Here is a 65,549-nt window from a genome sequence, read left to right on the forward strand (position 1 = left end):
CCAGGGGAGCACCGGCAGCTCCACCTGAGGCCACCAGGCCGGGCCGGGCCTGTGACATTTCCAGCACTGAGGGACTGATCAGAGACTGAGTGAGCTCAGCTACAGCCCGTGGAGGGACTTTCTGAGTTTGTCATCTCTTTTGGAGCAGCCAGGGGTTTTATTGTTTAATATTGTTTAGGTTTTATTGTTTAATAAACAGGTTTTTTCCACTTTTCTCCAAGGCGGTATTTTCTCCCGGACCAGTTGGGGGAGGAGCCGATAGAATCTACTTTAATAAAAGAGGATTCTCTCTTTGGGGATTCTCTCCCAAATTTGCTCTGAACCAGGACAGACTGCCAGTGTGGGAGATCCCTGCTCCCACACCATGGTAGGGCCTGAAACCCTCAGAAAAAAACCACTTTTTCCAGCTAGGAGAGACCAGGTGAGCAGCATGGCTGTGGCTTGATTCCTGTGGGATTTATTCCAGCCTTCCCTTTGGTGAGGTGGTGCCCAGGAATCAATCCCAGCACTGTCGGCTCTCACTGCTGCAACACCTGGGCACAGCTTGGCTCCCAGCCAGCACTAAACCATCCATGGAACTGCAGCTTTCCATGGTGTACCACAGGAATAATCCCAAGGCTTCTCCTCCAAGGAAAACCATCCCTCCCCTCCCCAAGCCCCTTCCCTTGTACTCATTATTGGTGGTCTCTCATGGACTCTTCTCATGTGAACACATACACAAAATGAAACAATAACACCCATTTCTGTAGAAGAATATATTATTTAGCAGATCGGTTTAAAAGTTAAAAAAAAAAAATCTGTACATCTTTGAAGGTGTCTCTTGTTGGGTTTTTTTTTGCAACAACAAGGATAAAAATGTGTCTGCACTGAGGATTTTTCAGCTTTGTGCTCCCTTCTTTGCCCATGCTGAAGGATCCCATGGTGTCCAGCTGTACCAGGCCACAAAGCCACCCTGCAAACTCACTAAGGTTTCTTCTGATTTCTTCTAATGTAGAAAAAAAACAAAAAGAAAATTGCATCCACTATGTTGGGCTTCTGAATGTACTGCGAACACTATAAAATTCAGAGAATAATGAGGAGAAATGTGTCATCAGGGCCTACCAGGCAAACAAAAATGCATGCCTGGACCCTTGTCAGTGTATAAGCATCTGGTGAGCTATGCTGTAATTAGCATCCTGCTGTACATATACAGAGGGTATCTTGACTAAAACAACCCCTGGTGCCAGGGGACCATGTCCCAGAAAAGGCTCCTTGGCTAAACTCTGATTTGTCTCTACAGACTGTGGGCAGCTGGGTCACCAGGAAGACAGATCTGCTGAAGGATGGAGCTGTGCTGCAGCCTGAGCAGTGTCCACACGGAGAATCCTGCCAGGAGGCTGTGGTGGGAATTCAGAGCCTGGGGAATCCTGCCAGGAGGTTGTGGTGGGAATTCAGAGCCTGGGGAATCCTGCCAGGAGGTTGTGGTGGGAATTCAGAGCCTGTAGAGGGAATTCAGGAGTCTGGGAGCCCGCGGTGTCCGACGGCAGCAGCATCTCTGTGAGGAGGCTGCAGGTTGTGGGTCCATCTCTCCCTGCATGATCCCACTTGGATTTTGATGTAGCCACCACCTCTGCTTGGCTAATGAGCATTTCTCAAAGCAGGGCAGCCTCACGGCTCATGGTTTATTTGTTCAAAGGCTGTTTCCTCTCACTTTTCGGTACTGCCCGTGGTCAAACCTTCACTTTTCTGTTTCTGCAGCTGGAATGAAGAGCAGAGCAGGATTAATCCCCCTGACTCACACTCACAGTGCTGCTGTGAGTCCCACACTGAGCTTCCCACAAGGCATCTGCAACATTTCCTGGGAAATAATAGGCAGCAGCTTGGAATATCAGAGTTTTATGCAAACAGCTCTGGATGAATGTCCTGGGCAAGCAGAACTCAGTCTTTCTCATCAGCTATTGTACCAGGCTCTCAGATTATTAATTAAGTCCTCTTGTTTCAGAATATTTCTGGATTCAAGCAGCTCCTATTTTTTAAGGCCTCTTACAATGCCAATACACTGCAATAAAAGCTCCATCAGTTTGTATAAAAATGCTGTTTTGACAGATTCTGTAAACCAGAAGTAAAATCTCAGCTCAACTTGAAAGATGAATAAAACTCAGAAAGTCTGGCAGTTGTATTTGAGTTCTTTTGCCTCGTTTGACAAATGCTCCCGTCTAAATGGAAAAATGCCCAAAAGGCTTTGTTCTCCTTTAAAATTTAGTGCCCTCAGAGCCTGTGCTCTTTGATCAACCAGCCTCAGTACTTGAAGTGCTGAGGGGCTTTTTCACCAGAGCACTTGGGAGGAGATGGGAGCTACAGCAAAGCCTCAGTTCCACTCATGGATGATCAAGTGGAGGAACCTTCATTACCCACATATCAAACAATCAGCACAACTGCTGCTCCAGGGCACTTCCCACCTTATTTTAATGATGGAGTGGCTGAGAGTAGCCTGCCTACATGGTGAATTTTTTCATGTCAGAAACTCCCTACTCTGTAATGCCATTAGGGCAGGTTTTATAGTGGATGTTGGCAGGGAAAAGAGCCACTGGAAGAGGTGTGCAAGGAAGGAGTGCAGGGCCATTGTCACAGGCTGCAGGGAGCTGGACCAGCACTCTGGCTGCTGCCCTGGGCACTGCTCTCTGCCCTGCCAGGCTCCTGAGGCAATGCAGACCTGCTGAGAGGCAGCAAATGTGGTTACCTGGAATTCCCACCTCCCCTGAGCCCTACAAAATGAGAGATGCTCCATACATTGAAGTCCCTCATGGGTGATTAAAGGGCTTCCCTGGTTGTGTGTTTAATCCTCCTGGCTTTGCATGACTGAGTGATTCCTCATAAAACACCAAGCACATCCTTGATGACATACAGGTGACTGGAAGTTCCTTTCCAGAAAATAAACTCATGCACTGGTGCTGCAAAGCTTGAACTGCCCAACCCCAGAACATTTTACTGCAGTGTAACCCAAGCAAACTCCTTCCCAAGGGAGGGCAGATCCCTCCAGGGAGATCTGTGCTCCCTTCAGGGGTTATCCCTGGGTTCTGTGCTTTGCAAGCAGCTCCTGTCCTGTGTCCATACTTGTGTGGTTCCTGGTGAACTCTGCAAGGACTTGTGGCACACACCTCTCTCCAGGCAGGTGTAGTGAATGTGTTTCTCAGGATAATTGCCATGAGCAATCCCACTGTTTCAGAATTGAGCTGCAGCTTAATTATAATGTTTGGTTTATTCAATTATAATGTTTGCAGTATCAAGGACATAATTGGAGATTACCTCTTTCATAGCATCATCTATCTGTTTTAACCCCTCATAGTGGTCCCTGGATTCCCACAGAGGCTGGAGCATCACCTCCTCCACTTCTGGGAACAACTAGGTGGGAACAAGAGAAAGACTTGTATCAGCATTTCCTTTTGCATTCCTCAACTTGCTGCAGCATCATTTAACCGTACATGTTGGAAACGGGGTGTGGAAGGTACATCCCCATTTCCCTGGGTAACCAAACCCCTGGTGGGGCAAACACTGCAGCTCTGCTCTCCCCCTGTTTGGTTTCTGGCCCTGGGTGACTTTACCTTGGTCACTGTCTCAAACATGGGGATGAGGACAAACTTGAGGAATCCGATCTGTGCTGTGGGTTTGGTCACTTTGTCGCGGTCCATGAACGGCGCCACTGGGAGCCCCTCGGACTTTTCTCGGTCGCTCTGGAACAATCAGAGAAACAACCCAGAGATAATAAACCCAGAGATAACAAACCCAGAGATAACAAATATTAATCCTGCCTAGCAGGCTGTGAGGAGAGCAATGCAGCAAGCAGATGAGCAGCCCTCAGATGCTGATCACAGAGGTGTAGGCAGCACAGAACAGGGATGTGCTGCCCTCAGGGCCATGTCTCTGCTTTGTGTGGAGCAGCATCTGAATGAAGAGAACTCTGTTCAGTTATTTCTGCTCAGCACCAGCATCAAAGTGTTCACCTCCAGGCTTGCAGGGTGGCTGGCTCCCTTTGCAAACCCACTGGACTTGTGAGGTAAAATATTTCAGAGCATTCAGAAAGCTGGTAATGGCCCTTGCTGCTCTGAAAGAGATGGAATAGTTCTGTGATTTCCTCATTGTTCTCCAGAGAGTGATTATTTTCAGGTATTCAAAGAGAAATTATATCTCATTCTTTACTAATGATTAAAAGAGAAAATCAGTTGCATTACTTGCTTACTGAGCAGGTTCTTTTGCTGGCATCCTTCTCTGACTTTGTGTAATAGAAGCTTTGCATGGAATCACAGAATGGTTTGGATTGGAAAGATCTTAAAGATCATCCAGTTCTAACCCCCTGCCATGGGCAGGGAAACTTCCACTAAACCAGAGAGTTCAGAGGTAGAACGAGACTGGACTGTCAAACAGTGAAGCACCTGTGGGGTTTGGAAATAGCAGAAAATTGTGAAATTGTGCAGTTGCATCTCTCCCTCTCTCTTACCTGCATAAAATACTCCTCCAGCAAGCAATCTACCCAGGGCTCTGCCACCTCCATTGGGCGGACTTCGTTGGAGATGTCACAGCATTTTATCAGCACCATCTTCAGCTGAAAGAGGAAAACAATTCAATGCTGCACTCCTAAAGCCAGCCCCTTCCACAACCCCTGTCCTTGCAATGCACTGGGAGCCAAAGCTTTCAACCAGAAAGGACAATTTCAGGATTTAACCAGAGGTCTTAAATGATCTGGATCCATTTTCCCTCTCTCAGTTGCTCTGTGTAAATATTTTATCCCCTCTCTGGGATGTGTCACAGTGGGATGTGCATTTATCTGCTGCAGGAAGAGATTCAGTCACAAGTGACCATTAAGGTTTTTGTGGAACACTCAGAGGCAGCTGGGAAAAGATTTCTCTGGAAATCAAACACAGCTGCACTGGGGAATAGAGGAGACTAAAGGTTTTACTCATGGATTTTTTTGTAAAGGATGGTAAAAATTTATGGCCTAATAGAGTAAATTTTTTTTTATTTTCCTGATGAGACTCCAGGATTCCTAATGCTGGAAAAATCTATTTAATATAGAGCACTTCCAAATTGTAATTATTTTTTGGTGTGGGATGGATTTTTTTTTTATAATACATATTGAATATCAGTTTTTCAACAGACTAAAGTTAATCTACGAGCTTTCACTCCATGCACAGAAAAATAACAATCCGCAAAACCTCCTTACACAGGTCATGTGTTCTTCATTTGTGTAATCAAAATTTTCCATTTTTTCCTTGAAAGAGTCCAGTATTTCTGCATGTCTCGCCATGTCTGTAGCCAGGATTAACGTAATTATCCCCTAGCAAAGAAAACATGGTCACATATTAACTTGACATTCCTTACAAGGTCTGCTAAAGCCAAGCAGGGCCTGTCTTGCACACAAAATGCCTCAGATGCACTGAATTGCTCATGCTGGAAGGGGAAGTTTCTGACTTGGAACTGCCAAGGAAATAGGAAGAGGGTTATAAGGAGCTCGTGGTACATGAGGATCATGGTTTTATGGGATATTCCAGAGACACTGAGTTTTTCCTTTCTCATTGACTAATTGTAGAAAAGTAAACTGTACAGCAGGATGTTGAAAGCCACACTGTGGCTGCCAGGATCCACTTTCCTCTCCTTGGAAAGCACTGTGGGTTTTGCTGCTGACTCGTAGAGGCCCTGAGACAGAAATCATGATGTGGATGCCAGCTGTGCCCATTCTCTTTGGATTAAGGGCTTTGAAACATTTGGATGAGGACAAGGAGCTCTGTATCCTCCTTCTGTGCAGCTTATGAAGGGAAAACGTGGTTAATTTAAAGTTGTGGGTTTTCATACAGAACAGTCCATTTTGGGCCCGTGCCAGTTTCCCACACACTGGCAGAATCAGGAACTCCAACCAGCCTTTATTCTGCTTCTTCACTGGGGGTGTAAGGAAGGTGTGGAAATTAGGACTGAATTTTGGCTCTTAGAGCCCTGATGGGAATTGTAACATTGTTCAGTGCCTCAGAGATAACTGTGATGACTCTCAGTGCACCAGGGCCTCTTCCAACAGTACAAGTGCTCTGCTGCTGCAAATCTTTTCCCCCATTGAAGCCCCTCTTAAAATTAATACAGTGTGCCTGTAAAGCACAAACTTCTGCCCTGAGAGCTTAATCCTTCCCCAGTCAGAGCTAATTGGCTCCTCCAACAATCTAAATATCTACCCTCAAAATGTCTTAGGCCTTAATAGTCAGGATGCACTCATTATTCCTCAGCAACTCATTCCAGGGAGTGCTGCTGTGGAAATTTTCCAAGAATCCCTCTCAGATCCTGTCACTGTGATGTTTTATGAAAAATCCCTTCACCAGGATTTCTTCTCCTGACAAGATAAGAAAGCCTCAGCTTCTCCAAGTTTTGCTCCTCTGGAATGTGATTTGGAAAATTGTTTACCCATACAATATGCAATATAAATAAATAATATTATATAAACAAATAGAAAGAAATAACATTATATAAATAAATATAGATAGTATATAAAAATAATATAATATAATATAATATAATATAATATAATATAATATAATATAATACAATAATAAATAATTATATAATATAAATATATAAAATTATAAAAGAATAGAAAAATAATAGTTATATAATATATAAATAAATAATATATAAATAGTAAAAATTATATAAAATATAAATATTATTAATATTATAAAAATATTATATAAATATAATATAATATAATATAATATAATATAACATAACATAACATAACATAACATAACATAACATAACATAACATAACATAACATAATATAATATAATATAATATAATATAATATATCAACCATCTAAGAACTTGGACTCAGATTCTTACTTCTCACCTCATCCTGGGGACCCACAAAACCCCACAACAAGATCCTCCCAGGTGTGAGGGGCTTTTTCAGCCCTGCCCTCCAGGGAGGACAAGTCCCTCCCATTGCAGAGCAGGGAATTCTGTGCGTGTTTATAACCTCAGGAATGGCGTGTCCAGCATTCCTACCTGTCTTATCTGCTTGAACTGGTCCTGGTCCACGTTGGAGAAGATGTTGAACTCGGGCTGGGAGATGATCTGGAAGGCCACGGCGCAGTGGTGGTTCTCCAGTGGGGAGATGTCGTTGTAGCGCACGGCCAGCTCCGTCCGCGCGTTGATCTGGTACCTGAGGGCAGGGACACCCTGAGCAAAAGCTCCCAGACACCCCCAGATGCTCCAAACCACCTGCTTGCACTCTTTTCTGTGCTTATTCAATGAGCTGCAGATTTGGGGTTTTTTGGGTTGTTCGTATGAAGTCACATTTTCACAGAAAATAGATATTTAATATAATCTCAGGCATTGATTCCCTTCAGTGGGTGAATACCAATAAAGATTACAATATATAAAATATATTATAAAACAAAATTATAAATATATAATATATAATATATAATATATAATATATAATATATAATATATAATATATAATATATAATATATAATATATAATATATAATATATAATATATATAATATATTATATTATATTTAAAATATATATAATATAAATATAATATATAAAATAATATATAAAATGCCAAAATACCAATACCAAAAAAAAACCCCAAAAGATTTTTATTCCTTTTTAAAATTTTGCCACATTTCTGGTTTAAAATGACGTAGGACAAATCCAGAAGGAACTGGTTTTGGTTTTTTTTGATTTTGAACAAATCAAAAACTGTTTTGACATTTTTTCCCCCTCTAAAAAAACATCTAAACTGTTTTTTTTTTTTGTTTTGACGTAGAACAAAACCAGAATTGAGCTGTTTAATTCAACCCCTACTAAGGGCAGATGAAGAGATTCTCACTGATCCCGATCAGAACTGGGTTCTGCCTTTATTTATTGAGTGGTTACAAATAAATCAGATTCTCTCTCTTTCACATGCACACAGTAGTGTCTGTGGGTCAACAGCAATAATTTCCTCACATGAAAATAAACAGAGTAAAGTACACTTCATGATTTATAATGATGAAATAAAGTGTAAGCTAAATCCCCCTTTGAATTTTAGTGTAATTATTCCATTATAATTTATAGCTCTGTTACCAGCTGTAAAATATTTCATCTTATTTTCTCAGGAGTTAGGGGGGAAAGTACTTGAATAGAAATCTGAAAAAAAGAAACATTTTTCTTCCAGAACCAGCTGGCAAATCCCAAACAGACCTGAGCTCTGTTGTGGCTCATGTGAGTGACCAGCAGGGTCTTGGGAAAAAGGTCAGGCTGTGAGAAGTAAAAGGTGATCTACCAAAAATTGCCAACCTTCCAATTGTTACCTTCCAAGGGATTTTAATTGAAGATAAAGCAAGAGACCAGACTCACGTGTTGTTATAGCCTGGATGGTCCAAGTCATGGCACACTGCTGCAGTCATGAGAATCAAAATGTCAATTTGGGAAAATTTCTCCTGTAAAATACAAAACATGAATGTAGTATTATAATTTCTACTTCCCCTATTCCTGTAAATCAAAAGAAATAAAGAAACCAGACATGTTTACTTTTTAGAGAAATGCAAATCTGAGCAAAATGAAGCATTTTTCCTTAGATGAGTTTACTTCAGTCAAGAGAGAGAAATCTGCCTTCCCTTCCAGTAAAAGTGACTCAGATTTGCCTTTGTTGCATGAAATAACAGCAGCTCAGAGGAGGCAATTTCCTTGAAACTTGCTATTACTGCAGAGATGATATAAAAGCTCTGAGACATCAGTACAGTCTCTTAGAAGTCATTTGAGCACCCTGATTAGGTAAAGGGAGGGCTGGAAGATGGCTCTGTTGCCACTGCATTCTGCATTAAATAAAGTTAGGAAAAGAGCAAGAAAAATTAAATAGTGTGTTCCCACAGCTTTTGAACAGCATGGACTTACGTTAAAGCAAATTTTGCTTCACACTGCTAATGGCAAGAAAACAGAATGAGGCCAGTAACTGATATGTGTAACTATAGAGAAAAAAGGAGGTTTTTTAAGTGAAAAAAAACAGTTTTGTAAAGAAATGAAATGAATATATAAGTGCAGGTTATCCAGACAGTGAAATTAATTGATTCATATAGCTTTGGACAAAATAAAGGTCAAATGTGCGTCCTGCATATAATACGTGCCAGGCTACAGGACAAGCACAGATAAAATCACACATTTGGAGGAAACCTTTTGTGGGAACATTTTGTGCCCCAAAGAACAAACCCACAGACCATAACTCAGTAAGGGTTTGTCTGTCATTCCTAAATGTTTCACTCCATCTGAGTACAAACTGTGGACATCCAGGAGGTGAAGTTACCTCCCCAGCAACCTCAGAAAGCTGTGCAGGTGCTGCGGGTCAGGAATGGAAATGCAACACCTCTCCTTGTGTGCCTGGGTGTCAGATTAAGTAAAGGTTACCCCTAGAGATGGGGTACCTGAGATGTGTTTAAAAAACTTTTATTCTCTCTTCAGTCTCATATGAGTGAAACAATACAGTTGTTATAATTCACACCATCACCATCACCATCTGGTCCTCCATCTTCTGCTGTGATGGTGACACTGTTGGATTGGTTTAGAGTAGAGACAGACTGTCTAACATAGGTGACAGGTATTGTAAAGTTATTGTAAATAAAGTACACGTAGTTTTTAGTATAAAAAGATGTCGGGATTCAGGACATCCCTCTGGCTGTCCTGAATTGCTTGAACCCCTGCCAGGAGGCTCAGAGACCTTGGCAGAGAGCTCAAGACACCTGTAACTGTGATTACAACCCATGGAAAAAGTTACCAACCTTATATGAGGATCTGCAAGCCATTAAAGTCTAAGTCAAATAATAGTTAGTTTGTCATGGGATGAAAAATAGATTTTTTTGAGGTTTTTAGAATAGGGGTTCAGGAGGCAAGATGGAGGAATCTGGGCATGTCCTGTCCTCCTCCTTTTTCTTGGCCTCCATCATCTACTGTGATGTTGGCACTTTTGGATTGGTTTAAGGTAGAAGCTCACTGTCTAACATAGGTGATAGGTACTGGGAAGCTATTGTAAATAAAGTACATGTAGTTCTTAGTATAAAAAGACAACATCACCCCAAGGCAGTCAGTGTGCCATGAACCAACCTGATGGACAGATTTCAGCAGGTTGGAGAAAGAATGTGATAGATAAGAAAAAATAAACAACCTTGAGAACCAGAGCCAAGGAATTCTGCCTTTTTCTTTGATCTCAGGGCTGGGAAAAAGAGACTTTCTAACACCTCGGGGTCATCTCAACACCAGAGCCCTCATAAAGCCACGGAGGGGCTGTACCTGGAGGCTGCAGAGCGAGATCATGCTGTACATCATCTGGGTGACGCAGAAGCAGTGCCGGAAATTGTGGAAGGGGTTGTTCCTGTAATTGTCGTGGATGCACAGCTGCAGAGAGAGGGAATGGAGCTGTCAGAGGTGGCAGAGCCGTTTGCCAAGCATGGGAAATCCTTAAAGAAGTCCTATAGTGAAATAGGAGTCTCCTCCAGCCAGGTCTTATGAGCTCTTGGAGATCTGTATCACACCTGAGATAGCTCAGCTACCTCAGATGGCATAAAATCAGCAGGATGGCTTCTGTGGCAGTGTTGGAAACAGAAAAGTTTTAATAAAAGGCAAAATAACAAAACTCTTTACAGAGAAAAACAGAGCCAGGTGGAAGAAGCTCTTGCTCCTGGTAAAACACCTCACAAAAGCCATCAGTTTCTTTGTTCTCTTCTTTTTCTAGTAAATTGCTCAGATGGGACTTTTTGGCTCTTGCCCAATTGGCTATCCTTAAGTTTGAGGTGAAGTCCCCCAAGTCCTATGAGGTGTCTTTTCTGCTAATTGAGGAAAGAAACTTCTGGGCTCTTTTCCTTTTTGAGGAGACAAAGGATAGTTTTGTCACTCCATCAAAAAGGGACATATTCCTATACTATGGGGGCCAGGATTATTCTCTTCTAGGACAGAGTGACAGCACAGGGCCTCTGACACTTTCTGCCTTCCTGGGTGCCATTTGTGTTATAATACATACTATTATATTGGCTTTTTGAAAATATTAAAATAGATTCTATATGTGTGGTGTTAAAGTAACTTAGTTATAAAAATATAGCTTTTATTTCTGTTGTTAATTAAGCTTAGACATAGTAGTGAAATAGCTGATGTAAGTATGAAATAGTGATGAAATAGTGAAATAGAGATGTAAGTATGCTTGTGTTAAAATGCCTGCTTGGATGGGATAACACCCAATGAACACAGGATGAGGACACCTGTACAGATATTCCAATTATCAGCACTCACTGTATGAAGACAGTGTGGACCAAGGCCCAAAACTGGAGGTGATAAAAAAAGGACTTAAACCACAGCCAAGGAATGTGCATGCTCAAAAAAGGTGGATCCCAAGGAGGAGATGTGCTAAACAATTCTTGGAACATGTAAACTAGTTTGGGGGAAATGTTTACTATGCATAAAGGTTTATGAATATGCAAATAGTTGATGTAATTGAAAGGTATTTAAGGGGTATCCCCAAGATAACAGTGTGCTCTTAGCTGAGTGCCAAAATGCACCCATAATAAACTTTGGTCTGTGGTCTTTGTATCCTATTGTTCTTTATTAAATTCTTTATTTTCACAGGAGAGTGAAGGTATTTTTCACATTTGTGTGTTCCAAGAATTCACCAGCAGGTAAAGCTCACAGAAAATCCCCTCTCATGCCAGCCAGCAATGGGCAAACATCCCAGCACAGCTGCATCTCTGTCCTCTGCTCTCATTCTGAATTTGTATTTCAAACCTTGCAGTGGCTAAAGGGGGACTGTAAAGGGCTCAGAGCCCACCCCTGTCCCCCTCTCCTGCTGAATACAAACTGCAGCTCTGATACCTTGAGGGCAGAAATGTGGCTGTCATGTCATTTCCCAATGCTCAGAGGCGGCACTTTGGGATGTGTTGCTTGGCACAGGGAGGATGTGAATGCACAGCAGGCTGGAGCACACCTGGATGGGTTTTCTGTGTTGGGTTTCTATGTTTCTATGGTGGGTTTTCTTTTCTGTCAGCCTGGGAGGGATTGAGCTGTCATGGGCTCACAGGAGTCATTCTAGTGTGGTTTGACTTTCTACAGGTCCTGGCTCGGTTGCCCTCATTCCACAGGCAGGATAAAGCCTGTCTGCCCCTGTGTCCTGGCTGGTGCCAGGCTGGCAGAGGGAGGCTGGCACAGCTGGTCATTGACACGTGCCATGGTCATTATTCCAATGCTGCTCTGGTTTTCTGTCCCTCACAAAGCAGCACTGCTGGACCCCTCTGCTGAATACTCCTCCAAAGCCTGGAGAGCCCTCATGCTTCAGTTACTGAGCCTGAATTAATGACATGGACAGAATTCCTGCCTCCTTCTCCAGTTAAATTAGGAATTTACTTCAGGAGTCCTCACACCCCATCAGGATCAAATATCTCAACCCATCACCTGACTTCCAGAAGACCTCAAAGCTCTGGATGAGGTCAAGAGAAGTGTGGTGTTTCAGTGCTTATTCAATATTTGTGTGTTCCATTGCAAAAGCTGCACAGATCATTCTGCAGCAAGGATTTTAGAAACACATTTCATTTTTTTAAAGTGACTTAAGAATGGCATGAAATGGTTGTCAGCCATCCCACAGCCTACACATGGCACTGCCCAAAGCTGCATGGGTGTAATGGGCACATCCAGCTCTGGAGCCCAGAGCATCCCAAGGGACTCCTGACTCAGGAGGGATGGAGTGACTGGGTTGCATTAATCACTCCTTCCTCCTCTTTCTGGAAGACTTCTGTAGCCAGTGGATGTGGGAGAAGCATGAGGTGGCTTTTTCTCTCCCACTCGAGTTCAAAGTTATTTTTGTTGGATGTTTGGGAGGAATGATGAAGAGGATTTTATTTTATTACAAGGTTAATTACTATATGTGATATTATATATTCTATTCTATTCTATTCTATTCTATTAATTGAATTTGTTAAATATTTAATTGTATTTTATTGTATATTATTATGTGATTGTTGACAGTTTTGATATACATATATATGTATTTAATTGGTTAGTGAAGTAAAATACACTAGAATTTAATTATTAATTAATTTAACTATGAATTTTTTTAACGAAATAATTTTTATAATGTATTTTACTTGTGAACAAACACAGGTGCAGCAAATGAGATAAGAAATTTTTTTTGAGGTTTAGACAATATGAATTTTAGAATTTTTTTGGGAAGCTGTGCTTTGCTTTTTTCTGTGAAGAGAAATGTGGTGACACAAAGTGATGCCCACACTGGGCCACTTTGGAGCAGAGCCCTTGAGGCTTTCAAAAATCAGTTTTCCTTCTTCAAGAAGATGGGAGACCTCACCATGCCTTACCATTGTAGAAAATACACAACAAATTCCCTTTTTGTTGCTCAGAGTGAGGCTGTCTGAAATGTTAGTGGTGACAAATTGCCTGGAGACAGAGCTGGGGAAGCTGCCTGCAGCAGGGTGTGGGTGGGCTGTTGGTGTGTGTTGACATATCACCTTGCTTCCCATGTTTTTGGGCTGTGAAACAGGAGGAGGAGGAGATCTTCTGCTTTATCCACTCTGTGTTACCCTTGTTTGTGTTGGGATTCATCCCACCCCTTGTCTTCAGCTGCTTTATAGGGTCAACACCACCCAGCTTTTCCTTTGCCTTCTTCAGAGGGAGAATTTTTGGTGTCTCCTTTAATGCAGTCAATATTGTTTATCTAAAAAGCCTTCACCAGTGCTGGGAATTAATTTCAGGTGAGCCTCCTGCCTTGTGTGGTGACATTTTATCCTTTATTCCAGGCTCTGTTCAGCCTCGTGCCTGGTTGTGTCCCTCCTGCAGCAGGACACCCAGCAGTGACAGCCCCATGTGCCTCCTGTTGTGCTGTAACACCCAGACCCAGCCTTTTCTTTGGCCTTTCCAAATTGGAAAGGATGATTTTGTGAATTTTTTAGGAGTCTACATCCTGATTTTGTGAATTTTTTAGGAGTCTACATCCATCTGAAACAGTGCCCTCTGCTCTCTGCAAGCTGCTCAGGGAATTAGATGAGATTAATGAGGTGTAAGTATTTTATAAAACATCTGTATGATGAATTCACACCATGATGTTTTTAATTATTGTCTCAATCCATTTGTGAGACACAGAGGAAAGTTTTTACTAGTTATAATTCCTCAGGCTATCCCTGGATGCTTTTTAAACAATGGTTAAAATATTTACTGGTTTGCAGTTCTCTAGGAACATGATGGGTTTTTTCCTAAGAAAGCAAATATATTCTTCAGCTTTTCAGCAAACACTTTCTTTTGCTCTCCCTTGGACCTGAAAACTCATTGCTTTTTAAATATTCCAGTGTTTCTCCCTCAGCCATCTCACTTTTGGTATGATCTCATCTTTCTCACATTTTGCATCTCTGCAACATTCTCACATCAAAGACTGAAGCACAGAAAGTTACCTTCTCAGCAATTCCTTTTCCTTCCTGACTTGCTCTTTCCTCTGCTCCCTGTGATTTAGTCCTTTGAATGATTATTGCACTTTCTAGCTATATCTGAAGGCACTTGTCTTGCCTCCATTTACAGTAGGTATCAAGAGCATTCAGCAGAAATGTACTGCTTTCAGTAACAGAAGCCTCAGCAAATGCATGCAAAAATGCAATGAGTTAAAAAAAGACTCATTTGTGACCACAAGAATGCAAATATTTTCTGAAAATATTTAAGAAAATTTTAAGAATTTGTATAGACTGCTTTCATTGGGATTGCTCATCCCAGGCATGTTAATTCCATGACTCAATGCCTTGTTTATTGATTCTTGAATGTGAAAAACTGCAAACACCAGTAACTAGAAATACTCACCAGCCACCTCTTCAGGGTGATGGGATTGATGTTGAAGTCTTTTACCAGCCCAAGGTCGTGGTACATGTGCTCCAAGCAGCTCAGCATCTGCAGCCAGGAACAGGCAGGTTATGGTTGGCTCTGTAAACACCCCTGGAGGACACCCTGTGAAGTGAATTCCCCCTTGCCAGCATCAAATAATTGCAGAGCCCTCTTTAGATGAAAGAAAGATGTTCAAAGACTGCATGATTAAAGTGCAAGAGAGGAGGCAGAGAGGGCTGGAAGCTTTTTGAAGCAGACAGGCTGCTGTTGATTTCACAGGTTTTGTGCAGGGCTTTGAATGTCACACCAGCCCTCTTCAGAGACTGCGATTTGTGTGTATCACAGCAATTCCTGCTCACAAATAAAGCATTGCCATTTTCCCAGTTCAGCTGGGATGTGAACTATTGCCCAGTGAAACCAGCGGGAGCTTCTCCCTGGCTGCGCAGAAATGGATCAGGCTTCAGCGGAACAGAAAATGACAGCAGAAAATAAGAGATCCCTGAAGAAACATTTAATTCAGACATTTGTCAATACCTTCTTTCTTTATGACTTCTTGTGAGTTCCTAACTCCGCGATCTTACCTCACATTTCTTGTTTAAAAGATTTCCCATTATAACCCCACAAAATTGCAGCAGTTTTGTGATTATCCCCTCATGGAGACTGTAACTATGAATCCCTACAGCTGAAATGCAGGCACAGGCAGCTCTTCTGAGACAACATCTGCTCTGCAACAGCAAGGGGGATTCAGGTAATTTAGCACCACCCCTCACGTTTAATCATCTGGGCTTGAAAGAATTGAAAATAGAAGGTATTGATAATCTCAAATAATTGAATCAATATTGATACTCTCAAAATATTGATGATCTCAAAGAATTGAAAGCAAAAAATATTGATAATCTCAAAGAATTGAAAACAAAAAATATTGATAATCTTAAAGAATTGAAAACAAAATATATTGATAATCTCTAGATATTGATAATCTCAAATAATTGAAAACAAAAGATATTGATAATCTCAAAGAATTAAAAACAAAAGATATTGATAATCTCAAAGAATTGAAGCAAAAGATATTGATAGTCTCAATCTAACAGCTTCCACCAGTCAGACATGAACAGGTTTCCTGGAGTTCAGGAGTTTATGTGTAAATGCATTCCCATTTCTGAAGGCCCAATCTGCAGGGGATGGAATGTGACCATTGTTTTAGAAAATGTAGTTTTTAGACTGGAAAGTAATCCAGGGGTTTCAGCATGAGAGGTAAAATATTACAAATACAGCCTTGAAGGCATTTTGAGTTAGTTTTCTGTTATTTAGGCTCTTAGAAACTCACCAGAAAAAATGATTTAATCTAATGAAACTTTATATTTATCCAGGGAAATATAAATGTAAGTCATGGAGTAACAACAGGGCTGATTTTGAGTAATCCAAACAGGAGGAGACTTTCCTGCAAGACCTGAGGGACAATGCCATGAGCTGAATGCTGCTCCGATCACAGGGACAGCATTTTGCTGAAAATCCCCTTGTCCTGGTAGAATATATGTTTTGCAATAAAAGACTTTCCAAGACAAGAAACTTTAACCAGAAGTGCTGAATTAGAAATGCAGCTGTTGCCAAGAGAGCTTTGGGTGAGTGAGGAGGAGACTCTCAGTCCCGAAACTCCCCTGAACACAGGGGAATCTCAGTTTTCATGTGCAGCTTTCTTGGTCAGCAGCAAAAGGGTGAAAATGGGACTCTTGTAAGGCTTGAAAAGTGAGAAGGCATTTGAGAAGGAGGAGCCAGGCTTCCTGCAAGGCTGTGTTTGCTGAGATGTTTGTCTTGAGTGAGATTTGCTACTACTTGCTAAATCTGGTTTTACATTATATGATAAACTGGTTTTGTACATGATATTATATATATCTGGTTTTACATTATATTATAAGCTGAATTTATACATTATATTATATATATCTGGTTTTACATTATGTTATGAGCTGGATTTATGCAGTATATTACATATATTTTTGGTTTTACATTATATTATAAGCTGGATTTATGCAGTATATTATATATATCTGGTTTTACATTATATTATAAGCTGTCCACTCTTAACATCCTTCTCTTTCAGGCTTCTGCAGGTTTACACATAGAACCTTCCAGAATCTTCTGCAGTACAAATGATGAACCATGAATAACACTAATAGCAGTTAAAAAAAGAAGAAAATTAAGTCATTTGTATGATTGCTGCTGGGCATGCTTCCAGAGCTACCCAAGCCTTTCCCTGGTTTAAAAAATTTAGTCCTGTCCTCCATGATGTTTTTATTGAGTGAGATTTGCTAGTCCTTACTAAATCTGGTTTTACATTATATTATAAGCTGGTTTTATACATTATATTATATATGTCTGAGTTTACCTTATATTATAAGCTGGTTCTATACATTATATAATATATACATGGTTTTATATTATATTATATTATAAGCAGATTTTACACTTTATATTATATATATCTGGTTTTACTTTATATTATAAGCTGTCCACTCTTAAAATCCTTCTCCTTCACACTTCTGGAGGTTTACACATAGAACCTTCCAGAACCTTCTGCAGTACAAATGGTCAACCATGAGTAACACTAATAGCAGTTAAAAAAAGGAAGAAAATGAAGCAATAAGGAGATATTAATTGGCTTTGAATGCAGCCCTGCAACCTCTTCAGAACAAGCTGCAGAAAAAACCCTCAGCTGAAGGGGTGTGAATCAATGCCTGCACCTCTGCCCGCTGCTTTATTGATCTGAGTGGAGTTATTGATGATGTGCTTAAGCACACACTTCACTGGGGATTGATTTGTTCAGATAAAATGGCATGGGAGAGCTCATGTGGCAGTAATGACAGTGCACCAGTTGAGGGACTTTACTAGGAAGAGATTAAAGAGCAAATAAAGAGAAGCCAGGAAATGATAAGCAGCATCATCTACCTGCCATCTGCTAGGAAGAAGCACTGCATTTCTGGTGTGGTATAGAAATGGAAAAATATTGAAAGTAAGGGGCAGGAAAGGGGGGAAAACCCTGCAGTCTGTCTCAAAGGGTTCTTCTGGCCTTTTTGGCTCTCAGAATGTGCCAAACCTGCCAACCTGGCATCCTCACCTCGTTGGGCTCCCACAGCCACACGTCAAAAGTCGGTTTCCGCAGAGCCTCGATGGTCTCCTGGGACAGCATGTACTGCAAACAGAAAGGCAGGAGGGTAAACAAGGGTGTCCCTGCCATGGGAATGCTGCTGGCACGTCCTTGGGGCTCCCAGGGCTCCATTCATGAGGGATTTAGCCACATTTCCCAAGGAGAGAGCAAATGATCTCTCCCTCTGGCCACCCAACCCTCCTCACCCTTCTCACCAGCTGGCAGCTGCTCATTGGGTCAGATCCTTGTGGGGCAGAACTTGGGAGAAAAGGGAGAGTGGAGGTGTTTAGGAGAGGGTCATGGCTAAATCCAGCACAGAAAATCAAAGGCACAGGGCACAGACCCATCCCTGCACTGGCTCTGCTGCCTGCAGAGCATCAGCAGCACTCGAAGCTGCCAGTTGGGGAGGGTGGTGTGAAGTGTCTCTGCTTACAGTGCTAAATTAGCTGGTGGGGATGATATGTTTATTTTCAGATGATTTATGCTCTCATTTCGAGTGTTTTTTCAAGAGAGCCCACAGTTTCAAATTGGTTGTCAGCCTGCAAGATTCAAGTGATTTTTTATCATTACGCTCAAAGCCTAAAACGAAATCAAGATCATTCACCAGTTATGGCTGTATAGAAAATGAAAAGAAAAGGAATGTGCAGGGTTAAAAGACATGGGGATATCAGGACTCTACAGATTCATCTTTTCAGGCTCCTATTCATCAGTGGTTTTGGGACTCAAAACCTTTGTGGCTTCAATTGGCCCATTTACCATGGCTGTCTCTAGTTTGGGTTTACTCTCCTGAGCAAGTGAATGACAATTTCTGAGCCATCAAATTGATATTTAATCCAAGAAGGAACAACACAGAAGATTAATTTTTCTTCTTCAGAAGGCAAGGAGTTTTGCATTTGCCCACACAATGCACATTTAGTGTGACTTTCTGCAAGAAAACTGCAATTTAGCAGTACAGATTTGGTGTTGCAATGACATCTTCCTTCAGCCTCACTGACATTGGACAAATCCAGCACCTGACAACTGATAACAAATTTTTGCAAATCTCCAAAACCCCAAACTCCCATGAGTTTTGCTCTAGGAATAATGCAGAAATACAAAAGTTTACTCTGCAGTGGTTCAGTGCAACTCCTTATTCTTAATTCAAGATCCTAATGCAGCAGTCCATCAAAGTTTAATCTGACATATATACTTATCAAGGGAAAAAAAACTGGCTTAGAAATGATGTGTTCTGTGAAATCATGTGTTAGTGTCAGGAGCACAAGCCTCCTGGGCAAAAGTTAACCAAAAGAAATAGAAGTGCCAGAGTCTGTGCTTCAGTGGAGGTCACTTCAGCGAGGCAGAGCAGAACAAAGAGCAGAATTTATTGCTCTGCTGGGCTCTGAGGATAAATGTGCACAGACCCATGTCCATGTCATGGATCTGCATCACACAGGACTGTGAGGATTCAGCTTTGGTGTGTGTGAGGTGATGCTCATGGTTAAACCATCATTTGCAAGTGGGTGAGCTGGTGTTTTGTCAAGGTCTGAGCTGGGCACTCGGCAGGCATAACCAGGCAGCTTTAAATAATTCTTGTAGGCAAAGACTGCAGGTTCTGGCATTCAGGACCCTGTGCTCTTCATGGTTTCAGCCTCATTCATCACTGTGGATCTGTAGTTGTGCTTGCCCAGGAAACATTTTTCTTCCAGCATTACTGTTTCCTCTAGCAAATACACTAACTCATTTTCACAGGGACAATGAATCATTTTGGAGAGAATCCAATGTCGCATTTTCTCTTTGTTTCCCTAGGTGAAACATCCCCATAAATTACTTTTTAAATTAAAAAATAATCTATTAGGAGAAAACAGGCAGCAGCACTACTTTCAATCAGAACACAGCATTACAGGGTGTTTTTGATTGTTGCTATGAGCGTGGAGAATAAACAAATATAACTAGACAAAAGAGTGTTAAATGTTGATGAATGCACAATGTTCATTAACATTTCAAGCACTAACGAGCTTGCAAGTATTAAAGACTACTGAGAATTAAACTTTAAGTCACCATGGGCAACTGATGGCTTTTTCCATTGGCATTTTGGATCAGATCTTGGATTTAGAATAACAGGGAATTAATGGCTAAGGAGTCACACGTTGTAAGGCAGCACTTGTCAGGATGGCAGGAATATGGGAAGAGAAAATTGTGTGGTACCTTTGGGTAGGATGGTACATCCCTCCGTGGAGCTGGCCTCTTGTTTTCATCCAAAAAGCTGTACTTGCAGGGACAGTTAGTCCTGAAATGAAATATTCATCTCTTAACATTGAGGGAACACAAGCACAGTGCCTCAGTGGCCACCCCTCAGAGAACCATCCTGCTCCAACACCTCTTCCTTTCTAATGCAGCGTTGTCCAAAATGCTTTGGAAGTGTGATCCTCTTCAGGATTTTCTCCCCTTGTGCAACACCCCTGTTGCCCTTTCTTGGTCTATTTGCATTCAAGAGAGAAGGATCCAGATCCAAGTTCAGGCATGTATCCATGGATACCTGTCCCAGATTGCAAGGCAAGACATATTCTATTTGCCATCTGTATGGCCGTTGTCTTTGGTCAAGTGGGCATTTTGCCTTATCTCTTCCACACCCAATCCTCCCTCGGGAGGAGACACATGCTGATAAGAGACTATTGAATGTCACTGCATGACTGATAAGAACTACAGCATCCCATTGGGAGATGTGAGCCCAGAGGGAGGAGCCAAGCACTCCTAACTGGATATAATCTGGAGATTCTGGAACACCAGCACAGCTTCTCCACTGGATTCCCAGAGGAACAGCAGCTGCCTCTTTTTTCACTGGATCTTCAGAGGAAGAATACATCCTTCTCTACAGGATCCCTGCTCCAGCAGAACCACCCCTGACACTCCAGGAGGGCTGCAGCCACAATTCCAATGGGACTGCTACCAACACCCTCACCCACAGGGTGTCAGGTTGTGTTCTGACTGTCAGTGTTGATTTAGTTTACCGCATTGTTTATTTTATCCTTTTATTTTCTTCCCTATTAAAGAACTGTTATTTCCTGCTGCCGTATTTGTTGCCTGAGAGCCCCTTAATTTAAAATTTATAGCAATTCTGAGGGAGGGTTTACATTTTCCATTTCAGGGGAGGCTCCTGCCTTCCTTAGCAGACACCTGGCTTTCCAAACCAAGACAATACCCAGCCACTTCTCCTTAGACTTCCAGTGAGCAGCTTGCTGTCCATGGCAGGCATCCTTCTCCAGGGCTGCACCACATTGGCTATGGTGATTTTATTCTATAAACCTATGCTCATTCACTGCTGAGGGCACCCACTGAGCCTTGCTGCAGCCCATGAGAACTTCCACTTTGATGCTGTGACCTCCTTGGCTGCTGCCCCTTGTGTGGGACAACAGCAGAGAGGCACAGATTTGGCAGACACCTCTGCCTGGCTCCCTGATCCTGGAGAAAGGGAGCCACTGCCAGTAATTATGGGTAATTAACACTTGCCTGGTTATTAACACTGCCAGTTATCTACTCTTCTTTCCTCTGCACATGGAAAAGCCAAGCTGATGCTTTCCCATCTGAACAGAGGCCCAGGAGGGGCCTCATCACTCTGCCATTCCCTGGTGAGGCTGCAGCCAGGGGAGGGTTGGGCTCTTCTCCCAGATGGCCTCAAACTGTGCCAGGGCAGGGACAGATTGGACATCAGGGAGAATTCCTTCATTGAAAAGCTGGTCAAGCACTGGAAGGGGCTGCCCAGGGAGGTTTGGAGTCCCCATCCACGGAGGTGTCCAATGAAGGCCTGGATGTGGCGCTCAGAGCTCTGGGCTGGGGACAAGGTGGGGACCAGGCCCAGCTTGGCCAAGATGGCCTTGCAGGGCTTTTCCCAGCTAGCTGTCCACATGGACTTTGTTAACTCTTGTGTGAGGCTGATCTTCTTGCATTTTGTATTTGTAGAGCCATGGAATGGTTTGGGTTGGAAAAATCCAGCTGCACCCACCCTGCTGTGGGCAGGGATGCTGCTCGCTAGGTCAGGTTGCTCAGGGCCCCATCCAATCTGGCCTTGAGCACTTCCAGGGATTTATCCCTGGAGTCCTAACATTTGGATTATCCTCTCTCAGTTTTCAAGCCTCCTGCCAAAGGAAGCAGAAATAAACCTCCCAAAAGAAGCCAAGCAAAGCATTCCATTAACTCGGTTTGGGCATTTTTGATTATTACATTTTGCATTGTATCTCTTCTGAGTGATTCTCTTCTCTGTTGGGAATTAGTCCAGGTCTCTTTTCTCCTCTTAACATTGATGTCTACTGTCACTTCTGGTGGCAGTGTCAGAATCCTGTGAAAGTTATGTCATTTCACAGCTCATGGTGGTCAGCTGACATCAGCCAGCTCCCTTTCCTGCCCTGTTTAAGGAGATTCTCACTTGATGAAAAGCTGTCTTAATCATTCCTAAAGCCCTTTCCTCAAAACTCCACTGTGTGGGGTATTAGTAGGATAAAAATAGTGAGACTGGGACATTCCTTGCCCTAATTGGACCTGACTGCCAGGGTTAGCTGAGGGTCAGCCAGCTATCTCTAATTCCCAGCTGTAGCAGGATATTGAAGCCTTCATCCCAGCACACTGGGGAACACACCAGAGCCAGGATGCATCAGACCTTCACAAATGCAAAACTGGATCTGCAAATGATCATGATTTTAAATGACACCATAATGCTATTAGCATCTGCCAGTGGTGAGTGCAAAAAGCAGACAAGCAAAAAAATAAAGCAATTTGAGGAGGATGCAAATGGAGCTGCTTTGCTCTTCTGAGCAGAGAGCTGCACAATTCACTGAGCTTTTATAAACCTGGCTGCCCTGCCTTACTCTCTCATTTGATAATGTAACAGCAAATATAAGAAAAGGTAAACACCCATACAGCTGTGTACACTGAGATCTCATTGAAGGAATACAGGCACTCACAAATATTTATGTACATCAATTAAATTTACACGGGATCCCTTATTGCAACCACAATGCATTATCTAGCAAATGACACTGCACAAGGGATGACAGGTCCAAATGAGAGCAAATAACATTTCCACTTCTCTGGGATGCCTCTGTTCCCACATACATCCCATGCCAGCAGGAGAAGGTTTCAGGCTTCAGCTTCCTGAGGTGGGTGAAGCATCCCTAGGCTGGGGTCACCACAGGCTGGTGACCTGGCTGCTCTGGGGCTTGGGAATAAGGAACTTCAGCTCCTGATGGGAGCCACCAAGGAGCATCATCATCTCCTCAGACTTGTATCCACGTCCAGCTGCTTTGGCTCCCACGCTCACAGGGTGAAGATAATCATGGGCAGAATTCTGCATGAGCAGGAAGAGCCTTTGAGCAGCTGGGAGGAGGGAGAGGCAGCTCAGGGTAACCAGGAGGAGCTGTGACAGAGCCACATGGACACAGCACCAAAGGGATGCTGTGAGAGAACCATGTGGACACAGCACCAAGGTGATGCTGAGCAGAGCAAGCCCTGCTCCTGCTCCAGAGACAGCAGCTGTGGGTGTGAGCCCAGAGCAAGCCAGGGTGGGTGTCTGTGCCCAGCTGAGCCCACTCCCATCTTTAGCACAGCTTTCCAGCCTCACACCCTGTGCTGGTCCCTCCTTTTGGAGCCTGTCACATCTCACCACCAGCCCTCTGTGAAGGTGACACCCCAGCTGGCACTGAGCAGATGGAACACCCCCCATTCTAGCTTTTCCTGTTAACAGTTTGCCGTTTAGACCACAAAATATAGATTGGAAGGGGACGAGATCTGGGATGGGAATTAGTCATGGATGCTGGGACAGTCTCATACTCCCTGATGTGCTGTGGTGGTGACTGAGTGAACGTGAACTTGCCATAACTTCTTTTTTTGGAGCTAGTTCCCTGTCCACCTGTGCATCACTGCTCATCATCATCACTGCGCATCACAGTTCAGCTCTGCCAGCTCCCTGCCAGGAAGAGGCAGAGACACATGGGCACACACGTTCCTCACATCACACCCAGCACAAACCAGCACACATGCTCCTGCATTGGCGGCCAGCCTGGGCTTGGATTTTTCTAATGAGATTTCTCCACACACCCCAAAAAGAAATGATTCAAGTCACAGGGCAGACTGCATTCCACCCTGCTGAGGCACATAAATCTGAGGTTAATAATGTTACTCTGCTTTTATGCTAATATGACAGCTGAGTTTGACCTTGGACTTCATGGCAATGAATTATCATTGTGCCTCCTGACATATCTGCATGGCAACATTTACAAAAACGAGTGATTATAAAGCCTGAATCTTTTAGCACATTTCCACTGCCCTCCACAGGAAACAGTTTTGATTAAGGGTCAGACAATTTGACCCCGAGGCTGTCAAGACAGCAAAGTTACCTTTGAAAAATCCCCTTCACCCCCATTTTGAGCAGCAGGGTATATTCCTCCCCAGAAAAATCCCCTTCACCCCCATTTTGAGCAGCAGGGTACATTCCTCTCCAGCATCTTTCCCAGGAGTATTCCCAATCTCAGAGTGATTTGTTTGTCCTAGTGGGGCACTTCAGTGACACAGGGGCTGTTTTCCAGCTGAGACCACGCACCGTAGGAAATGCAATTTTTTCTGCTGCTGTTTTAATTACAGCAAAACCCAGCTCCACCATCACAATGAGCCCTTGCATTAGAATGCAAATTCCCAATTTCTTGTTGAATTTGAAACGGGTGATTTATAATAGCATGAGATCATAATTAGAGGAGCTGCTACATATTTATTTGGTAATCTCCCAGAATATATTGGAGCTGATTCGAGTGCTAACTGGTTCCCAACCAAAAGCTGCAGTGTGCAGAAGTTCTTTTCCCATTCTCTCTCTCTCTCTCTCCCCCAGTAAATCTGGATGAAGAATTCCCATTCTGTATGGTGACAAATAACTCCCAGGACCTTTTTCTCTATTCCCATGGCCCAAGCTAAATTAACTGGTGAATGGCTATAAATCTTCAAATAGTAAATTAAAACCTCTGTCATTGATGGTTATTGGTTTCCCTGCTCTTTTACTTCTAAGCCCAGGAGATAATTCTGAGTGGAAATGTTGCATGAGGGTTTGAAACCAGACACTCCTGTGGTTGGGTGCCAAGCAGAACTTACCTGCTGCTCCTTGCTGCCATTTCCTCCCTCATCTTTTTAATGTCACGCTTGCATTTCTCAATCTCCACCACCTTCAGGCCTTCCACTGCCAACAAAGGGAAAAAACAGGGCTGTCACCATGGCCAGAAGTCGCAGGGTCTGGTTTCACAATGGCGCAAAACTTCAGGGAGCTCTGCCAGTGGGGTTATCCGGCTCCCACAGGCTGCCTGGGCTCTCCCACAGGTGAGAGGTGCTGCCAAAGCAAGAGGAGACCCTGGAAACACACAGGGATTCTCTGCTGCCAACGCAGATAACACCCACAGAGCTTGGATTCACTCGATGGCTAAAACATCTCAGCTTCTGCACAGCAGCAGGCTGCTCCTCTGGTGCCTTCACTCCTGGGCTGCAGAGCAGGAATCAGAGGAAATCCTGAGCAGGAAAAAGCCCCACTCCCCTGATGGGATGATAAGCAGGGCTATGCAAACACGTCCAGGCAGGATTAGAATTCCCATTAAGATAAAAGGTTTTAATTCGGAAGTTCATGCAGAGCATTAAGGAGCTCTGGGAGGCATTGCTGGATACAGAAAAACCAAAGTGAGAATGCAGAGGGGATGCAGAGAGAAAAATGTTGAAAATTTGGCTCTAATGATAGATTTTTTTTAAGCTATTGAAATCCTGTCACTTCTTTTTGCCAATCAATTCTGTAATCAAAGGTTATTTCTACATGAAGCACAGAAAATCCTATATTTCCCTTCTGCATGTAATTGTGAGAGCCATGAGGCAAAAAGTTTGATTGCCTTTTTATGCAGCAGGGCACTTTATTCCCCATAGCTGAGAGAGCCCAGTGCAATGAGAGTGTGAGAATAGTGAGAATAATTCTCCCTTTTCTTTCCCCCTCGTTGCACTGTCAGTGTGATCAAGGACACAGCTCCATTTATCACTGCATGTCATTCACATGCAATCATTTCACAGCTCATTTGTTTACTGAACTCCTTGTTTGCATGGAGGAAAATCAGTATTCAGCAACTTTCTTAGAAAATCACAGTCTGGATCTCACTTATCTGGAGAGCAAGTGATAAAGCCCTGCCTTGAAGGGCACAGCTCTGGAGATAAGCAGAGACCTCAGTTTTGTTTACCTTTAGGAGAGTAACAACAAAGATTGCAGCTGGGAAAAGGGAAAGAGATGTGTCTGATTATTATATATATTATTATATATATACACTATATATTATATATTATATATTATATAATATATATTGTAATATTTATATATAATTATAAGTTCTATTATATTATATATTATTATATATATTATAATATTATAATATGTTTTATTATTATGTTGATATAAATTATTATATTAGGAGAGGAAAGGGAAAAGGGTGTTAGTTTATTTTTGTTTACAGGGATGCTCTCCTAAAAATCCCATTTAGGCATTTATATTTTTTCATCTGTCATTGTTACAGTCAATTTCTTTGGGTGATCACAACGTGGTGATGCAGACAAGCTGCTCATTGGATATCTTAGTTCTGGATACCTGCATTTTTTGGGTGCTTTGTTCAACTGCTGATGGTCATCTCTAGCTGACCTGCAGGCCCTGTGCTGCTCTGTACCACACTGGTGCATTCACCTGGGAGAAATTCCATTTTCCAAGGTGTCTAATTGGTGGCCAGTGCTTATTTGAAGCAGTAGGAGCCAAGCAGAGTTATCAGTGACAGGGAAATGGGGCAGGCAAGTGCTGGGAGAAGAGGAGTTCTGGTGCAAAATGGGCAGCCCTGAGCATTTTTCTCATTGGTTTTCATCCCAAATCTCTTTGGGGAAGCAGAGAATTTTACATAATTATTTTCTTAAGGTAGATGTGAAGTGCTGACAAATTGCAAAGGGTTTTTTGGCAGTTTCCTTGTTCTTGTGTGGGCTGCTGTGCAAAGTCAAGCTATGGGACAAAACTTTCCCAGTGCTTGCTCTGCATGGGCTCATTTTCCAAGGGGAACTGACAAGCTTTAGCTGGGATTTAAAAATCAACTAAAAGATTTGGCTCCCTGAAAACACATCTCTGGTGAGGCCTCTAGGAATGGGAAGGAAGCTGAGAACATTTCATGGGAGGTGCAGATGTGGTGCTGTCATGAGCACTTATCCACACACACACGTCCCCTCTGGGGAAGAAATCCTGGAGAGCACATGTGGAAGTGGTGGAAAAGGGATCTCTGAAGGAGGCAGGAGAAAAGGCAAAATAAAAAGCACAATTCTTTCCACATTTGGCTTGCAAATGATAAATGGCCGTGTCATGTGCACTGATTAAGGGCTCAATACATTATTCTGCAGTGAGAAATACCTTCTGAAAAGACCCTGTGCTGTCTAAAGAGATCCTTGGGCTGAATCCAGCAGTGAAACATGGCTCAGAGCAGCCTCTGGGAGCCCAGCTCAGGCAGGGAGGTTGGACACTCCCTCTCTCCCACGGTTTTGCTTCTCACACATGACAGCCCAGGGAGTTATTTCAGAATGCTGCAGAATGGGCTCTGTTGCAAGCTCTGGAAGTCTGGTGTGGAGCAGAGGGGCAGCCCAGGGAGTTCCTTCCCATGGATTGCTCCATCAGCTGCTGGTTCCATCAGCAGTGGGACCCACCCAGGGAGAGAATCCTCCTTTGGGGAGCAGGGAATTCATCCACCTGCATGGCTCTGGGCATGCTGCCTTCCCTAAACCAGCACTGAATTAAGTGCTGCACTGGGCAGGTGCTCAGTTTTTCCTGCCAGGAATGGCATGGATGCCATGGTTATCTCCCCCCTGTGCCAGTGCTGAGAGGCAGAGCTGTGCCAGGAATCCCAAAAGCAGCCCCTGGCTGGCTGGGATTGTTCCTTTCTTGGGCTGCCAAGGGGACACAGAGACCCACAGTTTACCTCATGTGCTCTAACCCATGGCATTTAGCCCTGAGGAATGGAGCTGGGCAGAAGTTTGAAAATGCAGAGTGGCTGAGCTCATTTTTCTTTTCTCTTTTTTTTGGGGGGGGGGGTCAAAGAATAAACCAGCAGAGCCTTGGGAGGAGCAGCAGCCAAACTGGAGGAATCCATACCTGGGTTCATTTCTGGGGGTAGGAAAGCTGCAGGTTGCCCCCTCCATGGACATCCCTCAGCACCAGGAGCCTGAGGATGGGGTGGCCACAGGGAGAGGCTTCCCTGCAGCTGCTCCTCAAATCAGGACATTTCTTCCTCCCTCTGCTGACAGAGGGATCAGTCTCCCTGAGCAGCTGCAGGGTCAAGGTAGCTTCTGGTCAGGGGAAGTTTCAAGAACCAGAAACTCTTTTTTTTCCCAGACAGCCCTAGTGGGAAAGTTGTTTCTGCAGCTGTAGTGCTGGGAAAGGCTCTCCCATGCCCCTGAGCATCCTCAAGGACACAGGGGGTTAGAAGTCAAAATTGGATGGCAGCACTTTATTCACAGCCTTCCCTGCTTCTCTGGGACCTGTGTTCTGCCTGATGTACTGAAACAACTGAGAAACTGCACAGGGGGAAACAAAACCACCAAAAAACCCAGGAAAGGAGCTCATTGAGCAGGTGAGTTGAATTTGGCTGTTGCACTGTAAAAATATGGTTGTGTTACAGTGCAAGGAATTACTGAGGGAGCAGGGGGTGCCCAGCCTGGAGAAAAGGAGACTCAGGGCTGCCCCCATCACTCTGCACAGCTCCTGAAAGGTGCCTGTGCTCACCTGGGGCTGGGCTCTTGCTCCAGCAGCACTGACACAACCAGAGCACACAGCCTCAAGCTGCACCAAAGGAAATACAGGATGGATAGCAGGGAAAAGGTTTTTATGGAAAGAGCGAGAAAGTTCTGGAATGGCTGCCCAGGGAGGTGGTGGAGTCCCCATCCCTGGGTGTGTTTAACAAAGCCTGGATGTGGCACTGGGTGCCAGGGCTCAGTTGAGCTGTTGGGGCTGGGCTGGACTCAATGATCTTTAAGGTCTCTTCCAACCCAGTGATTCTGTGAATTCTGTGAGGGATGGGACTGAGAGCAGCAGGAGGGTGTTACCCCCTGGAATTACAGACCAAACAGCCCCAGTGAGGGTGGGCTCAGCTCCTCAGAGTCAGAGGATCAGGGGGTGCAGAGGGATGGGGAGGTCACTGCTGCGTGCAGGAGGTGACAGACCACTGGGCCATGGGGGACATGGGAGGGCTGGCCAGGGGCTGGGAGGTGGAGATGGACAGGGGGTGGTGGAGACCCTGTGCCACAGGGACATGGGAGCAGCAGGACGTGGCCCCAGCCCCAAAGCTCAGTGGAGGGCTCAGCAGCCCCTCAGAGGGGGGACAGGAAGAGCGCTGGATGCTGGCAGCACCAGCCAGCCCACCCTGGTCCCCACATCCCCACCATCCCCACGGGCTGACCTGTGGCCTTGAGGGCTCAGAGTTGGCCAAATTACAAGGGGTTAGAGAAAGTGGAGGAGCAGGACAGGTCAGAGGTCACAAGGCACCAGTTCCCACTGTGATAGGAATAAAGGGACACTCACATTCAACCTTTTTCTCCAGCATTGCCAAGTGATTAGCTACTTCCGTTTTCAGTTCATTGATTTTAAAAACCCTGGAAAGAAAACCCTCATGTATTAATGGCATACATTTCATGCTCTACCTACCCTAGATGCTATGGACTTCTGCTAGAAATGTCCATATTTGTATCTCTATGATTGATCTGCCCAGCTCACATTTGTCATAAGGAAAAGCAAATTTTCCATGGAAATGCTAACACTGGGGCAGAAAATACACCTGGGTTTAATTTTCAGAAAAATTAACAAGAGATATATTTTTTATGGCCCTGGGAATGTCCTGTGGCTCTACAACACTTCATCTGCCCCTCTCTCAGCAGTGCCTTGCTACTGTACCCCCCCCAGGGAAGCAAAGTTAAATTGGTAATTGTTCAATTGGTAATTCCTAATTGTTCAATTGGTAATTCATGGTTGTCCAAGAGCAGCGTCTTGGTGTCTGCAGGCTCTGAAATCTCCTCCCCTCCTGCCAAGTTACGCTGCTGATTTCTGGGACTGATCTGCCTTATTGAAACCAGCTGGGATTAAATAAGCAGCTACACAGATGTGGAGAAATCCTCTCTGAGGAGAGACATTTTTGGGTGATAAAGGGGAAAACGAAACAAATCTGATGATTTGGCTGCTCAACGAAGAAGCGTTTCTTTTGCTTCCTAAGAGGGAAGGAGCATTTACTACTTGATCTCCTTTTTAGATCAAAGATAATCACTGAAATTGCTTTTGGTTTGAGCTACTGTATTGCTGTCAGCAGGAAATAATGTGTCCCAGACCTAAATTTGGCAGGCAGAGTGGGATTTGAAAGATGTCTTAAATGCCCCTCTGCCTCCTGTGAAAATTTCACTTCGGGTAGATAGAAGAAACAGCATTTTAAATTAATAATGATGTTCAGTTTCTTACCTCGAGAACTGCTCAGCAATCTGTCCCAATAAATTCTGGAACAATTCTTCTTTCTCTGAAAAAAAAAAATAGAAAGAGGACATGAGAAAAAAAAAAGAAAGGAAAGATACCCTCAGCCCTTCTGCAAAGTGGGCTTCCAGTTCTGATGGGGAGGCCAAAAAATTGTTTAGGTGCTTTGAAGAGTGACAGGGTTTGGAAATGGCTCCTTGTCTCACCTGCCTTTCTTTTCCTGCAGATTACAGACAGGTTTCCCAGAAGTTTTATTTTTTGGAGGCTGAGTGTCTGAGAGGTGGCTTGTTTTAAGGCTGCCCTTTCTGGAGACCCTTTCACAGACCTTGGGTGGGACACCAAGAACCCCACCTGGCTTTTGAAATTTCCTGCTCACAGTCGGTGTCTCTACACCACCAGCACTCTGTGACAGAGTGCCCATGAACAACCCCACAGCTCATGAACAACCCCACATGAACAATCCCACATGAACAGCCCCACAGCCCATGAACAGCCCCACAGCTCATGAACAGCCCCACAGCCCATGAACAACCTCAGAGCTCATTAAACACCCCACATGAACAATCCCACAGCCCATGAACAGCCCCACAACTCATGAACAACCCCACATGAACAATTCCACAGCCCATGAACAGCCCCACAGCTCATGAACAGCCCCACAGCCCATGAACAACCTCAGAGCTCATTAACAACCCCACATGAACAGCCCCACAGCTATGAACAACCCCACAGCCCATGAACAACCCCAGAGCTCATTAACAACCCCACATGAACAATTCCACAGCCCATGAACAGCCCCACAGCTCATGAACAACCCCACAGCTCATGAACAACCCCACAACCCATGAACAGCCCCACAACCCATGAACAGCCCCACAACCCATGAACAGCCCCACAGCTCATAAACAACCCCACAGCTCATAAACAACCCCACAGCCCATGTACAACCCCACATGAACAACCCTACAGCCCATGAACAACCCCACATGAACAACCCCACAGCCCATGAACAGCCCCACAGCTCATGAACAGCCCCACAGCCCATGAAGAACCTCAGAGCTCATTAACAACCCCACAGCCATGAACAACCCCATAGTCCATGAACAGCCCCACAGCTATGAACAACCCCACAGCCCATGAACAGCCCCACAGCCCATGAACACTAAATAAAACCCAGCCTGCCTTTCAGTCTTATCCTGGAGAACCATTTATTTATTTTCCTGGTGCAAATGCCTGAGGATTGTGCTGCCTTGCACAAACTCCAGGCAAACACGAGATGACAAAGTGCTGTCCCTGCAGAATGAGCTCTGCCCTTCCCGGTCTGTGGGATGGACACAGCAGGGTACAACTTTCCAGCCCCTTTTCCCTTGAGAGCACAGCCTGGACGGAGCTGCCACAGGGATCCTGTCAAGATCCCATTGTTCCCTGAGTTCCTCCACACTGGGAGCCCTGTGGGCTCTCAGGATCTCCTGCTGCCTCAGGAAAGTCAGGCTGATGAAGCCCCAGCTTCTTCCCAAGAAAATCACAGGATTGTAATTCCCAGCACAAGGAAAAGCAAACAACCCCTCAAAGCAGGACTCTAGATTTCAAGGGACAGCACACTTTAGGAAGGAAGAAGTATGACAGCAATGTTTTCCCATCTTTTAGCATGTCCACACAAAAAGGGGAAGCCCAAATCACCTTTGCTGAGCCCTGAGATGCTGTTTTGGGATTGTTCCCTCTTTCCCCCAGCAGCTAAAGCAAACTGCCCCAAAGTGCTGCAGAGATTCCTGCACTGGGGGTGTGCTCAAGGGAAGGAAGCACTGAGTGCACTCAGAAACACACTGCAGATCTCAGAACACCTATTTATTTATACCCCACACAGAAACACCCCATGGCATTTCTGCAGATACTTTTTGTCCTTCCCCGAGGGAACACAGCACCTCACAAGTGCAATCACCCAGGCAAAACACATCAGACAGAAATACAGCCCAGCATTTACCATTGATTTCCAAATAACAGCTCTTGTACCTGTTGAAAGGATTTGCAATTCCTCGGGTATTAGAGACATCAGCAATACTTGTCAGGAGCATTCACATCACAGGTCAAAACAATTTGCCTGTTACCCCCTGTGCCTCGAAACTGGAGCAAGAATTCTGTGCTCTGAAGGTCTCAGATCTAATTCCCTCTTTTTTTTTCCCTTTTGCCCGCCCCCCCCCCCCCCCAGCTCCCAGCAGAGAAAACAGAAATTGCTTCTTCTCACAAAGACCCATTTTCCACTTTTTCTCACAAAAATCAAGCGCTGAAACAAAGCAAACGCCTATTTAAGAGAGGAGGAAAACTTACCGTGGGCAGCACCTGGGATGGCACAGAGTCCAACAGGGGAAACAAGCAGGAAAAGCAGAGAAACCAACCCCTATCCTCTCCCTTCGAGGCTGCTCAGCCCTCTGACAGTGGCTGGAGCGTGCCAGAGACTGACAAGTTCCCTATAAACACTGTTCCAGCAAAAAAAAAAAAAAAAAAAAAAAAAAAAAACACCAAACCCCAACAATCTTACTTTCACTCCCTCCCCCTGTCAAAACTCACTCAGAGGACTAAGAAATTCCCATCCAGGGAACAGTCAGCTGCAATCTGATGTTTATGGATGTAATAAAAGACTTTCAAAATGAAGATGTATGTTTTTATAACCCTAGGGTGCAGTAAAGATATATGACTAAGAGTGGCAGCTCGCCTCATCTTAAAGAGACAAAGATCCATTTCTCTGCCCTGTTCCTTTCCAAAGGGAAGACCTTTGGTAACCCCGGGTTCTGAAGAAAATGAGACATTGATCTGACATAATTTACTCTTGTTTGTCCCCTCCTTTGTAAAACAGGAGGGCTAAGGGGGCTTTTGCTCCCTTCATTACCGTCTGTCTCATTTTTTTATACCCCTGGGCAGGGCTAAAGCCCCAGATTCACACAGATACCTTTTCCCTCAGATTGCTTCCTTTGTTTTGCTGCAATTCCCTCTCTGAAAAGGAAATCCTGCTGCAAGCAGCCCTGGCAGCAGCCCTGGGTGCTTTACTGAGGGTCCTGTTGCAGCATCCCCCAAAAACATCCCCTTTCTTCCCCCTCACTTCAAACCAGCAATATTTACAGATGCAGGTGTTCAGCAAGCCATCTTTTTGCACAACACCCTGGGTGTTTTGCAGCTGACAAAAGACAACCAGAATACCCCAGAAGATGCTGCAATGGTTAATGCTGGGCAGAGCTCAGGCTGCCCAGGGCTCTGTGCCACTCCTGCTCTTTGCCCTATGGCCTCTGCCAAGCTCAGCAGGGAGCTTGGCCAGGACACCGTGGAGAAAGGAGCTGTTCTGCCTCGTCCCCAGCAGGTCCTGGGAGCGAAGCAGGTGTGGGGGATTTGGCAGCAGCGTTTGTTCCTGTGCCCCTGCCGTGGCTGGGTGGGAGGCTGGCAGGGAGAGCCCAAATTCCCTGCCAGCCTGGCACCAGGGGCACTCTGAGCAGCTCAGTTGAGCTGCCCTGGCACAGATGGGTTATTACCCACTGGCAGGCACCCTCTGCTTCCACCACCCTACTCACAGAGCCTCTTCCTGCAGCCTCTCACCCTCTGGGATCGCAGCCAGGGAGATGCCTCCATCCTCTCGTGACTCCCTTTGTCACCCTGCCAGCCCCTGCCACCCTGCCACCCTGCCACCCTGCCAGCTTCTGCCAGCCCCTGCCACCCTGCCAGCTTCTGCCACCCTGCCACCCTGCCAGCTTCTGCCAGCCCCTGCCACCCTGCCAGCTTCTGCCACCCTGCCACCCTGCCAGCTTCTGCCAGCCCCAGCCCCTGCCACCCTGCCAGCCCCAGCCCCAGCCACCCTGCCACCTTGCCAGCTTCTGCCACCCTGCCAGCCCATGCCAGCCCATGCCACCCTGCCAGCTTCTGTCAGCCCCTGCCACCCTGCCAGCCTCACAGGCTGTGGGCAGGGAGTCCCTGGGGCTGGGGGAATGGCTTGGATTCCCCCTGGTTTTTCTGCTTTGGCCAAGCAAGGCTGGGAGGGCACGGGCATCTCCCTTTCCTTGCCAGTGTCAGGCTGGTGAATCCCTGCCCTGTATCATCTGGCTCAGGCTGCTCTCTGCATTTCACTTTCTGTGGTTTGCTTGGATCAGGGCAGTCAGAGGAATTAAAAAAACCCACAAGGAGCCAGGTGGACAAAAGCCTCAGGAAGGGGTGAATTTTAAGCCCGAGCCCACATCCATGAATCTGTCACATGGAGCCCCAGATGGATGTAATTCACAGCTCAGGTTAATTCGGGCTGTTGCATGCAAATTCCCCATCAGGTGAGCAATCCCAAAGGAGTTGGCCACATCCCAGTGCACGGAGCAGCAGCGGGAGGAGGATTTTTCTCTCCCAGTCTCTGCCTCCTCAGTCTTGCCTGAGCTGAGAGCATGAACAAGACTCCAAAAGGAGAAGAGAGAGGTGCCAGAATAAGATTTAGACCAAGTGACAAATTTCTGTCGTTTTACCAGTACCAAACCACACAAGATCTCAGGTATTGAATCATCCATGGGGAAAATCATCCCAGTGCAGCAATGCTGGGCTTTGCTGCCCTAACTTTGGAGCAGTCAGAAATTCCCTGAGAATGTTTTCCTGTCCTGTCAGGAGCACTTTTGACTCCATAACAGCTCCTTCTTCTGCACAATCAGAAATTAAACAGATTTCAATTTTATCCCTCAAGAGGGTGCTGCTAATAGGGTTTGTTCATTTAATTGTCACCCCTGTCAAATCTAGAAGTGCATGAATCTTACTAATTAAAACAACAACACAGCCATCAGTTTGTGAGCTGTGAGCCAGTTCCACCAGGAGGACACAGACCAGAGCCCTTCTGCTGGGGGGAGGGACAAGATGCTCATTCAATGGGCTTGGAAATTAAAATACCACAGAGAAAAGGTTTTGCCACAGGGGTTTTGATGCTCTGCTTTGATAGCCAAGAATCTTCTGCTCCAGGGCCATAGGAGGAGGGACAGGGTGTCATCCAGGAGCTTCATGGGCTCAGAGCCAGCCAGCTCAGGCCGCTCGAACCCTAACCCTGAACCTGACCAGAATCCTGACCGCAAACCTGATCCTGACCCTGTACCTGATGCTAATCCTGACCCGAAACCTAAACCTAACCGTAACTGTCCTCTAAGCCTAATCCTGATCCTAACCCTAACCCTAAACCTGATCCCAACCCTGATCCTGACCCTAAACATAACCGTAACCCTAACCCTGATCCTAAACCTAAACCTAAACCTAAACCTAAACCTAAAACTAAGCCTAAACCTAAACCGAAGTCTAACCCTAACCCTAACACTAATCCTAACCCTAACCCTAAACCTAACCCTAGCCCTGATCCTAACCCTAATCCTGACCCTAATCCTAAATCTAAACTTAACCCTAACCCTAATCCTGACCCTAACCCTAATCCTAATCCTAACCCTAACCCCAATCCTAACCCTAATCCTAACCCTAATCCTAACCGTAACCCCAATCCTAACCCTAATCCTAACACTAACCCTGACCCTAATCCTAACCGTAACCCTAACACTAATCCTGACACTAACCCTAACCCTAAACCTAACCCTAGCCCTGATCCTAACCCTAATCCTGACCCTAATCCTAAATCTAAACTTAACCCTAACCCTAATCCTGACCCTAACCCTAATCCTAATCCTAACCCTAACCCCAATCCTAACCCTAATCCTAACCCTAATCCTAACCGTAACCCCAATCCTAACCCTAATCCTAACACTAACCCTGACCCTAATCCTAACCGTAACCCTAACACTAATCCTGACACTAACCCTAACCCTAAACCTAACCCTAGCCCTGACCCTAACCCTAATCCTGACCCTAATCCTAACCCTAACCCTAATCCTGACCCTAACCCTAATCCTGACTCTGATCCCAACACTTGCAGACAGCTGACCCCTGACACATCCATGGCTGCTGCATCCCACACTCTCTGGAATAATAATGATGCTTTTATTTCCAGCCCTGTCCCATGACCATGGCCAGGAAATGAAGAACTGTTCCTTAGCAGGACTCCAGTAGAGATCTCCTCTGCTGGACAGCAGCCACTGCTCATGTTTTTCTTCCCCAAGGATTATATTTCCCAATCCCACCTTTTACAGCCTCTGTTCCCTGTGCCATTCTCCTGCAGCTGCCTGGGAGTCTGCTGGGAGAGGTGCATTACCTCCCACCACTGTGAAAATTGGGGTGACCCCCTTTTTGGCACCCATTTGGATGAGATGCTTTGGGAATCAGGCAGAGTTGTGTGAGAAGTGAAGAACAGAACAGAGCTGGGTTGTTTTATTTTTTTTTTTCTTTTAATGAAAAGGAACAATTTCCCACTCTGTTTATTCTTCCTACTGTCAGCAAAATGTCAGGAATGCTTAAGATTAATGACAAGCCATGTGAAAGAGAAAAAAGGCACCAAGGAACATTAGTTCCATCACACTCAGCTCAACTTTCTGCCTCTTTCCACAGCAGACTCCGTCTTATGTTTTGGCAATCTATGGCCAGGATTTTTCTTGCCCTTTTCAGCTCAAGATCTTTGGAAATCCTTTTTTTATGAAATGCAGGGAGTGAAGAGAGGTCTTGCTGACACAGTGAGCTGTGCTCTGCACAAAGCAGAGCCGTGTGCTGTCAGCTGGGGATGAAAAATGAGGGCCTTGGGAGAGTGTGAAAAGTCATCCACGGTCCTATAAAAATACACTGCTAGCTCCATGTTAGGGGAATAACAAAAATACATTCAAAAAGGAGTGTGTTTTCTAGAAATCCCCTCAATCAGCTCCTCAGCTGGTGTAACTCCGTGGCATTCCCTGCTGGAGCCACGCTGTCTCCATTTCTCTGCCATGGGGTTACTCACAGCAGCTGGGACACAGAGCCACGTGCTCACCCCACCTTTTCTCCTGTGATAAAGCAGACTGTGCTCCCAGAGCAGCAGAGTGATGCTGCTGCTGCAGCAGGGTTTGTCACAATAAGGAAACACTTTGGCAGACAGCTCCTTCCCCTTTGCAGTCACACGTGTGACTGGCAATCACTGATATGGGATTTGTTTATGGCTTCTCACAAATCTCACAGTGGCTCTTCCCTGTTCCCTACCCTCTGTGCTCTCTGCTCACCTTTGCTCCCTGCACAATCTCCCTGCTGCTGCCTCTGTGTCCTCCCCACATCCTCCTTTCCAGATGTTTCTGCCAAGGCAGATGCCTCAGGGAACAGCCTCAGTTCCCTGTGCCTCTCCTTGAAGAAAACACAGTGATTTTAATGAAATGAATAATTTCAGAGTGTCAGAGTGTCAGTTTCCATCCATAATCCAGAACCCTAAGGCAGAAGATGAGGTGGGACCACCAAAACATCACCTCTCCCATCCCAACAAGCTCACCCACTCCTGCACACCACTTTTTCCAGCCCCAGGCTTTGTCTCACTGCTGTTCTGTGTTTCCAGGACAATCACAACCTCGTGCCCTTTGTCTCTCCTATCTTCACACTTGACTGCTCCAAGGAGTGTCCCCGGCTGACATCCCCTGTCCTGCTGCAGCCCTGCCAGCCTCTCCCTGTGGCTCCAGAGTGTCCTGGTGTGAGTGGCAGGAGACTGTGCAGCTGCACAGATGAGAGAAATCATGAGCCAGATGCTCACAGGGATTGCCCCAAGCCAAAGTTCTGCTCCAGTGTCTGAGAGCATGGTACTGACAGCAAAGAGGAGTGGGAGAAGAGGCATTCCAGCCCTGCCTGGGGCTGGGGAATGTGCTCCAAATGTTTTCTTTCACCCAGGCCCTCTTTAATCTTGTCAGGTGAATTTAAATATTTATCACACTTACAGCTACCATGCCCACAGCAGAAATTATGTTCTCTCCTCGGCCGTTTGGAAATAACACAAGGCTCAAATGTTGTGCTCAGCTTTCCAGCAGAGGAATGGGCAGGTTTAACAAAACATTGTAGAACAGACTTTCATTTTTCTTGCCTGAAAAACCCCCACTGGTCCATGCAAGTATTCCCCCAGGGCATCAGGAGTGCTGAGTCAGACCAGAGCAAGTTCCCTGAACTCAACCATTCACCTGATCCTCACATTCATTGAAATCCAGGCACATTTTTTAAGCTTTCCTGCAGAACACTGTGATCAAACACTTCTTATTCTGCTGCAGCTACAACCATGACACTGACATCTTTGGGTTTTTGCCTCATGGCCACATAATTTCCACATGCAAATGTTTGAAAATTCAGCTTTACTTAATTCAGATTTAGTGGATTCAGCTCCAAAGGGCCATTTTACCTGAGAGCTGCTCAGTCATAACTGGGATCACTTTGTATGGAGACCTGGAAGAGCCACAGAGGGTTGATGTTAGCAACGTTCAAATGCAGTTTGTATTTCACATCTGTTCTCCCTGAGAAGTACAAAGAAGTATCTGAAGATATCTCAAGCTCTCTTAAAACCTGTGAGTTTGAATAAGCAATGGGCACTTTTTCTGAACACACAACCCTCTGATTTACAGAGAATTTAGAAACAGAATTATTACATTCTCTGATTTAGAAACAGAATCATAGAACCATAGAATTTGGGTTGGAAGGGACTTTAAAAATCATCCATTCCCAGCCCCTTGCCATGGACAGGGACACCCTTCAGCATCCCAGGCTGCTCAGAGCCCTGTCCAGCCTGCCCTTGGACACTCCCAGGGATGGGGCAGCCACAACCTCTGCTCTGTGTTTGTGCCCTGTCCTGTGCAGGAGCTCCCTCCCAGCTGCTGGGGCTGCACCACACAGTGCAATAAAGGCATTGAAAAGTCATCATGAAATATGGGCCAAAGCCAGCAATGAAGAGACCTGAACTCATCACGGATCACAGATTTTGAGTTTGCTTTTTAAGTAATCTGCTGGTTGTGCCCTGCAGAGCAATCAGGAGTGGGGGAACAAGAGACCTTTGACAGCAAACAGGGAGAGATGGGAATAGATGTTCTACATTAAACACTTAAAAGCAGGATTTTTTTTCCCTAAGACAATTACTCTTGCTTTAACAAGTAAAAGTTTTGTAATAAACCAAAAATCTTCCCAACCATCACTCGTGCTACAGGCCAGCACACATTTCTTCTGCCATCCCCTCCCACTGCACACAAAAACCTTCTGCAGGCTGCCCCTGCCTTGCCTTGGGGCTGAGCCTGTCCTGGGGGAGCAGGTGGCAGCGGGGCTCACCTCTCAGTGTTGGCAGGCATCGTGGGGTCAATGGACACCATGCAGTTGTCTGCTGTCAGCAGGGAGATGGTGGTGTTCCTGAAAAAAGCAAGTTCCAAAGAGGGTTATGTGACCTGGAAATGCCAGCTGGAATTCTGTGCTGCTGCTGCACGGGATGCAGAGCCATCCTCCCTCCTGCAGATGCTTCTTTTCTCCTTGCTTCTGGCCTGGTAACCTCTGTTACCTCAGAGCAGAAAGAGTCAAAGCCCAGGGCAGGGAAGGCTCAGTGCTTCACCCATGAAAAATGTGAAGTGTGATAATTTTTGATCTCAGAGCAGACCTTGCTCCCTGCTAATTCATTTATTCTCTTGACTCACTGAATAATAATTTCTGTTAAAAAGCTGTATTTTGTGATAGATTGACTCAGCAGTTACGTATTGACTCATCCCATACAAATGACTTTTGGTGCTATGAATATCTTGAACTTATTTAGTTATTCATTTACCAAAACAAACAAAACAAATATCTTGCTGAATATGGGGTCTTTCTCTTTTTTAATTACTGTGCTAAGGGTGATCTCATAGGCTCAGATGTAAACCTTGGAGGTTTACTTTGGCTCCAGGATCCTGGTTGAAATGCAATTTTCCTTTCAAAATCTTCTGATGAAAATAAAATGCCAAATATGAACACCCTGACTGTGAGTGATTAAAACTGCTGAACAAAGTTTCCTGGGTGATGGAGTGGAAGTCTTTGACATCACAGGAAAATGAGAGTTATTAACCTCTCTAATGTCAAATAGGAGGAAATAGAACAAACAGCAAAGGGCATTAATTCTGTCCAACAGCTTATGCAAATTCAATTTTATCTTTCAATCCTCAGAGCTGGAGTCATGCAGTAAAAAAAACCCATGATTAGAAGACTGGCTTATTTTTCTCCTGCACTTTTCCTGTACTGTAAAGTTGTGTATCCAGAGATAAAGACTTTGCCTTGTTGCATCCTGCCTGGGCTGCTGCAGGCCCTTATTGAAACAGCAGATTCCCCCTTCTGGAAGTGATTAAGGGTTCTGAAAATGACTGAGGGGCTTCCCTCCCCTGCTCCACTGCCTGGAGGTGATGGATGGATGGATGGATGGATGGATGGATGGATGGATGGATGGATGGATGGATGGATGGATGGATGGATGGATGGATGGATGGATGGATGGATGATTGTGGCCGTACCAGTTGTGGGTTTCTCTGGGTCTGGATTGAAGGCACCTGAGATGGTGTTACATGTTCACACTCAGGTGTTTATTGTTTCTTATCAGTAAAACAGTCTCACTACTGTGAGTTCTGCAGCTTTTCATTAGAAGGCACAAAATTCCCAACAATCTCTTGGTACAAGGTCTTTTAAGACTAAACTATCCAGTTAAGAACTGACACCTGGATTATTTTCCCTTTTAACCCAATAACTGATCCCAAAGAGCTGCAATGGGGACTTTTCTGCCCAATTACAAAATGCCACCCAAACCCATGGAGAAGGAGGAAGAAGAAGCATGAAGAAGAAACCCAGGACAACACCCTGTGCCCTCCATCTTGCTTCCATCCACAACACACTAAAAATCCCAAAACCTCAATTTCTCACCAAGTGATACACCTACACTACTCTCTATAATCTATTTCACACTTTTGCGGATTCTAGCTTATCTTGGAGTCTGGGAAACTTTCTCCATGGATGAGGGTCAGAGTCAGTGCTGCCCTGGGGGTCAGGGCACCCCAGAGCAGACAGAGAAATATTCCCAGTGCCCTGGGTTTCCAGAGATGATGGATGGATGGATGGTGGATGGATCAGGATGGATGGATGGATGGATGGATGGATGGATGGATGGATGGATGTTACAACATCCACCACATCCCAGCCCTTCCCAGATACCCTCCCATGACCCTGGACCCCTCTCAGCACTGAGGTTTCAGCTGGATACTGCCCTTGAGGTTGAAAGGAACAAATCCTATTTGGATTTTCCCCAAATGGAAAATTACAACAGGAGAGATACAGAGACTTTGTGAGACAACATAAATTAGGAAATACATGGCCTGGGTAATGGATTTGGAGATATTTATGCTCTATAAAATGGTTCAGCTGGGGTGCTTTGTGTTTGACTATCCCATACCTGGGATTAGATTTTAAAACTCCTAAAGAGAAAGCTTATTACCTGGTGGCAATACTTCTTGTTAGTCTCATTTTTCCCCCTAAAAGACAGGTTCTAAAAATGTTCCTGCATTTTACTCAATATGGGCCAAAATGTAGCACTGAGATATAAGTGGTAGATGTGCCCAACCTGTGTGTACTCAGAGCTGGGCTTCTTCCCTTGATTTTATTTTAGATTATTTCTCCTCTGTTCTACTTTATTCTACTCTGTTCCTCGTGTGCAGCCAACACCGAGGTGGCTCAATTCCCTGCCTCCACATTTTCCAGCTCTTGATTGCCCCAGTTTATTCTTCCAGAAACAAGAGACAAGCCTGAATAGCAGCTAAATAAATAATTTGGGGCCTGTCTTTAAATTGTTCCCAAAGGAAAGAAATAAAAGTGAAATGAATGTCACAAATGACAGACCCACCTTGGTAGCCCTGTTGCAATGCAGCAAAGGTCCATAATATCTTTGGAATTGCAGTATTTACTGAAGATCACCTTCCAGAGGAAACAGCAGCAGAGGGGGATAAAAAAGAAGAAAAAGAGAAAGGATGGTTAGTTCCCACAGAGATATGAATCCTGTTCAGGCATGCACTGGGCTAATTTCAAGGCACAGTCTGTGATTTCAGTTATCTGGTTTGATTTGTGAGCTGGAATATTTCTCTGCTCCTGTGTAATTCCTGTGTGTTTGTCAATAAAACAAACAAGCTCTGGAGACCCAAGTGCTGTTCAGAAGTGGAGCAATAACCTGTGTGAGCTGAGAGCAGGGGGCTTCCTTAAAATGCAGTGCAGCTGTGAGATGAAAACAGCTGTAAATTAAAGAGTGTAAGAGCCTAGATTTAGGAAGAAAACTGCCCAGATTTGAGCAGGTCATGGGATGGTATAAAAGGGCACTGCTTTTTGGACCACACCAGCTTATACTAGGTTGAAAGTGAGCTGAGCTTGTGCCAAAATTCCAAATTAAATGCATTTATTTTTCTCCTTTATCACATTTCTAGGAAAGGCCACCTGGTGAATTTGACCCCGTGAATTCCATTTTCTCAGGTGCCCGGGGAAATGGAGCCCAGCCCTCTCAGAAGGGTCTCCTGTGGGAGAGGAAGCTCAGCCTCTATAAAAAGGCCCTGCAAAACACCATCCAACCCTCCCAGTCCTCCTCTTTCTTCAGGAAACCAGGTCAGTCCTGAGGGACAACGGCATCCGTGCCACCTCCTGCTTACTCCCATCCCTAAAACCCAGATTTTCATTTCTTCTCCCGTATTTCTCTTCAGTGAGCAGGAACTGGGCTGCCTCAGACTGTCAGATGTTCCTGTTGCTAGGTCAGAAGCCAGACCTGGAATCACAAAATTTGCCACTGTTACCTTCCCATGTCCCCAAACACCTCTTCATCCTCCCACCCTTCCACACACACCAGGCAGACCCAGTGCAAAGACTGAGCAGCACATCCCCAGTCCCATTTTTCCATTCAGTGACACAATCCCAGCCACAATTTTCCCCAAGACTCCTGTGTCCGTCAGGACTTGTAGGTCATGGTCCTCCCAGCTTTTCCTGCACTTTAATGATACCATTACAGCACTTCCCATCAGTCTCACTACGCCCCAGTGCAATATTTAAACTCTGTAATCTAAAGCTTGTTAAATTACTTGCCCTGGATCTTATAATGGGTGAGTGGCAGGCCAGAAACAGAACCCAGGAGTCCTAATTTGATGTCTTGTTGGATTAAGAGACAGCACACTGCCTCTGAAAGAAAAACACTCAGGAATTCAACAGCAGCATTCTGCATGAGGAGTGTCCCATTTCAATAATTGTGTTTATAGGATGTCTGTCCTTGTGACTGAGGTCCCTGAGGTTGCTCCCAATCCAAACTCACTTCTCTGTTGGCTGCACGTTGCACTATTGAATCTTCCATTGCTCTAAATCAAAATTTTGTTCCTAGTGGACTTATTGAGGAAAACAGCCATTGAAAAGGATCTCTCCTGACAGTGAAAACAGCCAAGTGTGGGTGGAATAAAAAGAAATTGCAGACATGAGAATGAAGGATGGGACTTGAATGCTTCTGCCAGTGTTGTGCCCCTTTCCTCAGAGCAACTCTGAGCTCCTCTGAGTGACTGGTGGAGGCAGAAATTAAATATCTCATTGTAGCCAGACTCTCCTTAAAGCCAGGAACAGCAACAAGCAGTGGAGGTGGTTTATCCAGTGGGGATGGTTTGTCCAGTGGGGATGGTTTGTCCAGTAGGGGTGGAGAGGGGCAGCTTCCCTGCCCAGCACTGCAGCCTCTCCTCTCACATCCCACAGGAAAGAGCCCCAGAGCCTCTGAGCTCAGGATGCAGCAGCTCAAAGGCACTTGTGGAGATTGACCTAATGGCAAATCTCAGGAGGAACAAGAAATTTGCATTTTGCAGATGAACAGGGACGTCAAGATCAAAGTTCTCTCCTTGTGAGTGTTAGAAATGTGATTTTTTTCCGCCCCCTATAACCACCCCACATTCTCATGCACAGCTTCTGGTGCCACCCACCACAGGCATGAGGGGTGTGCATGTCCACAGAGCAGCCTGGAGGCTGGTGACACAGGAAATAAGGAATGTGTCACCTGGGATGACAGCTGGGAGGAGACAGGGGGGCTGCAGCTGCCCTCTCAGATTGAGCAGGCCCTGTGTGTTCAGTGAGGTGAGGACCACAATAAAAAATAACAAGTCATCATCTAATTAAAGCCTCCTCTGAAAGGTGTGGGTGCCAGGAGGTAATTAAGCCCGCAGCTTCACTTTGTCAGCCTTGATTTTCAGGTGCTTTAGTTCCTAAATTGTCACAGCACTGGTGTGACATGGTTCCCCTGCTCCTCCAAGATGCCCTTCAGGCTGCAGGGGAAATCCCTCACCTGGAGGTGTCACAGGGTGACAATCAGAGCTCTTCCACTGGAAATGGGAAAATTTTGGGAGATCCAGGGTGTGCTGTGGAGCTAATGCCTGCTCAGGGCTCAGGGCATGCCAGCCTGAAGTACCAGGACAGCCTGGACAGTATAACAGGCCTGGCTTGCCCTGGTGGTGCACAGAGACTTCAGCAAAGCTCCAGCTTTCAGTTTTCACTGGTGGTGAGGAGTATTCTCACTCCTGAGCAAAGCATCAGGATTTTGTGGCACAAAGGAGGATGATGGCGGTCACTTCTAGAGGTGGGTGTGACCCACACCTACACTCACACCCACCTTCCCTGTGTTCTGCCCCAGGTGAAATTACTCCAGGCAATGTCTTCACAAAACCTTCATGTGGCATTCACATTCTCTGAAAAAATCCCTTTGCCCAGGATTTTTCTCCTGGGAAGCTGAGAAGCCTTAGAGAAAAGGAAAACAATTCTTATCTCATTTGCTTCTCCTGTGTCTTGCTCATGTGGAATGTTTACCCACAGGTGATTGCTTCATTGGATTCTGGTGTGAATTGTTTTGACTCATTGGCCAATCAGGGCCAAGCTGTGTCAGGACTCTGGAGAGTCACGAGTTTTCATTATTATCTTTTTAGCATTCAGTAAGTATCCTTTCTGTGTTCTTTAGTATAGTTTAGTATAGTATTCTACAATATAATGTAATGTAATGTAATATAATATATAGTATTAAATTAGCCTTCTGAACATGGAGCCAGATGCATCATTCCTGGCTTCATTGGGACACTCCCTGCAAACACAACACCTTCAGGCACCTGATTGCTGAGGCAGGGAGTGACTGCTGCTGGGGAAATGGGTGTGTCTCAAAAGTCAAGACTGACCCTTGGTTATTAAAGCAGAGAAGCAATCAAAGCAATAAAACATAGCCAGTGGAGTTCACATAGGGCTGAAATCCTGCTCCTAGCAGAACCAAGCATCCTGACAGAGTGATAGCTGCTGAAATTGACTGGCAGAATATTGGAGTACAACTGGTACATGCAGTAACTGGGCAGATGATGTTAATTGTGGCTGAACAGAGGCCAAAGGCTTGTGATGTGCCAGGAGTGCTATTTCAGGTATTGAGGTTTCTTATTCTGGAAATCAATTATTATTGACCAGGACAGACAAGAGAGGAAAAGATAAAAAAATTATTAGGGAACATTAAAGGTGAGAAAGTTGGCCTGACTCATAGAAAGCAGTAGGAGCTTTCAACACACTGAGGATGAGTTTTAATATTTCCTTTTACTCCATGCAATAGTGAAAGAGTGGGAAGGAAACAAAGCCTGTGATACTAGATCATGAGCCATCTCCATACATGCTTTTCAGTTTTCCATACTTGGCATTTTTACTTAGGTTTGCTAAAACTGGATTTGTGAATCACCCATCGCAGTTTCATACTCATCTCAGGATGCTTGTTCTCAGCTGGTTGGTTTTTTTTAATCAAAAAGCACATGCTATTAAAACTTCCTTCTTTTGCAGCCTGCTGAGCTGTTCTGAGCATCTCCCTTGTGCTCTGAAGCACAGCAGCCAGCCTCAGATGTTCTGTGGGAATGTGCGATTGTTCCTGTGATTGTCCCCCGGTCTGTGCTCCCAGCAGAGTCGATGCCAGTTGTGCTGATGGAACACAATTGGAATAATGTGGTTTGGAGGATGGGAGGCCAGCCCTGGGTGCTATTGATGGCTCCAGCACAGAACAGGACTCCTGTGTGCCTGCAGTCCATTATCCCTGGGGGGACATCAGCGGCAGGAAGGCAATGTGGGGACACTTGGCTGGTGGCCACACTTTGGTGGCACCCATGTGTGACACGTGGGCTGTCCTGTGACCTGCAGCTCTGAGGACAGCAGCCCTGGCACTGGGGGACAGACAGAACACTCACCCAGCCCTGTGCAGATGTGTCACAGACATGTTTCATCGAAAATCCTTTTGCTAGGATTTTTTCTCCTAAGAAGCTGAGAAGCCTCAGGAACAAAATGTAAACAATGATTATCTGCTGCTGTGGAATGCAACAGGTGCATCTGTGATTGGTCTCATGTGGTTGTTTTTATTTAACGGCCAATCACAGTCAGCTGGCTCAGGGTCTCTGTTCAGTCACAAGATTTTATTATCTTTCCATTCCTTTCCTTTCAAGCTTTCTGATGAAATCCTTTCTTCTATTCTTTTAGTATAGTTTTAATATATAATTTTCTTTTAATATAATATATATAATAAAATAATAAGCCAGCCTTCGGAAACATGGAGTCAACATTCTCATCTCTTCCCTCATCCTGAGAACCCTGAAAACACCACCACAGAGATGTCCCTGCTTGGGCAGGTGTCCCCAAACCTTGCTGCTCAGCCTGAGTCTCCATGATCATACATTTCTGGCACTGTCTGAGGGTCTGATCCCCAAATTTCATCTCCCTTCAGACCTGTCTCAGCTGTCTCTGACCCACATCTTGCTCAGGTCCCTGTGGGTGACAGGCCACTTCTGGGATGTGTCACAGGACCTCGTTCCCTGCATTAATGCCTGGTGCTGGAAGATCTCCTTGCTCAGGAGAAGTTTGAGATCTTGCTTAGCAGAGGCCAAAACTGGGAGAGCACAGCAGCTCCTCCAGCTCTGGTAGTGGGCTAAGATCATGCATGTGTAGGGTTTCCTGCAATGAAATTCCAGGTTTCCTCATAGTACACATTTTAAAAGTGCATAGTCATGCAAGTCAGCCAAAAAATCCAGGAATGAAGAAGAAAAAGAAGATACGGGGACTCCGATGTTGCCTGGTGGCACAAAGGTTTCCTGCAAGTCAACACACAAGACACTCAGCTGCTGAAAGCAAAGGCAGAACTGAAATCAGGTCTGAGCAGTGACAAACCACGTGGGGAAGGGAAACAGAGGCCTCTGCTTCAGCTTGCAGATTGATGGCTAATTGCCAAGAAGAAAATCAGCCACACATAAGCCCTGCTAACTGCATTTCCCTTGGGTTTGTGCCAGGAGGAAAAGGCTGGATTCCTGGAAAGTCAAGCAGCATCTGCAAACAGGGTTTTTTATTTCCCCCTGAGAGTTAACATGATTTCATATTTCTGTCCTTGCTGCTGTTATCAAAACCTCTGAGATGTGGATATCCCATCCCTGGGAACATTCAAGGCCAGGTTGGGAGGGTCTCTGAGAAACCTGATCAATTTGAAAATGTCCCTGCTCATTGCAAGGGGTTGAACTAGACCCTTAAGTGTCCCTTCCAACCCAATTCTATGATTCTACCACGTGTATAAAAAACAAAAAGACAGGAAAAGCTGCCTTCTCTGAATGTTTAACCTGTTTGTGCCAAGGAGATTCCATCAAGATCAAGGAGCAGCCATTCCATTTAAGAGGGCAATATTCTGTGTGCCTTGGAAAGCAACGTGATGCAACTGGGGGAAAAGCAGAATGAATAATGGCTGAGGCTTTTTGGAGTGGAAATAACATTTTGATGAGGCATGCAGGGACTGCAAAGTAGGACAGCACAGTTTGATGGGATGCCTGGTTCCTAGCCTGGCCCTCGGTTCTGTGGGACTTGTTTCTTTCCTGGAAACAATTCTGCTTTTTTTTTTTTTTAATAACATTTTTTCTGAAATAAGGAGCCATTGTCTCTTAATGCACAGCATCCACCTCTGGTCTAGGACAAGGATTTAAAAACTTCTCTTGGGAAGAGCAGGGATAAGAGCCCTGGTGCTCTGGGCTGGCTTCCCCACTTGGAGAGGAGCTCAGATTAAGGACTGTGATGGAGATTTTGCTAAAGGACCATTGTGCACAGGCTCTGCAGCCTACAAGTTTATAAATAATCACATTATACTTTGCTTTCAGATAGGATAGGTAAAACCACAGCTTACAAATCCAATTTCTATTCTATATTTGATCCTCAGAACAGCTAATCCTCTCTGTAAACAGTAAACTCTGTCCAGAACATTATCATGGTCTGATCTGCTCTCTGTAATTGGGTATTCTTTCAAGAATTTAATTTCTGTTTGATTATTTTTATTTTACCCTAGTAAAATTCCTAAATAGATAATGTAAAAATATTTTTAAGCCAGTGTACCCTCAGTTTCCAGTTGTACTTCATTTCTCCTGGTCAACCTGCTGTCTTCAATACTTTAGCACTTGGTCATGTCTTTCATTCAGCTCAGTGAGCAATGTTCAGAGTCAGGGCTGAAACTGCAGGCTTTAAACAATCTAAATTGCAGTCTTTCACTAATGAGAATGGAGGATACTGTGTCAGAAAAGATTCTAGTAAAACTCAGTGATGTATCTTGCATGGACTGTGAAAATTGCTGCTGTTTCTGCAAGAGCAGCTTTCATGGAGGATTTCTGAACTATTAAGGCAGAAGGTTCATGTGAAATTTTTCATTGTGATTTTCCCTGTCTTTTCAGAGTTGTTTGTCATCCATAATAAAATGAAAAACAATCCAGAACAATCCAGGTATCCCTCTGTAGGAATCACTGGAAGGAATTCATATTTCTCAACCCATAAGCAAATAGATCTTCTTTAAAAGATATCCATAAATGTCCTCTCTGTCATAGTCCCCAATATCCAAAAGAAGCTTTACCTAAAATCCCATATTTAAAAACATTCCAGCTTTCTCATTCTTTAAACTCAGATACAAACACAGCATCAGCCCAACTACACCCAAACTCTCAGTCTCCTTTTTTTATTTCTGTCACTAATTAACAGCTGATATTCAGAAAACCACTCATTTATCTGAGCTTGGAGTGTTAGGAGCATTAAAAATAGGCTGCCAGATTTGCCATCTGTTTGATGCAGTGGGAGCTGCTCTGGGAGAAGAACAGAAAACCAGAGCATGTGTGCATGTCCATGTGTGGGGGAGAGAACACGAGAGCCTCAGCTGAGGGTCTGAGCAGAAATGAAAACTCCCCCGAGCTCTTCAAACACTGACTGTGATAAAAAATGAGAAGTGTGGCAGATATTTTATCCCAAAAAGCCACAGCTCTGTAATGCTGCTGATTCACACAGTTTTGGGCAGGGACATGGCTTAGAATGTTCATTTCACCACTAAATGTCTGTGTGGGGTTTGTTTGATGTGATTTTAACCCTCCCCAGATTCAGAGTGCCTCTCTGCCAGGTGCCCTCTGGTGCCAGCAGGAAAGGAGGACAATTCCAAATCAGCCCAAATCCCCAAAAGCCCCTCTGGGGTGGGATGAATCATCCCTGGAGATGCCACCTGCTCCCTCAATGGCTGCAGGGCTCTCCTGGAGCAGCCATCCCTCCCTTGTGCTTAACTGGGGTCAATCCCATTCCTTTCCCTATGCATTGTCCTAAATTAGGGAACAGCAGCTGCCAGACAGAGCTGATGTACCAGGATCCCAAGGCATGTGGTAAGGCACAATCCCAACCCCTTAACATCTCTGAAAAGAGAGCTGTGGGAAAAGGGGTTTTCCTCTTTTTAGGAAAGAAAAATGCTCATGATGCACTCCCAGGACAGCCCTGCAGATTGTCACTGAGAGGGACAGCATTGCAGAGGTTGGCTCTTCCACTGTGAGCAAAGAAGGCTCTCTGTGATTTTTAGAGTCATCAGGGCTCATAGAAAAAGGGAGATTACATTCAGGAGACACTTGTGCAACCTACTGACTATACTAAGGGACATATTGCAATTATTGCATCTGTCAGTGCTAATTATTAATGGCAGAACACAAGCAGCAACCAGCAAGGCTGATTGTGAGGGGTCAGGCTGAAAGTTTCCTATCTTCTGCACCAAAATTAAAAACATTTCATACAATTATTTATTTCAACCTTTAACAAATGTCTATATTCTGGCTTTCCTTAACACAAGAAGGGCACACATTTGCTGCTAATGGAGTTCTCTAAGTGCAATTAACCCTGCAGCACACGAAGGCATGAGGCTTGAAATGTTTTGTAAACTGGATAATAGGGATGCTTCAGCACCAAATGTTCTCAGTGGCTGTGAGTGAAAGTGCTTGTTTCCAAGCTACTCACACAATTAAAGCCTGACATTGGCACTGGCTTGGTAATAGGGGACTGTTAGAAGGAAAATGGTAATTAATGGAGTGAGGAAAAGCAGGTTTGAGGAGAGACCAGCAAAAGGCTGGCTGGAATCTGTATAAGCAAGTTCATGAGGAAGGTTCTGATGCTTTGAGAGGCTGCCTGGAACAGAGGCTGGACAGAGTTAAAGGAATAAAGTAGGGATTTATTAAAAAGCCTTCAAAGGATGCACCTTGGGCAGCACAAGAGCCTGGCTAAGGCTACTCCCAAGATAGTCACAAGTTTTCACACTTTTATAAGTTTTGGTTCATTTCCATATTGGGGTTAATTGTCCAATTACAGCTTCAGGTTATGCAGTCCCATCCTCCCAGATTGCTCTCCTCAATTCCCTGCTGTTTGCACTTTTTGGGCCTTTTTGTTGTTTGCACCTTTTGGGCCTGAGGCTGCAATGGTGTCCTTGGTTCTTCAGCTGTAAAAGGATTTTTTTATCTAATTAAACTGCAAAGAGAACTTGCTAACACTTTATATGAAGTTCAGAGCTCTGTGCTAATGCAGTACAGAATCTGGAAAATATGAAAGCTAGAAGTTAAGGCATCAGTTCTAGAAACAGAATGATTTTGTCCTGTTTGTGAGGAGCCAGAAGAGTTTTTTATGAGGAGAATGAGCTATATTTGGCTGCTCTGAACCCATAGGTAACACCAGAGTTACCTATGAGAAAAGTGTTAGACTGAGAGTGTTAAACTTACACTTTGTCTGGACTAGTGTGAACATAAACTGCAATAAATACAATATACTGAGTGTGACTTCACAAAGATAAACAGCAGTAAACAAGCCTTGCTGGGTGATGGGTGTGGAAGAATTTTGGAGCTGTGCTGGGATTATGGTTTGCTCCCCTAAATGCTCTGAGGAGCCCCCACTGGGGAGGAAGGAGAAGGGAGAGTAGAGGAGAGAGAGGCCCATGTGTGACATTATCTTTCATGTTTTTAAAAGCATGAGCTGAAGCCATTTTTACTCCTTAAAATGTTTATGTGCTGCAATGTGACAGAGTTCAAGGAACCTGCTGCTCATTTCGGTCTGCTTTACGCCAAGTAAAGTTGGAGTTCACCAGGGCCAGCTGCAGTGAGGATGCCAAGGCCAGCCAAGACCTGGCCAGACTCAGGCTGTTCCACCTTTTCCCTCCCACACCCACAGAGCTCTGCCAGCATTAGGAAAGTGGCCTTGATCCCACACAAACATTCCCATGGCTCACCGTGCTCAGGCAGGATGTAGCACGGAGCATCCCCCAGAGGTGCCCATGTCCTGAGTGCCACCAACACCCACCCTGTGCACCCCTTTGGTGTTTGGCAGCTGAAAGGGTGTTCCCCTAAACCCTCTGAGCAAACAGACCCAGCATGGGCTCCATGGGCTCGCCTTGCTGTGCTGAAGGATTCGTGGGGATGCAAAAGCGCTTCATCGCCTCGAAGGGATCATCACGCCATTATTTCTTCTGCCGCGTTTTGTTTTTCATCTGAATCCAGTTTTGCAGGTTAAAAATAGCCTGGTGAGCCTTGGAAAAATCTGTTGGCTTTGCTAGAATCTGGGCATTCATAGCACAGATGCTGCTGCTGTATTTGAAAGGAAAATCTCACGTGACAGAAGCGGTTCCTGCGCGCTGATGTTTCGATGCAACAACCCTGGTGTTGCTGACATCTTTTATGGAAAATCCTTTCCTTAGGATTTTTCCTCCTGAGAAGTTGAGAAGCCTCAGGAACAAAATGTAAACAATGATTATCTGCTGCTGTGGAATGCAACAGGTGCATCTGTGATTGGCCCATGTTGGTTGTTTCTAATTAATGGCCAATCACAGTCAGCTGGCTCAGACAGAGAGTCTGAGACACAAGCCTTTGTTATCATTCTTTGCTATTCTATTCTTATCTAGCCTTCTGATGAAATTCTTTCTTCTATTCTCTCAGTATAGTTTTAATGTAATATATATAATAAAATAATAAATCAGCCTTCTGAAACATGGAGTCAGATCCTCGTCTCTTCCCTCAGCAGAAGACCCCTGTGAACACCATCACACTTTGGCACCAAAGCTCAGCCTGAGTCCTCTTCTTTGGGGACCTCAGACCCAGAGGGACAATGGCTGTGGATGGCTCAGTGTCCTGCAACACAAGTCAGGTCAGTAGATACCCAGAAATCTTGAACCCAATGCATTTCTTTGAGGAAAAGAAAAAAAAAGAAGAAGCAAATTTTCTGCTTAATATCCAGAATGACTCAATAAACCAGCAAAATGACTCCAAAATTCTTTACTTGCTTTCTGAGGAAAATACCATTGAGTGATTTCATAGAATCCTTGACAAAGACAACAGTCATCTTCTTTTTTTCCAGTTACTTCAGGCTCTGTAGCTCTCTGATTTTCCATATTTGTTGCAAATGTGATGTTGATTAAGACACTGGAAACAGAAATCCTCTTGAAAGAAGCATTTTTCTCAGATGAACTCCTTAAAACTCTTCAAGCAAAGCCACTAGCCTGTGACATTTAAAAAGGAGAGCCATGGAGCCACCCTGCTGGGAATAAGGCCACTGGCTGGTTCTGCTCTGCTACCATTTAAATCTCAAAGGTCAAAAGAAAATGTTCCCAGTAGTTTCTCCATGGAAAAAAAAGATTGGGCATGAGCTGGGGAACGTTAGTTTTTTTTTTTTTCCTGGTGGATTTTTTAATTCAAAACAGACTCAATAGGAGTTTTTCTTCAAAACGCAGCCAAAGGGTTAATAACAGTATGAAGGAAAATAAGACTCCAGATCTGCCTTAAGTATCTGGCTTAAATTTGGCACTTCTCCACTGATATTGGGGGTTTGGATGCTTGACCCCATCTAGTGGCACTCCAGGAATGAGGAGAAACCCCAGTCCATGGGGGTTTGCTGAGATCACCTTATCCCACAAGGAACACAGCCAGGGCTTCTTCCCCTTGCCCTGCTGTGCTCTCCTGTCCATGGCAGCAGAGCAAGGCTGGGCTGGCACATGGAGGTGGTTGATTCCCTGTGTGCTCAGCCCCAGGTGCAACTGAGAAGTGCAGAGGGAGCTGCGTGTCCAAGCAAGTGGGCGATGGACTGCTGGCTGAGAAGATCCTTGTTGGAATTCGGGACATCCCTCTGCTCTGGCTGTCCTGGACTGCCAGGACCCCTGCCAGGGGGCTCAGAGACCCTGGCACAGAGCCCAAGGTGCCTGTGGGTTTAATTGCAACCCATGGAGACAATTACCAACCTTAGATGAAGAATTGCAAGCCACAACAGTTTAAATAGAATGATAGTGAATTTATAATGGGGTGAAAAATAGATTTTTGGGGTTTTTAGAATGGGGGTTCAGGGGGCAAGATGGAGGAATCAGCATGTCCAGCCTTTCTCCTTCTTCTTCTTGGCCTCCATCTTCTGCTGTGATGTTGGCACTTTTAGATTGGTTTAGAGTAGAAGCTCACTGTCTAACATAGGTGATAGGTATTGGAAAGTAATTGTAAACATTGTACACGTAGTTTTTAGTATAAAGAAATAACACTGCCCCAGGGGCAGGCAGAGTCCCTGGACTATCTTGCTGAGCTGACCTCGGCAGGTCAGGAGAAAGAATTTTATAGATAAGATACAATAAACAACCTTGAAACTGAGAAATGAAGAGCCCTGACTCCTTCTTTGACCACTGGGCTGGGAAAAGAGACTTTCTAATGCATCTTGGGGTCATTCTGAACAGTTAGAGATCCCGAGAGATCCTTTACAAATAAATAAACTGAGCAGCACTTGTTTCCCCTGGGTGTGCATCCCTTGTTTCCCCTGGGTGTGCATCCCTTGACGTGGGTGCTGGATAGGAAAAGGGTTACACTGGAGTTTCATTTTTCACCCAGCTCCAGAACAAGTGATCTCTTTGAAGCTGTTTTGTGCAGAGCCCTGGATCTGGAGCATGGCTGTAAACCCACAGCCTTTCATCTTCCCCTCCTGCATGTCCATACCTCTGCCAGCTTGGGGTCTCACAGGTGGAATCTGCTGGGCTGGGCCACCTCAGGTCCCTCCTAAAGCTGCCCCAGCTTGGAGAGGTGTTCAGCCAGCTCTGGAGGAGAGCCCAAGGCTGTGGTCAGCTTTGGTGAAGGCAATTTTTGTGCCTGGCTGTGCCTTTGGAAGGTCAGTTTAGCTCAGTGCCCTCTTCTCCAGGGTGAATAGACCAAGTGACATCAGCAGCTCCTCATACAGCTTCCCCTCAAGGCCTTCACCATCTCATGGCCCTCCTTGGGACACTCTCTAATTGTCCAATGACATTTTTATATTATGGTGCCCAAAACTGCCCCCATCAGCCCCCATCGGCTGCCCCAGAGCAGAGCAGAGCAGGAAAATCCCTTCCCTTGCCTGGCTGGCCATGCTGGGCCTGGTGGCCCTGGGACTGGGATGTCCCTCCTGGCCAGGGCACTGCTGATTCATATTCAATTTCTCTCAACCAGGACTCCCAGGTCCCTTTCCTTGTGCTGGTCCTCAGCATCTCACTCTCCAGTTGATGCACACAGCCAGGGTTATCCCATCCCAGGTGCATTTTCATTTTCCCTTGTTGAACTTCATCCAGCTGGTGATTGCCCAGCCCTCAAACTTGTCAAGGTCTCTCTGCAGGGCCTCCCTGGCCTTGAGGAAGCCAACAGCTCCTCCCAGTTCAGTGTGATCAGCACATTTATTTAGTATTCATTACAGTCCTGTGCCTAGGTTGTTGATGAGGGTGCTGAAAGGCCCAGGAGCCCTTCAGGACCCCACCAGTGATGGGACACCAGCCTGATGTCACCCCTTCACTCCAACCCTTTGTGCCTGACCTGTGAGCCAGCTGCTCACCCACCATTCCACAGAGTTATCCAGCTGTGGGCTGGACATTTTGGGCTGCACATTTTGCCCAGAAGGACATTGTGACAGACAGACATGGCCTTCAGCCCTTCCTCTGGGACGTGCTGGCACCGTCCTGCTTTAGAGAAGGCTGATGGTGCCTCCTTTATTTTAATAACTCCTGGGAAGGATTTCAAAGCCAGCCAGCTCTCCTTTTGTAACCAGGTCCTTCTGCCCTCGCTGCTGTGCCCCTCTGGAGCTGCCAGCACACAAACCTACTTAGTTTAGCTGCACTCTCCTGGTGCAGGGCGCAGGGTCCCGGGGGAGGCAGCCGGGTTTGTCCCTTCCTTTACCCCGCACCGAGGTGAAACAGCTCCTCCTCCTCCCAAAGGCAGCAGCACACCCTGCGGCAGCACGGCTGGAAACTCAGGATGAGGCCATGGAAACGCAAAAATTGGCGCTGAGCAGCTGCAGCCACAAGCAGAGCTGGGGAAGGATGCTCGGTCCCCAATGCCAGCTGGGGTTGGAGCCTCATGAGCCCTTGCAAACTCAACAAGTGCTGCTATAATGAAGCTGTTCCTCGTTATTGGTGGACAAGAAGCTTAGCATTGATTTAATGAGTTCCCTTCAGAAGCCTCCACTGCTGCATTCCTTGGAAGATTAAGGGCTGCTGCTTTTTATCCCCCCTCCCTTCTGCTTCGTTCTAATGATGTTACTGAGCAGGCAGGAGAATCTGAGCTGTGCCCTGCTTACCGCTGGGTGAACCCCATTTACACGGCATTTTTACTTCAGGAATCCTTCCAAACATTACACGGGCGGGATTTCACATCTGACAAAAGAAACAGTTAACATTGACCGAGATTAAACCCCCTTTAATGCTGCCTGAGTTTGCATTTGCTTGCTCATGTGACTGCGCCTCTCCCGTGCCTTCCTTTAGTGCTAAAAGTACTCTCCAGAGGCTGGTTGGAGAAATGCTGTATTATTTATTTTTTTAAAATCCAGCATAGATGACAAACACTGTGCGTTACCGACATCTATGGAGACACTCACCACCCTTCCGAAATTTCAGTACAAAATTACAAAAATTGTTTCAGTACAAAAATTTCAGTACAAAAATTATTTCAGTACAATTTTTGTACTGCACTGTACAGGTACCAGTAGCCTCCCTTCAATCCGTGTTTCTGGGGGCCCACAATTTATTAAACAATCAATTTATTAAACGCTGGAAAAAAGAGAATCAGAGCCCTCACTCATCTCAGCAGAGCCGGCAGGGACGATCTCACGGCAGCACAGGGACCAGCATCACCACTAAGCTACGTCTGAGATGGATCAAGGGGAGCAGCTTTCTCTGGGGAACCCGGCACAGATCTGGATTCTCCAAGGTCTTGTTCTCTCTCTTGCTCTCCAAAGTCACAAAGGATGTGACTTTGAGCGGTGGTAGTGAATTTCCAGGGCAGTGTGGAGGCGTGTGGTGGGATGGGACTGTGAGCAGCAGCTCTCCATTCACTCACACACCACAGGGGACAGAAAGGGACGCGGCATCGCTGCTGCTTCTTTACAAAATCAAAAACAAAAGGCGACATTGGGTGAACAGAAAATTTAGAGCAGGGAGGCGAGAGTGATGTGAATTTTGCAAATCAGAGTTTACTTGCTCCGGAGCTCTCTGTTACAGAAAAGGCGCTTGGTTTGCGGCCAAAGAACCGCTGACAAAGAGAATGGGGGAAATAAAAAAGCCTTGCAGAAAGGCGCCGGCATTGTTTGCGTTTAAAAGCAGCGGGCTGTCAGCCCGACAGCGTGCGAGCCCTCCCTTTTAGCCAGGACACATTTAGAGAGAGCCAGGACACGTTTCTCCCTGCGCTGTGACCCGTGCTGAGCCAAACAAGGCAGGGAAAGTTTGAATTATCGGCGTTACCGAGCATTAACTTGGGCAGGGGCGGCAGAGGGTCCCGCACCCCCGGCACTGCCGGGCCGAACGAGGTGCCCGGGGGCAGAACCAAACTCCAGGAGCTCGAAAAGCTCAATCCCTGCTCCCACTGCCTGGGGGGGACGCCTCGCCCCGGGCTGAACTTTATAAACACAGCGCGATGCTGCTCCGGGAGGGGAAACCGAAAGCGAGCATCCCCACGGCGGCAGGGAGAGCTGGCAGCGATTCGGTGTTGGCAGCGCCCAGCCCTCCCCTGTGCCAGCCTCCCCTTCCCCTTTAAATAAACACCCGTGCACGATGCAGCGGGCTCGCAGGATCCCCCCCTTCCCATGGAAAGGGAATGGATGCGGAGCCCATCCGGGAGCGGCCGCAAAAACAGCGAAAGTACCTTTTGGATTCTTCCGTCAATGTCCAAATAAATGCATTTGGGCCGGTAAGTGGAGGAGGCCGATCCCATGTTGCCGCGGCTGGGCTCGTTCCCGGCGTCAATCAGAGCAGAAAATCAGCTCTGTCCCAGCCGGCCGAGCCAGCGCTGCCCGACAGTTCGGTGTCCCCGCTCCGCTGTATCCCGCCGTACTCTCATTCTGGGAAGGTCCCTCCTCTAACATGCATGCATTTTGCTGTGCCTCTGTCTCTCCCTGCCACCTCCTTTTAGTTTTGCCTCGCTCCGGATCCAGCTGCCTCGGACGGGGAGAGGCACAGGCTCCAGATGCTGCCGGCGAGCCCCCTCTCCATCCCCATAGCAACAACCCCTCGTGGCTCTGAGCCTGGGCATCCGCATTCGGGCTCTGACCCTGGGACTCACCAGCTCGAGATCAAGCGGCATTTATCCCCCAAGGGGGCTGCAGAGGAGGAAACACCCCTTCATCGGGGTGCTGAGAGATATAATTTAATTTTACGCTGAAATAGGACCGCAATTATTAGTTAGTGCCCCTCCTGAGCTGCTTGCACAGTGACACGCTCCCGTCTGGAAGTGCCCTGTGCTGGAAGTGTCCTTTCAGACACCCAGCCGAGGCTTGCACCGTCTCACTCCAAACTCAGCAGCTCCATCTCCACATCCCTCCCGTTACCATCACCAGGACAGAAGGAGCTTTTTCCCCCCTCTGTAAACTCCAGCAGCACGAAGAGACCACAAACCCCATCCTCTCGCCCACCGCCATCCGTGCCACCCCCGGAGCGAAGGGATTTGTTATTTAGGGGAATGTGGAGCCTCCTGGCAGAGGCATCACCCCCGAGGAGGGCAGGAGGGAGCGCAGCCCCAGCGATGCTCCCGGAGAGATACCGGGTGCCCTCTGCTGTGCCCGGGGCAGCGGAGCCGGGCACGGCTCGGGCATGGAGCTGGGAGGCAGCAGAGAGGATGTACAGGCAGCACACAGCCTGTCCTGACAGCATGAACTCTGGGTTTTATGGGGATTTTCATGGAGGGGCTGCAAAAGCATTTCCTGGCCTCTTCTGTGCTGTGCTGGTTGGGGCAGCGCAGTCGGGGATGCTCACCCTGCCCACCCTGAGCCTTCTGTGCAGCCAGAGAGAGACAAAACTGACCCCAGCAGAGGCCAAGGGGCTTGGCTGTGGCTTCTCCTTGGCTGTGCCTTCTCCTTGGCTCTGTTTTGTCCTTGGTTGTGCCTTCTCCTTGGCTGTGGGTTGCTGCCCCAGGGAAGGCAGGCAGGGCTCTGCTGCTCCACAAAGGGGATTTGTAGGGCTGGAGGGCTGCCTGGGTCCCAGAGCTGCCTGGCAGTCAGAGCTGGGCTGGCCCTTCAGGGTGAAGGCAGTGGTGCTTCTAAAGCTCTCAGAGGCAGCAGCAAGGTGGTTTTATTGGAAGTGCGAGTTTTGCTTCACATCATTCCTCTGGCAGCCTGGAGCAGGCTCTGGGAGTGTCTCAGGAGAGAGCCCTGGGCACTGCAGGGGTGTCCTGTGGCTTGTCCTGTCCCCTCAGCTGTGCCACAGCCTGTCCCACACCCCACTACCCACCCGGTTCTCCTCTGGGCTGCATTGTAGTCTGTCCATCCCACAGATTATCCTGGAAACTCTCCCAGAGGCTGATCCCTCACATTGCCCCACAGGTGATCCCTGTGGCTGTTCTGAGCTTGTCCCACTTCCACAGCCCTTCCACACCAGCCCCACTGCTCTGCACCCCAGTCAGGGCCTCTGTGACTCCCCACTCCACACCCTGCTCTGTTGAGCACTGCCTTAACCCTGCTTTGCCGTGGTTCAGCCCTCAGTGACCTGACTGACCCAGCAGGCTCCTGGGGAAGGTGACCACGATGACAAAAATGCAGCCATTGGGAAGGAGACAGCAAGAGCACTCCCTCTGGGGATGCACATGGGGCATTTGGGGTTGGAGAGGAGGATGCTGAGCTCTCCCACTGTCATCACCCACTCCAGGAGTGGTCAGACATCATCACTGGGCCATTTCAGGATTTGATCACACATCACTGAGATATCTAATGATCAGTCTCACACTGGTGAGAACCTACTTTTTGATTATTTTTATTTATTTTTTTTAATGTGACCAAGAGCAAAAGGACAAGCTCTGAAATCCAGGTGATGATCCCAGTCTGCCTCTCCACTGTCCTTGTCCTGTCTACTCTCCCTGTGTATTTAAAATTGTGTTTCTTAAGCTCCATCCCCCTCTCCCTAATTACAGTAATGCTTGTTGGAAAAACTGCTTTTCTGTACAGCTGCTGACTATTGCTGTTTTCAAGAACTTCATGCAGAAGTGAATCTTCAAAAGCTGAGCGCTCAGAAACGATGACAAAAGCCTGATGCAATCAAAGGCCCAGTTTAAGACCAAGCCTGAAAGAAGACAAAAGATAATATTAATAAAAGAGAGTGTGCAGCTCCAGCAGATCACTGCCTTCAGCTGCTTTAACCTTCCAAAGTCTCCTTATTTCAGTATACACTGGGCAATGTGGGGCAATAATTATTGGGAAGCATTACCTTGTCTCATCAAATCCTTCCAATCCAAGACCAAATCCAAGCAGCAGAGTGCCAGACAGTGATTTTCCATCGTCTGCCTTAAAGGAATGTTCTGCCCAGCTCAGGGCAGTGCCAGGCTCCTGTGCCCCTGACCCCATCAGGTGTTTCACAGCTCTGCTTTGCCTCCCCTGGGATTTTTACTGAGGCCAACACTCTTCCCTCTGTACACTCCAAGCCTGGAATGTTCCTTTTGGAGAGCTCAGGGTCAATCCAAGGGATGTGGCAGTGCCCCAGCCAGGTGTCCCTTACCCCAGGGGTGCTCCCAAGGGGTGACAAAAGCAATTCCGTCTCCCAGCCTTGGTGTCAGCTCCCTGTGGGTGGTGTAGAGGCAGATTTTTAGGGATGCTCAGATCCCACATTGCCCTGGGATTGTGCTGATTGAGGCACAGCTCAGCCAGGCTGGTTTGCATGGGCTGAGATCTCCCCCTGCTGCAATCCCTGCTCAGAGGGAGAGGGAGAAGCTGTAAGGATGAAGGGGCTGCTCAAGTCACTCTCCATGCAGGCCTGGGGTGGCACCACTCCTGTCGCCTCCCATCTGAGTCTTTCCCCAGCCCTGAAGTCACTGACACAGCCCTCAGCCTCTCTCAAACCTGATTTTCTTGCTACAGTCAACAAATTCAGTGCCCCTTGCAACCCACTGTGTGCACATCCAGACCTGGGCACTGCACATCAAGGGTCTTCAGAGGGACTGAAATGAGGGGAAAAGAGCCAGAAAACGCGAAACTTACAGTGAAAGATTTTGTACTTTGAAAGAAGTTTGCCTAGAATTAAAAACAGGGAATAAAAAATGTGACAGTGTATGTGTTCACAGGGGTTTTCAGATTGGGGAAGAGATGGAGACCTGACTCCATGTTTCAGAAGGCTGATTTATTATTTTATTATATATATTATATTAAAACTATACTAAAAGAATAGAAGAAAGGATTTCATCAGAAGGCTAGCTAAGAACAGAAAAGGAATGATAACAAAGGCTTGTGACTGACTGAGACAGTCTGGACAGCTCACTGTGATTGGCCATTAATTAGAAACAACCACATGAGACCAATCACAGATGCACCTGTTGCATTCCACAGCAGCAGATAATCATTGTTTACATTTTGTTCCTGAGGCCTCCCAGCTTCTCAGGAGAAAAAATCCTAAGGAAAGGATTTTTCATGAAAGATGTCTGCGACAAGAAAACAGAATTAAAAACATGAAATCAACTTTCTTCCTTACCAGTTCCATATCTTTGAGTGCTTTCTTTGCCCATTAATCCCTCCTGCTGCAGGTCCCTTGTGTCTGTCTCCATGTCCCCACAGGGCCCTGACCTGCTGCTTTACCTCTCCATGCTCCAACCTGCCAAAATGCCAGATTGCCCCTGGAGCTGGGGAGGTTTTCCTTTCCCTCCCACAGCTCCTCTTCTCCCTACTTCACTCAGTTGTCTCTCCCTCTTTTCACCCTCTTTGGTGTTTTGCCATTTTTGCTTCTAGGTTTTTTATTTTTTCCCCCACAGACCTGAAGTCATGCAGGCTTTCTGCAGGAATTAACTTTCTGATTGATGCAGGAATTAACTTTCTGATTGGAAAAAACTTCCTCATTTAACAGCCAAATGGTGGCTGTGGCAATGGGAGCCCCAATGACCTTTCCAGCCCAGCTCTCCCTCCTCTCCCTAAACCCACAGAAAGATCATGATGTGCTGCACATGGAAATTTCACCTCATTTCTTTGCACTTTTCTTTTACACTCTGGGCCAGATTTCCACAGGCCCAGTCCTGGAAGTGATCATACTGAATGTTAATTAGAGAATGACTGATTATTAATATTAGAACCAGTTGCAGACATCTTTCCATGAAAAATCCTTTCCTTAGGATTTTTCCTCCTGAGAAGTTGAGAAGCCTCAGGAACAAAATGTAAACAATGATTATCTGCTGCTGTGGAATGCAACAGGTGCATCTGTGATTGGTCTCATGTGGTTGTTTCTAATTAATAGCCAATCACAGTCAGCTGGCTCGGACAGAGAGTCTGAGACAGAGCCTTTGTTATCATTCTTTCTATTTTATTCTTAGCTTAACCAGCCTTCTGATGACACTTTTTCTTCTATTCTTTTAGTATAGTTTTAATGTAATATATATATAATAAAATAATAAATCAGCCTTCTGAAACATGGAGTTAAATCCTCATCTCCTCCCTCAGCATAAGACCCCTGTGAACACCGTCACAAGAACCTTTATAGATTTGTCCACACAGGCCCTGAACACCCTGACAGTGATGTTTGGCCCCTGCCCAGCGAGCAGCACAGCTCTGCACCTCACTCCTGGCTCCAGCCCCGTTTTTGGGTCCTGTTGCCCTCCCCAGCCCCATCCCCATGCCCAGCCCATGCAGTGCAGCCACCCTCGCTGTCCTCCAGCCTGGTTTCCATGGCAAAGCCCCAGGAGCGTGGGCTGGAGGGGAGCTGTGGCATCTGACGTGGCTGCTCTGGGGCACTGGGTGCAGCAGCAGAGCTCTGTGGGTGGGAGATGTGGGAGATGTGGGATTACTCACCCAGGAACCGGCTCTGCTCCTCACTGCAGCAGCCCTGGCCACCCTGGTGACAACGCTGCCTTCTTGTGCTTTACAGCTGTAGGGAAAATTATGGTGCTTACCAGGAATTCTTGCTGTGTCTCAACACTCAGAGCTAGTTAATAGGCTCAGGTCTTGTGGAAGTGAGAGCAGCCATCCCTGGTACCTCACAAATATCTCTATATGCAGTGCTGGCTTGGAAAAGAGCAGACCCAAGCCATAAAGCACATTTAAAGCACTTGTCCAGATAACATCTGGCATTTTTTGGCTTTCCTCTTTTAACTATTGAGGGAATAAACCTTTTTTCTTCTGCTCTATGTTAGCATTTTTTCAGTGATCTGTTTTCTACAGCACTTGCAGTGCCTGGCAGGTGCTAGGCTGGTTTCCTGAAGGTTTCCCAGTGGGACAGACCCACTGCCTTTCCCTGCTGGAAGGAGCTCCCTCTCCTGTCACAGACATCTTTCATGAAACATCCTTTTCTTAGGATTTTTCCTCCTGAGAAGCTGAGAAGCCTCAGGAACAAAATGTAAACAATGATTATCTGCTGCTGTGGAATGCAACAGGTGCCTCTGTGATTGGCCCATGTTGGTTGTTTCTAATTAATGGCCAACACAGTCCTGTCCAAGCTACAAGCCTTTGTTATCATTCCTTCTTTTTCTATTCTTAGCTAGCCTTCTGATGAAATCCTTTCTTCTATTCTTTTAGTATAGTTTTAATGTAATATATATCATAAAATAACAAATCAAGCCTTCTGAAACATGGAGTCAGATCCTCGTCTCTTCCCTCATCCTGAGACCCCTGTGAACACTGTCACATTCTCCACAAGCATTTCCTTTCACTATTGAAACATGGCACAGCCCACCCTCCATCCTGATTGCTTTCCAGTGGAATTCAATTCCAATTTCACCTCCAGAAGCCACAGGACCCCAGGAATCTCCATCCCTGTGCCATGCAGAGAGCCTTGGCTGCCCTCCTTTCCATTGCAGCCTCCCTGCCTGATTTTCTCCATTTCCTCTCTGCTTTCCACTTCCTATCTCAGTGTCCCACTGCCATCTCCTCAATCCAGTTCTCTGCTCCTGGGCTTTCATTTCAGGTATTAGAGAGCCAGGAATCCTGTCCCAGCACCTCTGCAGGACGTGGAGCTCGCAGGGCAAAGCACACACACACACACACAGCTGGCTGGAATGGCCCTGCTGCATCCCTGGAGCAGAGCTGCTGGGAAAGCCCAGCTCCCAGAGCTGTGTTTTCACAAGGTCATGGAAGAAATTAAAGAGACCCAACTGGAACTTTCAAGAGCTGATGAGAAAAAAAAAGAATTGAAATGAAGTGTGCCTGGAGTCACCCAGTAGATCATTTAGAGGGGTGATGGCCAAGAAGTGGAAAAATCGATTCCCTCCACTGGGCAAGGCTGGCTCATGTTCCTGGCAGCAAGGTCTGAGCAGGGGCTGCAGCCCATGGTCCCAGACTGGAGGGAAGGGTGTGATGGTGTTCACAGGGGTCTGAGGTTGAGAGAAGAGATGAGGATTTGACTCCATGTTTCAGAAGGCTTGATTTGTTATTTTATTATATATATTGTATTAAAACTATACTAAAAGAATAGAATAAAGGATTTCATCAGAAGGCTAGCTAAGAATAGAATAGCAAAAAATGATTACAAAATTTTGTGGCTCGGACTCTCTGTCCAAGCCAGCTGATTGTGACTGGCCATTAATTAGAAACAACCACATGAGACCAATCACAGATGCACCTGTTGCATTCCACAGCAGCAGATAATCATTGTTTACATTTTGTTCCTGAGGCTTCTCAGCTTCTCAGGAGGAAAAATCCCAAGGAAAGGATTTTTCATAAAAGATGTCTGTGACAGAAGGGATAGATGGCTCCACTTGAAGGAAGCTGCCTGGCATTTTCTGTGGTGCAGGAAAGTGAAGTTTCCCTCAGATGCCTGGTTTGGGAGGCTGCCATGTGAGCAGCTCGGAGCTGTGCAGTGACTCACTGCAAATCAGCTCCTCCATCTCCCTGACAAGCAGAACTCAGACATCCCCAAATCTTGGCAAGGCAAAGATTAACCCAGAGGCTGAGGGCTGCTGATCCTGCTGCCAGCCTGGTACCATCTGTCCCTCAGGTCACAGAGCTGGGGACAGGGTGACAGTGGTCACAGTGACAGTGACACAAACCTGGCACGGGCAGAGCATGAGGGGATCATTCGTGACTTATCCCTGGAGCCTCCTGCTCTGCTGATCACCCCCTGCAACATCAGCACAGCAGCAGCAATGGTTTCACTCCTTGGGGCTGTGTTGAAGATTGCAATGCAAGTTGTTTTCCATTACCATCTGTACGGCAGATTACCTTTGTCAAGTGGGCAGTTTGCTTCATCTCTCTCTTTGAGTGACCACATTCACTCTTCCCTTGGGAGGGGACATTGCTGATAACAGCAATATTGAATTGTCACTGCAGTGACAATTCAATATCAAAACAGTGATACTGAATGTCACTGCATGGCTGATAAGAACTACAGCATCCCATTGGGAGATGTGAGCCCAGAGGGAGGAGCCAAGCATTCC

The 65,549-nt window shown here is 45.9% G+C and overlaps 1 protein-coding gene across 4 annotated transcripts; it reads right to left on the bottom strand.

Annotated features, from left to right (window-relative positions):
* Nucleotides 1-771: 771 nt before the first annotated feature.
* Nucleotides 772-58,056, bottom strand: PDE9A (phosphodiesterase 9A). Of its 4 annotated transcripts, XM_059493672.1 has the most exons (18): nucleotides 57,864-58,056; nucleotides 42,278-42,348; nucleotides 39,703-39,780; nucleotides 38,789-38,832; nucleotides 30,505-30,559; nucleotides 29,581-29,651; nucleotides 25,110-25,194; nucleotides 20,187-20,268; nucleotides 17,973-18,047; nucleotides 14,837-14,923; nucleotides 10,292-10,396; nucleotides 8,369-8,451; nucleotides 7,022-7,178; nucleotides 5,198-5,311; nucleotides 4,475-4,579; nucleotides 3,582-3,710; nucleotides 3,286-3,381; nucleotides 772-1,737 (listed from the first exon to the last, which is right to left on the bottom strand). In XM_059493672.1, exons 1-18 carry the CDS (start codon nucleotides 57,930-57,932, stop codon nucleotides 1,687-1,689), a joined length of 1,557 nt encoding a protein of 518 aa, XP_059349655.1. In that variant the 5' UTR covers nucleotides 57,933-58,056; the 3' UTR covers nucleotides 772-1,686. The 4 variants fall into 4 exon arrangements, with proteins under 4 accessions (XP_059349655.1, XP_059349656.1, XP_059349658.1 ...); XM_059493673.1 differs by lacking the exon at nucleotides 3,286-3,381; XM_059493675.1 differs by lacking the exons at nucleotides 38,789-38,832; nucleotides 39,703-39,780; nucleotides 42,278-42,348; nucleotides 57,864-58,056 and adding an exon at nucleotides 32,839-32,975.
* Nucleotides 58,057-65,549: the final 7,493 nt, after the last annotated feature.

The sequence above is a fragment of the Ammospiza nelsoni genome, chromosome 2 (genome assembly GCF_027579445.1).
Source record: "Ammospiza nelsoni isolate bAmmNel1 chromosome 2, bAmmNel1.pri, whole genome shotgun sequence".
In the NCBI taxonomy this organism is placed as follows: Eukaryota; Metazoa; Chordata; class Aves; order Passeriformes; family Passerellidae; genus Ammospiza; species Ammospiza nelsoni.

What these genes read in the sequence shown, in the direction of transcription:
- PDE9A (XM_059493672.1), bottom strand. Translation starts at nt 57,932, where the DNA reads ATGGGATCGGCCTCCTCCACTTACCGGCCCAAATGCATTTATTTGGAC. An exon ending in CATCCAGGCTATAACAACAC is followed by an intron (nt 7,179 to 8,368) that starts GTGAGTCTGGTC and finishes CCCTGCCCTCAG; the next exon opens with GTACCAGATCAACGCGCGGA. An exon ending in TGGAGGAGTATTTTATGCAG is followed by an intron (nt 3,711 to 4,474) that starts GTAAGAGAGAGG and finishes TGATTGTTCCAG; the next exon opens with AGCGACCGAGAAAAGTCCGA.